General features: G+C 36.1%; 7 protein-coding genes across 9 annotated transcripts; 3 read left to right on the top strand and 4 right to left on the bottom strand.

Annotated features, from left to right (window-relative positions):
• The first annotated feature begins 8135 nt into the window (after window positions 1–8135).
• On the top strand, window positions 8136–11174 carry LOC107784974 (UDP-glucuronic acid decarboxylase 2-like). Of its 2 annotated transcripts, none has more exons than XM_075242575.1 (7): window positions 8136–8955; window positions 9086–9232; window positions 9463–9542; window positions 9690–9773; window positions 9876–9950; window positions 10416–10508; window positions 10699–11174. In XM_075242575.1, the coding sequence occupies exons 1-7, from the start codon at window positions 8316–8318 to the stop codon at window positions 10918–10920; spliced, it is 1341 nt and encodes a 446-aa protein (XP_075098676.1). In that variant the 5' UTR covers window positions 8136–8315; the 3' UTR covers window positions 10921–11174.
• Window positions 11175–11310: 136 nt separating this feature from the next.
• On the bottom strand, window positions 11311–17998 carry LOC107784973 (uncharacterized). Of its 2 annotated transcripts, XM_075243817.1 has the most exons (14): window positions 17786–17998; window positions 17544–17653; window positions 17346–17456; window positions 17175–17244; window positions 16874–16963; window positions 16482–16576; window positions 16198–16251; window positions 15701–15838; window positions 14792–14864; window positions 14583–14697; window positions 14363–14432; window positions 13615–13686; window positions 12165–12285; window positions 11932–12070 (listed from the first exon to the last, which is right to left on the bottom strand). In XM_075243817.1, the coding sequence occupies exons 1-13, from the start codon at window positions 17946–17948 to the stop codon at window positions 12181–12183; spliced, it is 1266 nt and encodes a 421-aa protein (XP_075099918.1). In that variant the 5' UTR covers window positions 17949–17998; the 3' UTR covers window positions 11932–12070; window positions 12165–12180. The 2 variants fall into 2 exon arrangements, with proteins under 2 accessions (XP_016461665.2, XP_075099918.1); XM_016606179.2 differs by lacking the exon at window positions 12165–12285 and having other exon boundaries at window positions 11311–12070.
• Window positions 17999–20223: 2225 nt separating this feature from the next.
• LOC107784975 (outer envelope pore protein 16-4, chloroplastic) lies at window positions 20224–23583 on the bottom strand. Its single transcript, XM_016606181.2, has 6 exons — window positions 23453–23583; window positions 23311–23362; window positions 23176–23207; window positions 23051–23084; window positions 22160–22227; window positions 20224–20637 (listed from the first exon to the last, which is right to left on the bottom strand). The coding sequence occupies exons 1-6, from the start codon at window positions 23522–23524 to the stop codon at window positions 20509–20511; spliced, it is 387 nt and encodes a 128-aa protein (XP_016461667.1). The 5' UTR covers window positions 23525–23583; the 3' UTR covers window positions 20224–20508.
• A 6682-nt stretch (window positions 23584–30265) lies between these two features.
• On the top strand, window positions 30266–35341 carry LOC107784976 (O-methyltransferase 1, chloroplastic). Its single transcript, XM_016606183.2, has 7 exons — window positions 30266–30554; window positions 31413–31564; window positions 31655–31775; window positions 33467–33591; window positions 34321–34449; window positions 34540–34713; window positions 34970–35341. Exons 1-7 carry the CDS (start codon window positions 30377–30379, stop codon window positions 35039–35041), a joined length of 951 nt encoding a protein of 316 aa, XP_016461669.1. The 5' UTR covers window positions 30266–30376; the 3' UTR covers window positions 35042–35341.
• A 279-nt stretch (window positions 35342–35620) lies between these two features.
• Window positions 35621–41079, bottom strand: LOC107784977 (pentatricopeptide repeat-containing protein At4g20770-like). Its single transcript, XM_075244998.1, has 2 exons — window positions 37182–41079; window positions 35621–37105 (listed from the first exon to the last, which is right to left on the bottom strand). The coding sequence occupies exon 1, from the start codon at window positions 40896–40898 to the stop codon at window positions 38601–38603; it is 2298 nt and encodes a 765-aa protein (XP_075101099.1). The 5' UTR covers window positions 40899–41079; the 3' UTR covers window positions 35621–37105; window positions 37182–38600.
• Window positions 41080–45535: 4456 nt separating this feature from the next.
• On the top strand, window positions 45536–46489 carry LOC107764661 (protein SENESCENCE-ASSOCIATED GENE 21, mitochondrial). The gene is made up of 2 exons (XM_016583266.2): window positions 45536–45745; window positions 46009–46489. Exons 1-2 carry the CDS (start codon window positions 45672–45674, stop codon window positions 46214–46216), a joined length of 282 nt encoding a protein of 93 aa, XP_016438752.1. The 5' UTR covers window positions 45536–45671; the 3' UTR covers window positions 46217–46489.
• A 2060-nt stretch (window positions 46490–48549) lies between these two features.
• On the bottom strand, window positions 48550–49035 carry LOC107764662 (uncharacterized protein At5g01610). The gene has a single exon (XM_016583267.2). The coding sequence runs from the start codon at window positions 49033–49035 to the stop codon at window positions 48550–48552; it is 486 nt and encodes a 161-aa protein (XP_016438753.1).
• Window positions 49036–62219: the final 13184 nt, after the last annotated feature.

The following is a 62219-nucleotide window of genomic DNA, read 5'->3' as shown; positions in this document are numbered from 1 at the left end:
CTTTTTCCTTTAGACCGGTTTTGTCCCAAATGGGGTTTTTGGCGAGGTTTTTAATGAGGCGACCATTGATCGTGCTAACTTAGAACAATCCTACAGTATCCAAGGCCTCTTTACAATCAACCTCGAATACTGGGGGCATTTCCCATTGCCCTCAAATATTAAGTTTGGGCAAGCTTTTTACTTCATGGCAACCAGGTCTCAATAGGAAAAATTTGTAAGGATCAAATGGTCTAACAAACCATGCCCGCATAGTTTGCTCGAGCCCTGACACAAAACATGTACGCATGTATAATGACCTATAAAGATAAATTTCTTCTTTACCGATATTTCATACCTCAAAAAGGATCTTCTACTTCATATTCTCGATCTATTATGCAAACAAGCTTAAGGACCGACAATGGCCGGAGTTTGAATGATTACCCCCATAAATCGGGGATCACGTGTAAAGCCTAAGGTCTACCTTATTTCGAGTTCGAGAAATCACTCTCATTCGACCAAAAAGCATAAGGAATACCTTAATTCGAATTCGAGATATCACTCCCACTCGACCAAAAAGCCTAAGGGCTACCTTAGTTCGAGTTCGAGAAATCACTCTCACACGACCAAAAAGCCTAAGGGATACCTTATTTCGAGTTCGAGAAATCACTCTCACTCGACCGAAAAGCCTAAGGGCTACCTTAGTTCCAGTTCGAGATATCACTCTCACTCAATCAAAAAGACTAAGGGCTACCTTAATTCGAGTTCGAGATATCACTCTCACTCGATCGAAAAGCCTAAGGGCTACGTTAGTTCGAGTTCGAGAAATCACTCTCACTCGACCAAAAAGCCTAAGGTTTACCTTAATTCGAGTTTGAGAAATCACTCTCACTCGACCGTAAAGCCTAAGGCTACCTTAATGCGAGTTCGGGAAATCACCCTCACTCGACCATAAAGCATAATGGCTATCTTAATTTGAGTTCTAGAAATCACTCTCACTCGACCGTAAAGTCTAAGGGCTACCTTATTTCGAGTTCGAGAAATCACTCTCACTCGACCAAAAAGCCTAAGGGCTACCTTAGTTCGAGTTCAAGAAATCACTCTCACTCGACCAAAAAGCCTAAGGTTTACCTTGGTTCGAGTTCGATATATCACTCTCACTCGACCAAAAAGCCTAAGGGATACCTTAATTCGAGTTCGAGATATCACTCTCACTCGACCAAAAAGCCTAAGGGCTACCCTAGTTCAAGTTCGGGAAATCACTCTCACTCGGCCAAAAAGCCTAAGGGCTACCTTAATTCGAGTTCGAGAAATCACTCTCACTCGACCGTAAAGCCTAAGGGATACCTTATTTTGAGTTCGAGAAATCACTCTCACTCGACCGAAAAGCCTAAGGGCTACCTTAGTTCGAGTTCGAGAAATCACTCTCACTCGGCCAAAAATCCTAAGGGCTACCTTAATTCGAGTTCGAGAAATCACTCACTCAACCGAAAAGCCTAAGGGCTACCTTAGTTCGAGTTCGAAAAATCACTCTCACTCGACCGAAAAGCCTAAGGGCTACCTTAGTTCGAATTCGAGCAAATCATTTCGCTTGAACTATATTCATCAAGTCTAAAAGCTATCTCAGTTCGAGTTCGAACATTCACTCGGGGACTACCTATAAGAAACGGTCGAGTTCGAACATTCACTCGGACCTTCAAGTAATTATCTCATGCTAAGGCACTTTTTAACCTTTGTATAAATTAACAAGAAAGGCAAAAGATTCATAAGCTATAGAAGAAAGAAAGTTTTATGTATATATATATATATAGGCACCATGGCCCTATCAAGTTTTTCTACAAAAGACCAAAATGGTCTTAAAAGAAAGAAGAAAAATACTAAAGGACTTAGTCCTCTCCAAGAGTAGCATCTTTGCCCTTGAGGCCTCCTTCGCTTTCAGATCCGCTCATACTCCCGGTATCATCATCATCAGGAAAGGCCAACACTCTCGCTTCGGCTTCAAGCTCCTTAGCATTCTCGATCTCGGCTGTAAGATCAAAACCACGAGTGTGGATCTTCTCTAGAGTCTCCCTCCGAGATTGGCATTTAGCATGCTCGGCAACCCAGTTTTCTCGAGCCTGAGCAGCCTCAGCAACCTCCTTTGCTCGAACCTGAGCAGCTTCAGTATCAGACCGGTAGACGGCCACTATGGCATCAACATTAGCCATGGTTATCTCGACCTCCGATTTGGCCGCTGCAAGCTCTATGGCCAGTCTCTCTCGATCAGAAGTTACTGAACCCAACCGAGACTGGAACTCCCCAATTTTCTTGGCTTGCACCGAGGCTTTCTCTTTCAAACTTCGGAGTTGGGTCTCAGCCGAAGCCAGTTGAGCTCGGGCGGCCTCCTTTTCTGAGGCAAGGCAATCTATGTTCCTTTTCCACTCCTCGGCCTCCACTTTCACTACGCCCACCTCGGCGTGAAGCTGCCCAATCATATCAAGCTTTTGCTAAACTTGTGGGACAGAACTGTTTGCCTTCACGCCCAAATCAGTGTCATTAACTTCAAAGACTCTTTTTACCTGCTCGGACAAATCGGTTTGTTCTTTCCGAGTTGCTTCTAGCTCGGTTCGAAGTCATCTTGCTTCTCCTTCCCTCTGCTCACTGAGAAGCTTGAAAGTATCTCTCTCCTCAGTAAGCCTTCGATTTTCGGCTTCATACCTGTTCAGCTCCCCCCGGGATCAGAAGAAGGCTTCGTGATAAAGTGCATAAGCCTACAAAAATAGAAGGAAGGAATTAGACAAGGAAAGAAAATATAAGTATGAAAATTGACAAAGAGAAAATGAACTTACCCGATTCAGGGTCTGTTGAGCTTCGTTGAAAAGACAGGGAACTCCCACCTCGTCCGAGCTCTTCTTTAGAGCCTCCAAATCACTCAGATCGGTAGCATCTTCTACTCCAATGAAATAACCACGGAGAGGATCCTCCTCTCCATAGGCTCCCTCCCCATGATAAATCTCCACGGCCTGGGCGTCACGTATGATCGATTGCAAAAATCGAGGAAACGAGCGGGAATCTCCGATCTCTATTGTCCCGGGAAGGTTTTTTTGGGGTGCAATCTCCATCTTGGGGAGCCTCAAGCTCATTTTCTGCACAGGCATCCACCGCCTCTTCGACGATTTATTTGCCCCAAGGTAAAACATCCTCAGTCTTCTTCGGCTCGGGAACTTGGGTCGAAGTCTCCTCCTCATCAAGCCTGGATGGAGCAATATCAACCACCGCCGGTACCAAAATTTTTTGAATATCGGTGCCAGCTAGTGCACGGGCCACCAGCCCAGAGTTACCTCCTTCTTCTTATTCTTCATCCCTTAGACGCAGGACCGACTCCATAGTCAGTGGGATTATGATCCCTTTGGGTTTACGGGTCGCTCTCTTCTTGGGTTTTTGATCCTCGGAGTCCGAGGCCCTTTTCCTCTTAATCATCTTCACCGGTTTTGAGACAGGCTGCAAAGCTTCTTCATCTCCTGACGGGGGTCTCATGACCGCATCCTTCCCGAGACCTGCAAAGGGAGAAGATAAGTAAACTCATGCTTCGGATAAACATGTCACCTCGAACGATAAGTGAATCGGTAAGCCAAGATGAAAGTTTACCATGAGTACGAGCTTCCCACCGACCCTTCGATAAATCGCGCCATGAGCGCTCGGCAAATGTTGACGTCGAAACCAGGCTTTTAACCCAGTTCTCGAGGTGGGGAATCGCACCTAGCATCCAAGCAGCAGCTGCATCAAAAAAGACACTAATAAGAAAGGATGAAGAAGTAAAACAACAAACAGAAATTTAAAACACGATCACACTTACGTTTCATATTCCATTTCTCAGGAAATGGCATGCTCTCTGCCGGGATCAGGTCCGAGGTCTTCACTCGAACAAACCGACCCATCCAGCCCTGATCCTTGTCTTCATCTATACTCGAGGTGAACACCTTGGTGGCACGACGTTGAAGCTTTATCAGCCCACCTCGGTAAAGTCGAGGGCTATATAATCTTATGAGGTGGTCGAGGGTGAAGGGAAGCCCATTGATTTTGCTCACAAAGAAATAGAACAAGATCACGATCCTCCAGAAAGAAGGATGAATTTGGCCGAGGGTCACCTGGTATTTCTTGCAAAAATCGATGACGACTGGATCGAGGGGACCAAGCGTGAAAGGATAAGTGTAAACACTTAGATACCCTTCCTCGTAGGTAGTGATCGCTTCCTCTGGTGCCGGTATCATAACCTCTTTGTTTATCCAATTACAATCTTTCTTCACCAAATCAAGGAGACTCTCGCATCGACCGACAATCGAAGAGGGTTTATCGACCTTAAAGTTAGAATCAATAACACACACACCGGGAACAAGTTCTTCAAGGCGTGGCTCCACCACTGGTTTCTCACTGACCGGCCGAGATGAGGAAGCAACCTCTTTCTGAGGAACAGTTTTAGATATCTTGGCCATCTAAATTTTCAAGAACAAAAAAGATGGGTAATTGAAATATTTTGGTATTTGGTGAAGAATAAGCAAAGAAATTTATAGAACCCGGAAATAGAGAACTTTGAAGAAGGCGAAGAACTGTGAAGGTTGGAATGAGAAGAGTTGAAGGTAAAAGTTTAAAATAATAAGGAAGGGGGGCTATTTATAGGTTTCACAATGACGGTTCAGAATTGGCAGTGGCCGACCATCGATTGACGCGCATTTAATGCCTTGGTAACTAAACTGACGGGACATTTGTCACATACGTCACAATCGGGCTCAATGCAGATGTCAGTGTGTATCTAGTCAGAGGTTGAAAAATTATATCGTTTCTCGCCACATTCTTTCCGAGAAATGAGGGGACTATCTGTACACGGTCAAAACCGAGTTTGTCCTTCGTCTGACTAATCGAGACTGGGGGATGATGGACAGGGGTTCGTCATTGTAATATCGAGCTATGATGTGAAGTCGGGATACTGAATTCGAGCCCTAGAAACCAACCAAGGTCAGTTTCAGCCAAGATCGATATCGAGCCCAGATAGAGACCAATCGAGACCAAAATCGGCCAAGACCGAGAACGAGCCCAGATAGAGGTCGAGTGAATAGAGGTCGATCACGATTGAGAGCGGCCGAGTTCGGGCTCGAACCAAGGAACAAAAGAGTCGTTATGGCCGCATTTGGGGAGAGGATCTCAGCAGAAATTAAGGAATAACCAATTAATTAATCTGTCATGGGATCCCCACTATAAATTTTTAATTATATCCAAAGTAGGATTCCTCCACTACATTAAGAGTAGGTTATCATTGATATAGGGGATCAATTTGATTCATTCACGGATTCAGACACACATTTATTCTAGTATAAACAGAGAACAGTGCTAATACTATTTCTCTTTGGTTTTTGGTATTTTTGGTCATATTGTTTCTTCTATCAATCGTTCTTCACCCAATTTGGAGGTGATTAAATTTGAAGGCTTTAGGCTAACTGATTCATCTGGTTTGCATTCATCTATTTTATAACTAATTTCAGTACATACTTATTTATCTTTCCCAATTTATATTAATTTATACCACGTATCCTTAGAACTGCGTACAAATTTAATTTTATCTGTTTTTCGGGTAAATAAGTACATTTAGCGGCTTTCATGAACGTCTCTATGATCAACAATAAGTTTTATTTTAGCTAAATTAATTTGGCATAAGTAATTATGGCTTTGAAATCAAAAAGGCATTAATTAATTTTTTTTTTCATATCTATCCTTGATCCAATAAATGATCCATAAAATATGAGGATATACAAAGAGTAATCTACGATAATATAAAGGATAATTTAGTCAAATAACACTTATGAGTAAAATTTTATATTATCAATGCATATTAAGAAAAAAAATTATACATACTAATTAGCAACAACTTAAACATAATATTATTGGACCCATGCACAACATGGACTATTCTTTACTAGTAATAATATGAATGGGGAAGGGATAGTGACGTATGAGCTTTATGAGTTTTCAAGAATTTAAAGTGAACGATCAAATCACTCTTAAGACGTTTATATATTCTTTTTTCCACCGTATTTTGGCCTTTGTTCTGAAGTAACTTTCGGATTTCCATGGAGGAGGACAGGCCTTCCTAAGCCTCCTGCTGTTAGGTAATTACAGGTCACATATCACTCTCCCACTTCTTTTCTAATAATGCAGATTATTATGGCTAAGTGTTGTTCAATTCAGCTCTGGTCAAACTCTCATTACCTCAAACGCATAAAAAGAGAATTAATGGACGTTTGGACATAAGAATTGTAAAATTCCAAAAAAAGTGATTTTTTTTTTTAATGATATTTGAAAATTAGAGTTGTGTTTGGAGATGAATATTATTTTGGGTTGTTTTTGAAGTTTTGTTAGTGATTTGAGTGAAAATTTTGGAAAACAGCTTTTTGAAATTTTTCAAATTTTCGAAAAATTCTAAAATTCATCTTCAAGTGAAAATTAAAAATTTCATGGACAAACACTGATTTCCAAGAAAACTGAAATTTTTTAGAAAAAAAGTGAAATTTTTTTTTATGTCCAAACGGGCTCTTAATAGTATGTAGTATATTTTTTGTTTTTCCTCTTTATTAGTGTTAGAAAGGCAAGTGACGAAGGTGGTTTACAATTTCTTGATAACTTCTCTTCATTACTTTTATTTCCTTTTTCCATAACTCATGATAGATAAACTCCTATGTGATAATAAGATGTAAAAGAAAAAACTATAATTATTAATTTTTTGAAACCGTAGCTTCAAGTTAGCAAACATTTTATGTCAGAGTTAAGATCCATATGATTTGTGAAAATATTTAACAAAGAGCATGTTAGGTTTGTAGCCTTGGCGTATACCATATTAATGCACCTTATAGGAATGGGCGTCAAATGATATCCTTTTGTCAGAAAAATTACACGGATAAGTAAATAAAATTATATGTATATATATTATGTATTGACTTCCCTTAATTTCCTGATATGTTTACTTTTATATATTTTAACCTTCCTTAACAAAAATTTTGACAACAGAAAAGTGTTGCTTACAATATGCTCCAATAGTTAGATTACAAAATAGCTAAAGGTCTATTTTCTTACAAAATTGGTGAAGTTTTCCGCACTTTCCTTCTTATGACCTTCCTACTTTAAGGAGTACTTTTTTGTGGGGAGGAGTGGTGGGGGAGGCAACACACTACCACCGGCAAAAATTAGTCACACAATAAACTATTACTCTTCTCGATGCATAATAAGTGATTTCTTTATTGTTTTCGCATATATTAAAAAAATTTACCTTTTAACATTAATTAGTAATGAAATTGACCATAATAATTTTTACTATCTTTTCACATAAATACTCTTAACACATACTTCAACACTATTTACTTCAAGGGCAACATAGAAAAAAATATTATTAATTCATTTTCGAAAGCTTAAAAAAATCAATATTTTGGACCATAAAAAAACTAAAAAATCACTTGTTATGAACGGTAATGAATTAGACATACCCTCCCCTGCCTTAATTTGTGGGTATGCACCTTTTTATTCTATTTAAATTGGACCCAACTATAGTGCTGACGGTTTGTTTGTCTCTCCTTTTCTTTTTGTTTTTGTTTTGTTTTGTTTTAGGATCTTCGACTCTTAGCCAAAGTAGAAAATTATTTACCAAATGCCTTAGCACTTTTTTTATCGTCTAATACTGCTTTTAGGTAGTGTTAACTGTTGATAAATATCTTTGGTTTTTGACAAAAACTAGTAAGCGCGCACACACATATAATTAGGTTGTTTAGTATTACTGGCTTCTCCATAGATATTAGTTTAATTGAAAACCAAATCTTGTTTTCAAAATTCATCGGTGCTTAACCAATTTAACATGAAAAGAGATGGATCCAACGGAAGTAACATGTTTTTTTTTAACCAACTTTGTACTCATGATATTGCAGTTTTGATTGTAAATTCTTATTCACAATATGAATAAATTTATACTAGTTTGTTTTTAACTTGTATGGTGACAATATACATTTTTTTATTCTATCAAAGTACACTTTTTCATGGGATACGATAGGAACAAGATGTCTTTTATTACTAACGAACTTTTCTAAATCAAACGGTTCTAAGAGAAACCATAGGACTGTATCTAGACCTATAAAAATAAGCCCAAAACGCGCCAGAGACCTCTCACCACCTAATATTATTCTCTTTCAACACTAATTTCAATTCAACTCAAGCTCCTCCTATACACGACCAAACTATATTTCCCCCTCCTCTCCCCTCTTCCTTAATTTTCTTCTCTCTAAGAAAAACGTAGGAGCTGAGGGAGAGAGGAGGACGCCATAGCCATGGCTTCTGAATTGTTCTTCAGAGGACAGGAAACTCACCATATAATCAACGCATACACCCCCAAACCACGGAAGCCATGGCAAAACGTAATTCGACCTGTACATTACATGCTCAAAGAGAAACGCCTCGTCTTCCTCTTTGCAGGCATTGCCATCGCTTCTCTTATCTTCGCTATGTTACCCTCGTCACGTGCCCCGTCCGGTCAGGGCAGTTACAGTTACATAAACAACGCGATCTACGATTCGCACTTGCCCTCCGAGTCAACTCATTCTCACAGCATTGCCCGTGCTCATCGGATCATCTACCAGAACCGGGCCGGGCTCGGGTCGTTGCATTCTGGCGGGAAAATCCCGTTGGGTTTGCAGCGTAAAGGGTTGAGGATCCTGGTGACCGGTGGGGCTGGGTTCGTCGGCAGCCATCTGGTGGACCGTCTGATCGCAAGAGGTGACAGCGTGATCGTCGTTGATAATTTCTTCACGGGGCGGAAGGAGAACGTGATGCACCACTTTGGGAACCCGAGGTTCGAGCTCATAAGGCACGATGTGGTGGAGCCATTGTTGGTGGAGGTTGACCAGATCTACCACCTCGCTTGCCCTGCCTCTCCTGTTCACTATAAGCATAACCCCGTCAAGACCATTATATCCTTTTCTTCATTATTCATATTTTTTGGTTTCTATTTAATTCCATTATTATATTCTTCTTCTGTGTTTATATACGTATTTATTTGGTAAATTAGAAAGGTTGGATTCCTTGATTCTAGCTGTTCACAAGACAAATGTTGTGGGGACACTGAACATGCTTGGATTGGCGAAGAGAGTGGGTGCTCGTTTTTTGCTAACGAGCACCAGCGAAGTTTACGGTGATCCTTTGCAACATCCACAAAAGGAGACTTACTGGGGCAATGTTAATCCCATTGGTCAGTCTTCTATAAGTCTCACCAAAGGAGTACTTTTTTATTTGTCTCTATTAAATACTAATAGTACTTATACATATATTTTGTAATGGTAATTGGCAAAAGAAACCAAATTTATTAGAGGAGGGTGTGCCGTATTTTGTAAATGCGAATAGGGTAATGATCTGGCTTCTCTCTTTTGTTGTTTTCAATGTAAAACGGTAAAAATGTTGAGATTTGTCATGTATTGTTAGGTGTGAGAAGTTGCTACGATGAGGGGAAGCGTACAGCTGAAACGTTGACCATGGACTATCACAGAGGTGCTGGCGTCGAGGTATCTCTTATTTATATGGAAAATATTCAAAATATTCGTATACTTCCTTTTATCTCAAAAGGAAAAGGAAAAAGAAAGTATCACTTTACTTTTTCAAAAGCATACTATCATATTATTAATTAATGGCTATACACTATTGGTTGAAAGGTGAGGATAGCTAGGATCTTCAACACCTATGGACCTCGTATGTGCATCGATGATGGTCGTGTTGTTAGCAACTTTGTTGCTCAGGTGAACCTTTTTCACATGCCCAAAGTTTTGCCTCCCACCACTTTTAATTAAAAAAAAGAGGTTATAAATAAATCACCTACATCGTTTTATATTACAATACAGGCCTTGAGGAAGGAGCCTTTAACAGTTTATGGTGATGGAAAGCAAACAAGAAGTTTCCAATTTGTTTCAGACCTGGTATGGCATTTCTTTTGTCATAGACAGCTAGGACCTTTTTTTTTCTCCTTTCAACCTTTTATTGCAGTCTTGTTTCTACTTTCACAATTTTACCATATTCCACCACATTGATTTGCTACTGCAATGCGGACTTGAAAAGAAAACATGAGTTTCGTTGATCGAACTTCATGTTTTTTGCACCGACAGTCTTGCACTAAAACAAACTTGTTTGCGTGAATAGCTGGTGCTGTTCAATTTGTCAATGTGCAAAGCCCTTTCTGTAATACAGATAGAAACCAGTGAAATGGATTATGCCTCGTACGAACCACATGATAAGAAAACTTGTAGAACTAATTGTAATCGGTCCTGAAGGTTTGTGAAGCACAACCCTCTAATTAAGCTAGTAATTGATTTGTGATTCTTATCTTTCAAAGATAAGTATATAACAAAGAAATAATGGCGTTTGATTTTTGTTGTTTCTGAAAGGTTGAGGGCCTAATGCGCTTGATGGAAGGAGAACATGTGGGACCTTTCAACCTAGGAAATCCTGGTGAATTCACAATGCTTGAACTTGCAGGGGTAAGTAATTGATACATGGACATACTTTTTTCTTCTCTTGTCAAGTCTTTGATTTTACAGATTCAATCGTTTCCTTTCTGAAGTCGTTATTTCAATCCAATCAGAATTTCTCTAACCTGGAGGCTATAACTCTGCATTACTATTGATTGAATGCAACAGAATTTTGTAATATTTGTCATTCATGTTGCAGGTGGTCCAGGAAACCATTGATCCAAATGCGCAGATTGAGTTCAGACCCAACACAGCAGATGATCCACACAAGAGGAAACCTGATATCTCAAAGGCTAAAGAATTGCTTGGTTGGGAACCAAAGGTGCCTCTTAGGAAAGGTCTACCTCTGATGGTACAAGACTTTAGGCAGCGTATATTTGGTGACCACAAAGAAGATAGCTCCTCTGTCTCCTCCGCGTAATAGGGTTTTTGGAACATTATTTTTGGTCAAAGGGCTAAATGTAGTGCAGTAGAAGAAGATGACCCTGTTGTTTATGTTCTTTCAGTACAGCAAAATGTCCTTGGCAGAAGTCAGAGCTCTTGGTTCTTTACATATTTTAATAGGTCTTCATATAAGTCTGTCAATTTTGTATTTCGATTTATTCCATTTTAACAATTTTGTTGTAGACATGAACCTATATAATGAAAATAAATAGCTGACAATTTTTCATCCAATGGGACTGACAAATTCATCGGCTTTCCCGATCATCTTCTTAGAAACTGGTTACTAAGGCAACACTAAATGGGCAAAGAGAAGCGCTTGTCTTTAAGTTTAGCTCGGAGTTTGAGCAGAAATAAATGCTATGTCAGTTCCTGATCTAAACTAGTAAAATAGGGGGTTGATTTGTATAACTTGTATTGGTTTATTTCATGGGTTTTCCTCATTCTCTGCTTCCTGTTAACTCATAGTATTTGGCTTCTAAAATCTCTTGGAGCAAGCACTACTTAGAGAGGTCAAGAATGAAAGGATTCAAAGTAACAAAACTGCAAGTCCGACAGGTGGATGGTATGCAACAAGAGAACAAAGAGAATAGGCATTTGCTTCGCGTGATTGTATGCAACAAGACAACAAGACAACAAAGAGAATAGGCATTTGCTTCGCATGCATCATCTACATAGACAAAAAGATCATCTCAAATTGAAACGCACCAATCACAGACTACAAACAAATAATATGAAAGAAGAAAAGCTCATCTCATATCAGCATATCTAAGCTAAAGAGCCTAGACAAGGACTCAAGATCACACGAACTATCAAAACGAAGATGAAAAAGACAATACCACAGCTCTGAAATGCATATTGCTTGACTAGTGAGAAGTTTGATGAGCATTCAGCAAATTTGATAAGTTTTGTTTCCTTGACCACTATTTACATGAAAATCCATCTCAGTGGAATCAATCAGCAGCATTATTCTTGTTACCTCACACACATGTAAAAGAAGAACAGACTCCTTATGCTTCCTTGAGTTGGGGGTACATTGATCTATGAATTACATGTTCAGGAGACACAATTTCTCCATTCACACGAAGTTGTTCCAGGAAATCCATCCGCAGTGACTTGAACTGATAGTGCTGCAGTAAAATATAACATGTGAATAGATGAGAAGGAAAAAGTACTTTCAATTACAAAATACAGTGCTATCAAATGCAGAAAACAAAAGATTACATGAATGACTGTTATGTTAGCAGTCTATTGCAGTGAAAAAAGGGCACAGCGATGTTCCAATCACTTCTTTCAAATTCTCAATTGGTGGAAATCTTGGCAACATCATTGTTGTCGCCACAATCTGGTTTTGGCAATAGGAGAAAAGTTGATTAGAACTAAACTACCAATCAATGCCTGTGAAATGTATGCCTTTGACTGCACCAACAGTTCAAGTTTCCAGGACGGGGAAGCAACTAGGAGTGTGAAGAAAAGAGAGTTGGTATAGCCTGGGTAGAAATGGGTAAATCTACCAACTCTGTATCTAAAATGTAGGAGATAAGGCCCAAAATAGTCCAGTATCTTTGGAGTTTAACTCAAACTAGTCATATTTCTTTCGAAAGCACTAATAGTCCATAACTTTTTAAAAAGTGGTACACTTTTAGTCTCCATTGTTTACATTTTCTAGCCATATACATAGATTATACATTTATTATACATAATTATACACATATAATACATAAATTATACATATATTATACCTCCACCGGCTATTTTTAGTTTAAGCAGTTAGGTAGACGGCTATTTGGGTTAATTCTCATTCTTATTATGATGTAGAAAAAATATTTTCTTTCATTTTAACAAAATGAGTACTTTTTCATGTTATAGAAAGAATACTTTCTATTTCAACAACAAAAAAGTATTTTCTTTTTAGTTGTGTAACACAAATTTCAATGTTGTTTTTGCGAGAAAAGGTAAAGTAACACATCAGTCCTTTTGATTTTGTGTAAATTTTTAAAAGAATAATTAAATTCTTAAAGAAAATAGAGTCTTGAAAACGTTGGATAATTGGGGTTTGGGGGAGGAGGGGAGTACTAGAAACATGGGGATTTGGGATAAGGGGGAGGGGGTAAGAAAAGTAGCGTAAAAATTTTCTAAAAAATATTTTTTACTCTCTAAACAAACACTAGAAAAAAAATTCCTGAAAAAGTTTGTCACTCACCAATCAAACATAGAAAAATAAATGACCACTCATTTTTTCATATCAAACATGAAGACTAAAAGCGTACCACTTTATTAAAGAATATGGACTATTAGTGCTTCATGTGAAAGAAATATGACTGGTTTGAGGACTATTTTGGGCCTTTTCTCTAAAATGTAGCTGCAAAGACAAATCCAGTTATCCTAGCCGACTTGGTTATACTATTTTAACATTAAAAATTACCACTAGTAAGAGGTGTCCTCCGAGAAGGGGAGAAAAAGAAATATTAAGCAGAAAATAAAACAAAAAAAGGAGGTCATTTAAAATGGAGCTGACATGTGAAACGTTGACATACACACCAATAAAAGCCTTTTGTAGCAGCTTACATTTAACTTTCAAATTAGAGCAAATATTTGAGACGTATGGAAGTAAAGAAAAACCAGAGCAGCAATGGATAGAAAAGAAACAGAGATTAAAATGATCGAAGGTTACCTTTCCTCTCGATTCAAAATCAAAGATATGGTAGAAAGGATCCAATAGTGTGACCTGATCTTCTTCTTTGATCTGACAACAGTATAGTTTATAATGTTAAGAATCTAAGGGTCTTATAATATGAAAATCTAACGGGAAACTGAGAACTGAACATCAGCAAGTGACTCGAACAGGAGTTCTCATTACTCAATGCATACTAATCTACTCTTTGCTCTCTCGCAAACAAGAAGATAGGTTTTGTTAAGTCAACTTTTCTTTGTCTTTTCTCTCTTTTTCCTTTTATGATTTATATCATCTCTTTATTCTGCATAAGCACCATGCTACTCTTAAATAGCAGAATTTAAGGAAGTCACAAATTTATTAACCTTATCAAGAATAGAGTTGGATAGACACGTAGGATTTAAAATCAGTTCTTCAGTATAAAGAGACTTTAGTGGGATACAAATGGCAATCTTATCTCATTCTAAATCTCTTAGTTAATGGAGCAAATACTGGAGGAAGTCTGCAAAAATTTACACTTCCAATTTACTGTACATTATATTCAAAGTGTGTAGCTCACTGGTATTCATAGTAGTATTATAACTCCCTTCGTAATATTTTTCTTCCAAGAAAATAAAGTAGAGGAGAGAAGATCACTAACTGTCAGATATGGTTACCTAGTATACTTAAAAATGATTGCAGTTTTTCGTCAGCTTAGACAAAATTAGACAAATGTGGTAACAGAGATTAAACCAAAGGTGTCACTTACTGCAGTGCTGCGTACGCCATAAACAGTAATCACAAAGCATGTGCGGTCAGAATCACAGACAACATAGTATCTGCAGATGAAGAGTAGAAGCTGAGACAAAAAGAAATAACGCTGCAGTCGGGAAGCTCTGTAGCTTAAATTTCACTTCCGAAGAGAATACTGGAAAGGAGAAAAGTGACAAATGAACTGCTGTAGATTCTTCTAAGGTGAGGTAACTTACATTGGAATTTCACTCGGATTCTTAACTGAAAACAGAACTTTTCCTGTGACTGCTTTGCTTAGATTAGAACCTTCAATTAGGCGGTTCACAGTAGCTTTCTCATATGTAGGATTCACTACAAGAAAGTATTTGCCCAATTTAAGGATAACAAGCTTAATCCAATATCGCCCTGCTTTGAAAACATTATCTAAGACGCATATAAAGCTTACAATCAACAGAAGCAAGTGATGATGCTAGCGATTCAACAGTAGGAAGCGATGATGTTGGAGAACCATTCAGTTCCTGAAAGACAGGATAGAGTTATTCAACTACATCTTTCATAATCTCATGCATAATAGATGAGGCTAAAGGCCTCAGAAGTGGTAGACATAAACAAACTCAATATCTAATGCATGAGATATCATTGCTGTTTTCTCTTGCTTTAAAAAATGAAGACCAGCAGTAAGGTCAGTATATTCTTACATAGGGACTCATTAAGCTTATTAAGTGGGTAAGACGATTTGATTGATAGAGAAAAACTCCTTTGTCTTATGGACGTAACATACTCAGTGCATGAAGAATTTCTTGGAATTAGTACCTTCAACCTTTTTGTAGTACTTAATTATTGTGTCTTAGTAGATTTCCCTTTTCCCTTATACTTTTTTTTCTCCTGGCTATGGTTACACTTGTCAAGGGTTGTCAAAGCCAAAACTTGCAGATATAGAGCAGCACTTGAAAGCATATCTCAAGATACAAATATCATGTTGTTAGTACGTGAAACACATCCACAGTATATGCATGTAATTCTGATGATGCAATAACTCAAGCTTGAGTTCCACACTTGTGACAGACAATATACGTGGATCATTGGTCATTATAATCCTTTAATGGGAAGATTCCCTAACTGGGAGCTTCACTGCTTCAGACTTTGAAAAATCAATGATTAATCAAATGTGTGATCTCATGGATTATGGCACCTTAACCAACTCTTTTAAGCTGATATTGTTTGCTGAGACTTAACATAATTCTCTTAGAATTCTATTGCAGTCTATCATGAATTTCTTAATGTCTCCCAACTGAACAAAGAAAATATGACTGCAAATAGTTTATAAGAAATAGCCACAATTAAATAAACTTACCTGAAGGAAAGAGTTTATTCCCTCAAGAATCTCATACAGATTAAATGCTTGCTCTAGACCATTAAGATCAGGATCCAGTAATTCAGCAGCTTCAAATCCAGAAAGGGACGTCTCATAGTCCTCAAAATACTTGTACGTCTATAGAACCAAATCATAGATTCACCAAAACATTGTATTGAAATTTGAGAAGGAAGAAAGTGCAAACAACATGATATAAGCAGACGTGAATTGTGCTGGTGAAGAAAATAGATGCCTTCTTTGAAAGTCTCGTCCTTTCTTGACTATGCATAAAATGCTCAAGGTGCAAAAGCAGAATGAAAATCAAGAGATTTTGCTATTTAGTTTGCTTTTAGCAGGCAACAATCAATCTTGCATTAAATCAAAGTGAATCTAGAAAGCCTTTCCTTACATGCTTCCACGAACCTCCAAGAAAATCTCAGATACACATAATTTATGTGCTAGAACAATTCAGAACGAGAATTGGCTAATAGCCTTACCATCGCGCAGTTATAACACATATGAGAACTTATCTTCATCCTCTCATCTTTCAGCTGAAACAAAACACAAAATTAGAGGAGGCTATGAGTAAAATATGTAGACCTAAAACTGCAAAACAACCTTAAATGTTATGAAGTCAATAAACAAATATGAAGCTCATGAGAAAAATGAGAAGAGAGACTGCAGAATGTCCCATGAGGAAAATGATAAAAGGGAGACGACGGAGTAGGCATATTGTGGGGAAGCTTTAATGCCAAGGTAAATTGGCGAGATGCATACTCACAGCATTCTTGTATGCTTTTAGTGACTGCAGAAGCATATTAATGTCCCAACATCCCGTCACAAAATAGGCAGTGAGACATGAGTTTCCTAGGATGTCTGCCAGAAAAGATGAAAGATCATTAAAGAAACCCGAGTTTGGATGTAACCAAATTTTGGTAATGGATAATCAATCTTCTGATTTCACATAGCAGGACACCAAAATAACTGTGCTTATAAGTGAAATATAACATGCAATTTGCAAGACAAGTACAAGTTTTATGATGCTTTTTATGTTCATATTCAAGAACATAGGTAGTTTCTGTTCCTTCAATTTTTCAGTCTTGTACAAAGTTCTAAATTATAGCATAGTATATGGCAAGTAGAGGGGGTCTCAGTACAAAAAAGCAGTCTTACACCATGATATTCCATCCTGGATATCCAGAGCGATTGCTTCCTTGACATGTTTGATACAGTCGTTAATGATTTCTACTGGATTCTCAACCTCTGAAAAGTAGAATATTACAATAGGTAATCAGAAATAGCGTAATCAGAAATAGCATTGGGAACTTAGAAAAAATGTCAGTACAATTATTACAGATCTAATCCAGAAATTAAGGTTAAAAATGTGAATACAGTTACTATAGATTCTTGCTGGTATCAAAATCAAAATGCTACGTGTTCTTATTGCTTGTAGCTACAGATTTAAAATATTTACCTGTTGCGCCTATGCACTGTCTTCTTTCAAGCACTGATAATTGAAGTAATAGTTGCTTATTATTCGGATCCTGAAGACAATAAATACAATTAAATCCATTACTTCAGAAATTTTGGAAAGTAAAGAAACTTAAAACTCAAGAATTAAGCAGCATGCATAAAATGACGGCACCTGCTCAAGGCCAGAGTTGAAGCAACTTTTAGCTTTATCCAGATCTCCTCTCTTCCAAACACAAGTTCCTAGGCATATCCACGCATCCACCACAGAGGAATTCAACTTAACCTATAACAGAAATCCACCGATAGATAAGAAACAAAAGAAATCGGAAAAACAAAAATAGTAGCATGCATAGAAATAATTTTAACTCACAGCATCCGTCAGAAGACGTTCTGCTTCCTGATTATAAGCAGGAGATACATCCAGTAGTTTTCCTCTCAAATACAAGTACATTGCTGCCTCATCTTGCGATTCCCTCTTTTCTAAGAATTCAACATACAGACATATATGATTCAGACCATAATACTAATCGTATCGTGTTAAAACAGAATTCATTGCATGCATCTGAATTTAGAAACTCGGAATTCAATGCATTCTTCTAAGAATTCGGTTACCTATTGGAATTGCGTCGAGTTTTTCGAGAGCGTGTTCGATTTGGTCCTTCAATAAGTCGATTTTTTCCTGGTAGCTTGGCAGGGCAAAGTAGTGACCGCGAAATTCATCAATGAACTTTGCAACTTCAATCACCTCTGCAAACACGTTCTCTGAACTGCTCATTTTCAGCGATGGAGAAAAACGAAGTTGAAGTTGAAATGTATGGAATGGAAGCTTCTCAATACTGAATGAAGTTCAATGGAAGAAGACTGGGGTAGTTATACGGTTATGAAAAGAGTTCACGCTCCGTTCACCTCAAATTTTTGGAAATTACATCCTCTACCCCTTAATATTTTCTGTTATGATCATTTGACCCCTTAATGTTTTAAACATTTACTTAAAAATACCGTCCGTCTTTCTTCTACTTTAACTGCTATGAAATCCTCATTTAATAAGTACACTAAACATGTACAACATTTGATATTGTACTTCAAAATTTTATTAAATCAGCTGAGTGATTATATGATTTGCGTGATACTTAATACTCCATGTTTAGACTTTCATCAACTCTATACATATAATTCATCTCGTTGTAAGATTGAGTTTGATAATCCATCTTTATTAAAGCTTGATTATCTCGACCTGATACGATGTATGTATTTGAATTCGTTAAAAAGTTATATTCTTTTTTCTTATCACATTCTCCCTCCCGTACTATTTTAAAGAGTAGTTTATTTGGCAGTGAGCAAGCCTTAACATAGCTTTACAAATCCGGAAGGCTGAATTGTGCTCAATTTTCTGCTGATGTTTTACATATTTCTGTCATTATTTCCCAACTTCTATAAATTATCGTCCCGTGGAACATGATTTTCATAAGAATTGCTAGACGAGCCTCGAGAGTTGAGTGTTATTAGAGTATAACACAATTTGGCCACTAGACAAGTCCTGATTGTTGAGTTCTTAGGGTACACAATTCGACCATTAGACAAGTGTTGAGTGTTTTTAGGATGCACAATTAGGTCACTCGGCGAGTAAATCTCATCGAACTAAGACCCACATGTGTGTCCACCCAATGGCGAGCTTCGAGCCAGTTTTCGTAAAGACTTTAAAAATACTACTAGTAATTTTTATTATTATAAAAAAAAAAAAAAAAAAAAAAAAACTAAAGTAAAACTTAACCAAAAGCTTCGCAGAAACTACAACTTCTGAATCATGACATACCCTTAAATCTCTCTATTATAAAGTTTTTGTAATCACTAAAGCGTTACTCGTAGTAAATTAGAAAAAGATTTTATTGGAAGTGAATTTGCTAAATGAAAGGGAAGACTGTTTATTCCAGTTTTTTCACAATAACATACCATGCTTACAGATTACTTTATTATGATAATTTTATTACCATTTTCCTAAAATAATATGGAGAATATTTATTGAAATAGGAGCTCAAAACGGGAGTACCGCCTTATAGTTCCAACAGGAATTAAGAAAATAGGGAAACTACGGGGGCCTAAGCGTAATAAATAAACCTTTAAAACTACATTTCATAACAGCTTTTTCCCGTCCAGTTCCTCTTGCAAAACTTTTTCTTTTGGGTTAATGTATAAAACCTCCTAAAGTTGTCAATATTTGTAACCTACATACCTAAATCATTGGGTTTTTCTTTACCCCTTAATCTTCAATTTTTTCTATTTATTACCCCCTCTCCTGGATTAGAAATGACATTGAGAGGAATTGACTATCTCAGAGACGCATTTGAGCTTTAAAAATGCAGCGATGTGGTATTGGTGTTATTTTCAAGTGTATTTTTTTTATTTTTTATTTTTGCTTTCTAAATGTACCTATCTTCTTCATCCTTTTCTTCGTTGTTCGTTTCTTATTTCTTTTATCCTTTCTCTTAAGGACTAAAGTTAGGAACAAAAGACCATATAAATTAGTAATTCAAAGACCAAAATTGCAATTATTCTTGTGTTTTGTAAAATGATTTACGACAGACCAATTACTTTCATGGAATTTGGATAAAAAATAGTAGAGGTATCATTGAGGAAGTATAAGAATGAAACGGGACAGGGTAGTCTAAAAGGTAGACGGTATGCAACACGAATACAAAGAGAATAAAGTATTTGTTTAATTGTTTCACGTCCATTATCGTCTACTTAGACAAAAAGATCAAATCAAATCGAAAATGCATTAAACACAAGACTAAAAATCAAATAGTAGGAGAGAAGAATAGCTTGTCTCATGTCAGCACAACTTAGCTAAGGTAACTATACAATCATCCATGAAATTGAGAGGAAGATGAAAAGGATTTTAAAAGAGATTCAGCAAGTTCCATATCTAGATTTTACTCCAAATAACATAGTGTAATTCAAAAACATGTAGATAAACCAACCTATGATCAACTCCAAGCAACAGTCCCCTAGAGGATTATGATTGTCCTATAGGGATTAGGGGCCATTTAAAGTGAAAACGATAAAGATATACTTGCTTTGTAATTCATATGTTAGGTTTGTTTCCCTAAAACTCGTGGCCTATGAAATTGACAAAAAAAAAAAAAAAAAAATCATGTATGAACTTCAATTAGCTGAATTTCGTTTTCCATTCCGTGAAGCATGCACTGTGCCATGCTTCCTCAATCAACATGATGTAGTTAGTATGGCACAGACTGGTATGGATGGAGACAAGGGTCCATCAATTTCCAGCACTACTGCAGTGTATTTTAGTCCCTTCTAAGCAAATCAGAGAAATTTTATCTGGAGTCCTCAGCAACATGACACAAGAGACACACAAGACCTGTTGCTCCAGCAACCTGCTTCCAGTTTCGGGTGCCTGCACCAAAAGCAGCCCCTGCTACTACACCAGCAGTCAAAACATTAACCTGCAAAAGTAAAAGCGATCTTATAACTTTAGTTGATAGTAATACCCATGGCTTACCGTTAACACGAATACAATTAGTACTAAAGTGAAAAAGGTACTGTGAGAAAAGTTTAAACGCATCATGTAGTCCAAGGAAATGTCGATTCTTTTGGATCAGTGCATGTTTATTATTCTTTAATTAGAACATCCAAAAGAATATGCAATTTTCATGATTTCTGATTTTGTTAAATGTTAATTTCATCTAGCAAAAGGGGATTGTTTCAGTTGCTCTTATATTGGCTGCAAAAGCATTACCTCCAATTGGTCACTTATATAGAAAAAGGTTCAGAGATCATACAATCTTACTTAGCTATCTAAAATTCTGAGATATCACGATATCATATTGGACTCTAACAATATGAAACGGTAACTAAAAACTGTAGCCAGCGTTGTTAAAAGCGACCGCTTCCTCGCTTGAAGCGAGAAGCGATGCGAAGCGAGGCACCTGGCGCTTCTCTGATCTGAAGCGTACCAGGTACACAAAAGCAATCGCTTCCCTTGAAAAAGCGAGGAAGCGAACAAAGCGACAAAAGCGAGCGCTTCTCTTTATAACTGGGCTGCCAACGTTAATTAATTAAAAAGGCTCTCTTTTTTTAACTTCAAGATCATCAAGTTTGGTCCCATGTGATTTCTTCCTCCTCCTCCTCCTCCTTTTTCTTTTCTTTTTCTATCACTGTTTCAGTGTCCAAATAGCAGTAAAATACTGGCGAAATTTTTTTACCCTTCAGTTCTTCTTTTTCACATTCTCCTCTTCTTGTTCTTCATTTTCTTTCACTGTTTCAGTGATAAATTGCAGCGAAATGCTGCCCATTTTTCGTTTCAGTTATACTGCCAATTTTTGGCATACTTACTACCATTTTTTTCATATCATTTATTCTTAGTTGTCTATGCAGTATTTGTTTTATTGTCATTCTCCTCTTCTTCTTCTTCTTCTTCATTGTTTATGCAGTATTTATTTTAATATTTTTTAAAATTCCGCTTCACTTCAAAAAAGCGAGCGCTTCACTTCTCGCTTTAAGCGAAAAGGGACTTGTCGCTTTTCCTCACTTCACGCTCTTCACAACACTGTGGTAGTCTCTTTTCTAAATCTATATTACGCACTACAAAGAAATGAAAAACAAAATTTATCTCAATTTCACATATATTGCATGATTACTATAACTTGACGATGGAGAAAAACATACATTCCTACTTTCGCATCGAGATTCATAAAAGTAGACCTTGATGTGCTTATTAACTATGCCTACCAACTGTTAGCCCCAAACAAACAACCTGATATGGTTTAATATAACAGAAAATTTGGAAAAATTAGTGGAAGCAACATTTCCATGTAAATTCTCCTAGTTAAACAATAGTAGCATATTTTACATGTACATCCACAAGTGGGTCAATAAAGGAGCGTCCAAATTAATGCTGTGATCTGAGAGGGTATATATATATTTTTTTTTGATAAGGTATGAGAGGGTATATGTTTACAAACTGACCCAATCATTTCGTCTTCTATATCTCTGAAGCCCACAGCGAGTGGAAGAAAATATTGCAGCAAACAGTCCTATAAAAGAAAGATGGATGCTTATCAGATGATAATGACATATCTAAACCAACCATGACATTATCCAAGAGAAAACATAGTAAAAAGAGCATAAAACATTAAACACTTAGGACTGATTAATTGGACACAATCAAGTCTGACAATGAGCATTTGGTACACCTTTGCAATAAACCAAGTTTAAGTTTACATAACATTATAACAAGAAGCACACAAAATGGTGATAGTTTCATTCTAAACAGACTTTTATAGAAGTAGTCTAGGGTAGCATAGTCCATGTCAGTGATTGTAATTCTGCTCATTATATTTGTCGCATTTCTTATTACGCTGTGTTGAGTCATGAAACATGTACAGATAACTATCAATTTGAAATATAATACAAACTAGCTTATTTCTCCACAGTTTCTCAGGTTATGGTTCAGATTGTGTGGTGTTTTCAGATATGGATGTTCTTATGATACACCATAAGCTTCTAAATTGAAAAGGTCGCATCTAAGCCTTTCCTCAAGTAATAGGGCTCCGACCGACAAATAATTGACTTTAATATCACAGATCAAAATGTGCGCCACCAAAAATACAAAGCTCTGCTGATTGGTCTATATTTCAGTGTAGTAGTATGTTATTTACCTTACTTTATCTTATTTTACATATCACCAAAACTCATGCTTAATATAGACGATTAGTATAGTTGGCGTGTAAGATAACCAGCACTCTGTACTTTTCACTGCCAGTGTATATAACTTAAATCTAGATTAACATAGAAGGTGACATGTCGGGAAAATATTTGGTTAATGTAAATTAGATTGGGGAAAGTCAATGTGATTACCCCACTGAAAGCCAAACCGACCAACTGACTTAGCCTGCATATAGAGTAAAAGCACAGAAGACAATCAAATTATAACTAAACCAAACAAAAAAAGCACAGGAAAGGGATTGCAATGAGCAACTTACAATAAAAGAAGCTCGATGAATGCCAGCAAGACCTGTTCGTAGTATAGGAGTAAAGCAGAATAAGAAAAATACACAAAAGGTTTGATCTTATCATCAACATCGAATGAATTATACATAAAAAACTAAGTATAGCACCTAATTTGTTGGCTTCGTATGGACCAGAACAGGAACCCCAGATTAAGCCGGCCTGCAGTATAGTCCCACGTAGAGTAAAGATCCTAATAAGTGCTTAAGAACATTTGGATAACAAATTAGGGAAACAAAAACAGTGGCTTACGGTGCCCATGCGAATGACGGAATTGACGGCGGTGGAAGAGCAGGGGACGTCGGCGGGGATGTCCACCTCCATCTTCCTTTGATTTTACTCGCAGGAGGGAAGGGAATGTCTCTCCCCACCAATATGCTTGCTGGGCCTTTTAGCTAGGCCCACTACTTACTGCTCTAAGCAAACAAAACCCACATAGTGCGGCCCAGTCCAAATTGCTTGATTGATGCAAACCCAAACCTGGAGGCCCAACTTATCACGTACTATAATCTAGGGCTTCTTACACTTTTAGCCCGTGTCAGAAATTATTTACATTTAGTAGCCGAAAAAAGTATATAAAATTTGTATAATTTTTGAATATAACATACAATATATATATATATATATATATATATATATATATATATATACATACATATAATAAATATATAAAAAATATACATTTTTCGATTATTATTTTGAGAGTTGCTATACATTATCATTTTTCCTATAATTAATCTGCATATCTCCTCAAAATCAGCTCAGCCTTATTTCCATATCGAGAAAATGACAAAGATGGTCCCTCGTGATTGGAGTATATTTAAAATAATCTCTTAAATATAAATTCGAGTATTTTTCATCCTTTAAAATTTTTCAAATAGTGCGTTTATTGTTTTTATTTAATAAATTTTGACAGTTAAACTTAATGAAAATTATTGGAGTATGTTTAAAATAATATCTGAAATATAACCCCGAGTAGTTTTCATCTTTTAAATTTGTCAAAGAGAGCGTTTTTTTGTTTTTAGTTAATAAGTTTTGACAATAAAATTTAATGAGAATTATTTAAGAAAATTAATCAAAAATACTAGGAGAGTTTCATTATTAACTCCTAAAATATACGATACTAAACACTGCATCAGACACCAAAAACATATTACCAAAAATAACAGAATTTGCACCTAAAAATGGCACCATAAACTAGAACTAGAAGTAGACAGAAAAAAATAAAATATAAAACTGCACCTTCAAACGTGAGTTCCTATTAAATTATTTCTTTTTTCATTGTTCACAATAAATTGAACAATAAGAATTTACAAATGTTTGATGCGAACTAAAAAAAGCTCATTTTTTGGCAAACAAAAAGAATATCAATGTTATAAAATATAGCTCAAAGTAACAATATAGAACAAGAAAAAACAAGCTAAGATGTATAGAGAGAAAGAGATGAGAAATTCTTATTTCTTTTTCAATTATATGTATTTTCCTATCTATTACAAAACCTTTATATAGGTATGAAAAGTAAAGAAAAATATGTCATTAAGCATTTGAGAAGATCACGGAGAAAGAGTAGACATCCACCATAATTTGATTTTTCTTATAACACTCCCCTCTTGGATGTTCATAGATAATATGCCCCATTAAAACCTTATTAGGAAAAAACCCCATGGGAAAAAAATCTCAGTGAAGGAAAAAGAGTACACATATTTAAAAATACGCCTCTTGGTTGCCTCGTTAAAAACCTTGTAAGGAAAACCTAGTGGGACAAAACCTTGTAAGAAAAAAAGAGTACAACGCGTATTAACTCCCTCCGATGAGAGCATCAATTCACATCCCTGAGCCTTCGCATCCCAATCTTGTACACTAATTTCTTGAAGGTTGACGTCGGTAGAGATTTGTTGAACAAATCATCCTTATTATCACTTGAACGGATCTGTTGCACGTTGATATCGCCATTCTTTTGAAGATCATGTGTGAAAAATAACTTTTGTGAAATGTGCTTTGTCCTATCCCTTTTTATGGATCCTCCCTTCAATTGGCTATGCATGTTGCATTGCCTTCATACAAAATTGTGGGTAACTTGTCACACTTCAAACCATATTTGTCTCAAATAAGGTGTATTATAGACCTCAACCATACACATTCTCGACTTACTTCATGAATAGCAATTATCTCAGCATGATTAAGATGAAGTAGCCACGATTGATTGCTTAGTCGATCGCCAAGATATTGCAGTACCTCCACAGGTAAACACATAACCTGTTTGAGATCGAGTCTTATGTGGGTCAGATAAATACTCAGCATCTGCATAACCAACAAGATCGGGACTGCAATCATTGTCATAAAATAAGCCCATATCGGTAGTCCCTTTTAGATACCGCAATATGTGTTTGATTCCATTCCAATGTCTCTTTGTATGAAGAAGCTATATCTTGTTAAGATATTAACTGAAAAAGTTATGTTAGACCTTGTAATGTTAGAAAGATACATTAGTGCACCAGTTGCACTAAGATATGGTACTTCGGGACTAAGAAGCTCTTCATTATTTTCATGAGGTCGGAATGAATCTTTATTTATATTGAGTGATCTCACAACTATCGGGATACTCGATGGATATGCTTTATCCATATAGAATCGCTTTAAAATCTTTTTAGTGTATGCTGATTGATGGACAAAAATTCCATCTTTCATATACTCAATTTGTAGACCAAGACAAAATTATCTTTCCAAGATCTTTCATTTCAAATTCTTTCTTTAAATAGTCTACTGCTTTTAGGAAGCTCCCTAGGAGTTCCAATGATATTTAAATCATCAACATACATGGCGATTATAACAAATTTAGATCAAAATCTTTTTATAAAGACACAGGGACAAATTGAATCATTCTTGTACCCTTCTTCTAACAGGTACTCACTCAGGCGTTTATACAACACGTGCCTTGATTGTCTCAATCCGTATAGGGATTTTTTGAAGCTTTATTTAATAAATTTCTTGGAAACCTTAATATGTTTCATAACAATTTAAATCATTCAATGATTTCCGTTATACGCATATCACATTTTTCTTGTATTGCCAGATTAAAACCTGAAATGACTACATCCACCACAGGAGAACATGTATCTATATAATCAATACCAGGATATTTACAAATCTTCTTGTGACACAAGTCGTCTTTATGTTTATCGACTTGACCTTGTTTCGCTCAAGAACATATTTATACCTCCACTGGCTTTATACTTCCAAGTGTTGGGACTATCCGTCCAACTTCATATTTTTTAGGTGAAATCAATTTTCATTGCATATTTTTCAGTTGGCCAATCATTTATCTGTCCAAATTTCATGACAGATTTGAGCTCAGGATTCTCGTTAATATTAATAATATTGAGCGCTACATTATATTAACAATATCGTCGACAATCATTTTATATCGATTTTACTATTACCCAATAAAGACATAACTTATTGAGATCTCTTTATCTTATTATTTTCAGGTACCTGAGCCTCTCCCATGAGGTCTTATGAAGTGTTATGTCGTGGTGCTCTTCTAGAGCACTTGCCTCCTTATTATGACCATCTTGAATATTTGCTCTTCTCCTTATTCAAGGAGTTTTATCTTTGGAACCGATTAGTCTATTATGCTTCATGCATGCCATAGACTCTATTCATTATGAACTTTATTTTATTTAGAGCATTAGCAGCTGAATATGACATTTAGTTTTGGGTCAGCAAATACGCCTAGCAATATTTTGTAAATGAATTATCACTTGAACTTCAAGTTCATATTTTCTCGTACGAGTATTTAGATGTACTCATAATAATTCATTACATGCATTACTTTTTCAGCTGCCCATTTTTCCCCATACTGTTGGGATCATCAACAAATATCCCTAGCCTTATTTGGGAATCCATCTTTGTGCATTGTGGTGGAATAATTAAATCATATAGCACATTCATATTTCTGGATGGAAATTATTTGGTTCCTGACCTTGAACCGATTGTGATAGGGAGAACTTATCATAACTTGGCTAGATTCGTACACGTGCTGTTGTATATTAAATAATACATCATATACCAAATTTTATTTTGCCAATTTTGTTCTCATAACCAATGGTTTAGATATAATTGGAGGCATACAATTTCTGCTAAACCAACTTGGATTTAAACCAGTATTATCAAGATAAATCATCATAATTTATATTCTGGAACTGTGCTCTAATAATTTGAGCAATCAATCTTGCAAAAGCCAAACTGCAAATTGATAACAAATGCACATGTGACCATAGAATAGATGCATCTATTAAAATCATATAATAGTAAACGGTCCACATGGCAGGTGACTGGGCCAATATATTTATCACCTTTTATTTATTCCAAAAATCAAGGGATTCAATCCCAACCTTAACTGGTATATCATGAGAGTAAGCATCACAAGGTAATTATTGAAGAATCTTCTATTTCTGCAATATATGCCAATGTAATTCTCAATTAATTTTTTGCATCATAATCGAACTGAGATGGTCAACCGGTCATGCCAACTAATATTTGTTTCAGTAAACCTCTAGTTTACTTGTGACATATGATTCCATCATCATGCTTATATTTGTGTAGTACAAATAGAAAGAAAATCGGGTAACCTTTCATATTTACCCGTTATGATTATAGAAATATGAAGATATTCAATATTCCTTTCATTTATAGTCTCAATATGCCAACCACTTTGACTTATACATTTGAAACTCAAAAAAGTTTCTTTTGAGACTTTACAGTATCAATGCCGTGAATAATTTTATTTATTCGGGTATTAACAAATTAATTTTTTGGAGCTCTTAACAACTTTTGTACTACAAGATCTTTTATTACACCATTCATATGGTAAATGTTTCCTTTACGGAGAAAATTATATCATAATAAATTGTCATGGTCAAAATTATCATAAGAAAAATCATTTCTTGCTTTAATTTTGCCTTTAATAACCTTTTATAAGGCACAACAAAATATCTTTTTTTTGGGCGTATGACATGTACGCGACCAATGACATATTCATGTAACCACATAATAATATTTATTCTCTTTATTTCACTCAAACCTCCCTTAGAGGTGAGTTGTGTGATATTCATCTAATCATGCATTACATGTATTTATTCATTACTTTTGTCACATATTGCCACATTCACATTTAGGAATGGATCTTCATTTTCAATGCTTATCACAAGTCACATTTTCTTCAAGGAATGGATCATAATCAGCGGCATGCTTTATTATTTTTCATACCAATTTGATGGTAAACATTGCCTTCACATTTTGAAGGACTGTTTTGAGAACCTTTATTGTTCTCCTTTTATAATCATAGTGATGATTATTATTATTTTGACCACGCTCATTGTTCAACCACTTGTCTTCATTTAGACTTATTATGCGTTGCTACCACATTCACTTCAAGAATGAAGCAAATCAAGTTGGACAATATTCATGATTTTTCATGAAAAATATATATATATTTTTTAGTTATCATTATATCATCAATATGGTATATTGGGACTCAAACCCAATGTCTTACCAATATAAAGGCATGTTAGGCCATAATGAATTGGGACTTAAACCCAACTCTTATCATCATGGAGCATCAGGACTTGATCCTGATGTCTTACCCTCATGGTGCATTGCGACTTGAACTCATTGAAGTTGATATCATTAATAGCAAAGGACAAAAATAATTTTAAATACGAAGGAAATACTTACCTCTTGAGTTAAACTCTTCATAATGTCATTTGGATATAATTCTCAACAATAAATTTTTATTTACTCAAATCAGCTAAGTATTTAGTGTCAAACAGATATATGAAAATACAAAATAATATTGAAAATTTATATGTGGTCTTTGTTGCAATAAACTTACTTCAAGATGAAAGTGATATGACCAGAACATTAAGAAAAAATGATATATCAAATAGAATAATAATACTACTAGTTATCATGCACTTTTGTGGAAACTAAGTATTATGTTCTCTAGAAAAACAAAAAGATATAGCAGAACCTTTAAGTCAATCAGGGAATCAAAAAAATAGTGGACAAATATGTGTCTACTATCTACTACTATATGCTTTTCATATAGAAATGATTCAACATGTTAATTTGATAAGAACTATCATCAATGAAAAATTTGGTGTAGTACATACTTCTTGTACTAATATTTTATCTTATCAAAATAAAATAGTTACGATTATTATTATTATTATTATTATTATTATTATTATTATTATTATTATTATTATTATTATTATTATTATTATTATTATTATTATTATTATATTTGACAGTAAACTAATGTATAATTATTATACTAGGCATACTAAAATCGTATTATAAGGTAAAACCGTAAGCATACATAATAAAGTATAATTTTAATTTTGCAGATTATTTAGTATACCGCATGCCACCTATTATTTAGTTCATGAAAATTTAACAAGGTGACATCCTTAGCATCCACATAAATACTAATTTTCTAATAATCAGACCATTGCTTATTCTAAATAGTGGTACAAATTTATTTGGTTTAAAGCTCAGACTTATTGTTGTAGCAGAAAGACGTGTCTGTAACACTACATACCTTTCTTAATAAAATCTGGATAATTTTGACAATAGATCATCGAGATATACCTTACCAGAAGTGGAATTCAACCTTGAAGTTAGAGAATTCGTGCTGATAACGTGTTATAAAATATAGCTCAAAGTAACAATATAGAACAAGGAAAAACAAGCTAAGAGGTATAGAGAGAAAAGGGATGAGAGATTCTTATTTCTTCTTCAATTGTGTGTATTTTCCTATATATTACAAGACCTTTATATAAGCATGAAAAGTAAAGAAAAATATGTCATTGAATATATCATTAAGTATAGAAATATGTTATTTAATATGTTATTAAATATTTGAGAAAATCACGGAGGAAGAGTAAACATTCACCGTAATTTAATTTTTCTTATAAGAATCAAGAGTATATTTAGGTACTATTTTAAATATATCGCAAAGATAAATGACTTTTTGTTAATTTCTCCAGCCATATATTAACGTGGAGGTGTGGGACAGGTAAGTAAGGAGAGACTATTGTTGACTCTCTAATGAAGTGAAAAAGGGAGGACTGAGGATATCGGAATAGTTACCGGCGGCTTCTGTGGGACGGCATGGAAATCTTATTGGGCTTCGGACCCAGTATTCTTTCTCGCCCGTTATCGACATGCCAATCCAAGCGGAGATATTTTAACCTTAGAGCTCGAGCTAGTCTCAATGAAGGAAATGACTCTTTTTACCAGGCCGCCATTGAACGAGCTTCCCTTCGTCTCCGGGAGTCTCACTCTCCAGGCAAATTCCCTCCATTTTACTCTAATTCTTGTGTATACCATACATGTATTTGTATATGCATTTTCTATTCGCCTGCTATCCTTTGAGCTTCTTCAATGGCTGGGGTTATTATTGTCGAATTGTTTCTATGAAGCCAAGTTATCATTTATTTTTAGCTAACTGATCACTCGCCTAAGTGATGCGATGCCAGTGTAGAAATAGTCATACTTTAATGAATGCTCGTTGGGACAAGCTTACTTAGGCATGCGCTTTATTGAGTAAAGGTTTGTTGAAACTGGCTTGAATAAATAAAGAGGACTCGTATAACAGACTCCGCTAATTTGGGAGTAAAGTGTACTTGGTTGTTGATTGAATCACTTGTAGGAGTGCTTGTAAATCAGACAATCTGGAGAACTTGTGTCTCTTGCCAAAGCTATGATTAAACTTTGATTGGAAAAGGACAGCGTGATAATGCTTCATTAAAAGCTTTTTCAAAGTTATTCGAAAAGTAGCATCAATCAGCGGTCTTTCTTGTCATATTTTTGGGGTCTACTTCCTGTTCTTCATCTTCTTATACAGTAAAGTGCTTTTATCTTCAACTAGAATTCATAATCCTTTTACCACCATAGCTTATACGTGTAAATCAACAAGTCAGAAACTGTTAGGAAATGGGCCAAAAATAACTGAAGTTCAGGGTAAGATACTAAGATAGCTTTATGCATAGTTGCATACAGCTCAATGAATTCCAAGTTGCATTTCCTCAAGAACATCCTCTGAGCTCTGACTGATATTTACTCCAAATCCTGCTTATTTTTTGTTCAAAAGTGGTTGTTGTTATGCACAAGTTCTCTGAAGGATGTCTATCTCTTGCTTTCGCAGATCCTCTCCTCATTGACCCATATGTTGGTTGCCTTCTTCCTTCTAACAGTATGGAAGACATGAACCAACAGCTGCATCCCTACTGTCTTGCAACTAAGTTTATTGATGACAAGTTGCTAGAAACAATACAATCGTCTGATGGGCTGAAACAGGTATGAAACCACTGCTTACAAGGATCTAACTTATGACTTCTCACGACTTCTTTGGGTTAGATGGGCAACTACTCTACTGACGTGCTGCAGGCTGTTCTGTTAACAGATGGCCTGGATACGCGGCCTTACAGGCTCAATTGGCCAACATCAACCTTAATATTTGACATATGCCCTACACAAGTATTTAGAGAAGCGGTTCAGAAGCTTCAAGGTATTAACATCCTTCTCCTTTTTGTGTTGTTCTGTCCCTTATTTTTGGAAGTCGTGTGTGGGGACAAGTAAGTCCACGAGAAGCCATGCACAGCTTACACCATTCTCCATGTCCTCTAGATTTCTATTTATGAGATATGCTTTACCATTCTATATTAACTATGTCAACATTTGGTTCTGAACCTGAAAATGAAGCTTTCTAAAAATTATACCAGCTATAGAATTTGTTCTTCATTTTTCTTATTTGCATTAGGGGTTTGGGGGGTGGGGTGGGGTGGGGTGGATGGGCGGGTGGATTGATGTTTGTTTAGAATCTTGGACCCGATAGTTTTAGTCAAATCAAACAGGCAGTGGTGTCCTATGTGCCTTTCAGAGCTACCATCTTTTGGTGGCAGAAGATGTGTTCTATATCTAGTTCCGTTACCTGTAGATTCAATTCCCTAACTGCAGTAGATGAAAATTCCACCATCAAGCTCTAATTTTATTCTGTTCTTTCCAGTTTCCTCCAGCTCAATGCTTTAAAAGAACTCTTCGTTTTCGTTTTTGTTTTTTCATTTTGGTAAATTATATCTTTATGTTGATCAGTGTTTCCTTCTTTGTCCTTAATATTTAAAAGAATTGCATGCTCATTGGGTGTGCCATGGTATTCAATTTGAAAAATTACTTTGCAGCACATAATGATATCTCATGGGGGAATGGAAGGTGTAGATAGAAAGATTGGTCATTTGTCTCAAAGCATGGGGATGAGATCTCATTGTCCTGCAAGGTGAAAATCAAAAATAAAATATAGTATAGAAAGAAACTCAGAGATTTCTTATTCGCTCTAAATAATGGAATTAGAACAAGGAAAAATTAATTTCAGGTCTTATCAAGAAAAATTCATTTTTCTGGCTTCAAATAGACATTGATGTAGTTCATAAAAGATATTATTATCACTATTTCCTATCCTCATCTGCCCTTCTGTTCTTGTTTTATTTATCTTCATCCTCTAGTTAGAAATCAATTAATCAATCAATCATCTCAATTCCAAATTGACTGACACTGTCTTCTAGTTAGATATAAACTGGAAGATAATGATAAGGAAAACAGTGATAATGATACCTCTAATGAACTCTATCACTCTGTCTGGAAGAGTGCATTTTTTTTGCATTTACATGAAAACTGTAAACGTTTATTTTTCTCTTCTCAAGAGTAAAGCTGATGAGCAAAATTATAATGTCGAGATAGTGGGTTCATGCTTAACTTTTTCCGTACAAGTCATGCTAGTACATTTGTTAATATATTACAATGGAAAAGAATTATTTTGATGAACCATGCCAACCATTGGCATCTCTTAAGTTTGCCAGCTATCATGCTATCCTCTCTTTATACCAAAAATACAAGTGAATAGGAAGGATCTTTCAATACCCTCAATGATTTCTCACTATTTTGAAAAAATGATTTATTTCTTTCACTCCACACGCATCAAAGGAGACATCGTGAGCTGCAAATATTTCTGAGTTCAGTGAACTCTTTATGAGACTTCAATGTTTTTTCATGATATCTGAGACTTGTGTTGATTACATTGGTTCTGTTTGAAGAGGAATGTTTTTACTGCTTGATGTTCCTTATGTCATTTTGTCTTTATTCATAAATGTATTAGTTTTATGATCACATGAAGCATATCTAATGGTATTGCTATGGATGACATAGATGCTGGGGCTAAGATTCCAAGAGGATGCATGTCTTTTCATGTCCCGTCAGAGTCTTTTGACATAGAAAATGTACTTCGCAGTAAAGGATTTAGTGGTACCAGACCAAGTATATGGGTTTTTCAGGTGAACATATGGTTTCTGGGTATATTCTTTGGCCTTTCATGAAGTTTTGCATTTATTTATGGTGCTTACAGATTTAGCGTTTTTACCCCGGTTGACGCTTTACCCTTACGAACTGTGGGAAAGAGGAGTTTTTACCACCCCCATCCACCAGGAAAAGACAAGAAGAAGAAAAGAAAACAAAGAGCTTGGGCTGCAAGTCATACACTGATTGTAAATTTCAGATAGATATTTGACATGATAGAGAGCTTGCCTTTTACTAGAGTGGAGCTGTCTTTATAGTTCCTACTTGGTGCTCCAAAATTGTAGAATTTTTTCTCATTAATGGTGATTTTTTTTCAATCTTTGGCTTTATTTGTCTTGATTACTGGCTTCACCAAAACATAATCACAATCAGCACATTTTCACCTTTCCTGCCCCCTCTCCTTTCTCAACCTTCGTTCCCCATAGAACATAAATGTTTTTGGAGGCTTACCTACTCACTGAAAGAGGGAGGTACTTTTATTGTGGCATCTGCTGCATGTAACGGGTGTTGGTGTAGTTCACATTCCTAAATGTTGCTGACGTTATTGGCAGTATCATGACAGATTTTTAGAAGTTCACCTAGTGTTCAAGGGCCGCTGTTATCGTCATCTGCGGTGGAACTTTCTATACCATTTGGTCAATAGTATACATTTGATGTGGAATTCTGATACATGTACCTTATCAGTAACAGGAGTACCTCATTTGTAGGGATTTCCTGTTGTGAACTTGGCAAGTTTTAAAGATATCTTGTCTGTTGTCAGTAATTTAGCCATGAAGGGATGTCTTTTCTTGGGGGAAATTCCTGTCTGGCTGGCTGAAACTGAAGTTGCAGACCTGGTGAGCTTGTACATTGAGCAGGCTTTTTTCAATTCAATTACATCCTCAAAAACTGCAATTCCAGCAATCTAATTCTTGGTCAATGTTCAGCCTGCCACAAAGACATGGCTTGACAACCTCTTTATGAGCTATGGTTTTCGGGTGAAGGCGATTGAATATGATGAAGTTGCACGAAACCTCAGCAAAGATTCTGCAAGACGAGCATCAGGAGTCGGCACGAGCATACTTTTTGTTGCAGAGCATCTGCGTTTCTCTGATGATCAGGTAGATTTACTGTGTGCCATAATGTTGTCCAATTCTATTCTTATTCTCTTACATTCGCCATGGTAGAATAGCCCCCCCCCCCACCCACCCACCCACCCACACACAAAAAAAAAAAAAGAAAAAAAGCGGAGGTTCCTTCTACTCATATCTCAAGAGGAAGGAAATAAATTAAAAAGAAAAAAGAAAGGAAGAAAAAGAAAAATAGTTGTCCTTATATAAAAATTCCTAGTCTCTGAACTTATTGGTATCCACACAGATGGAAACCTGGAGGAGCGAATTTCAGAGAATAGAGGAAGAAGGGGATGAAGAAGGCTTTGAGGAGCTCTAGTATAGTTGCAGAATTTATTCCTTCCATCTCCTCTTATGTTTGCTTTGTAGAGGTTTTGAGATCAGTATTTATCTGTTTTTGAAATGCCCATTCCAAATGTTTGTCTTGTTAGTTTGTTGTAGTAACCTAGCAGCTATTTTGGTTCTTGGCAGCTGTTTCAACTTGAAAATGATAGTCTAATGGTTATCACAGTTGGACGTTCATTTTGCTAGCGTTTTGTTTAAAGATTATCAGGTCGGCCAAGTAGCAAATGTAAATCACGATTTTCTTAGATTCATGACTCCGGTATTTTATCTGTCATTGTTAAAATTAGCAATCTTATCCATCGTGTTGCCATATTACATACAAAAACTTTGAAAATGCATGAAGATACAAGCAGAGCTAGGATTTAAAATTATGAGTTCTGGAATTTAGAATGCCAACTTCAAATGTTAATGATTGGGTTCTAAATTTAACCTTTGTACATATGTAATAAATTTTTTAATACAGATACACTGTTTGAATAAAAGCTACTGGGTTCGACCGAATCTATAGCTCGATTTCTACCTTCGCCCCTGCATGAAGATACAGAATTCCTGTTGGTTTTACCATAAGTCTACTGTTTTATATTAAAGAAAAAGAAAACAAAATCGTTTTAAGTCTATTGGGGCTTCAAGCGCAAAGCGAAGATAAAATGGCGGACTTGATGGTATCAGAGTCACTCTTGTGTCATCCTTGCTGATGGTGGGTCAAAGTTCAACTGAGTTTAGGCAAATCCCGGTACCTCAGTGATGAGTCTAGGTGAATCCCATGCGGTGGGGTAAACCTCAGCGAGGACGCCGAGTCCATAAGAGGGGGTTTATGTAACACCCTAAACTTTAGATAGAGTCCCACATCGGCAAAACACAAGAGAGATGTTAGGTATATAAGTTAACACGCCTTAGATCCTACTGACGCATTTTAAACCTGTGAGGGCCTAGGCCTAGAGCGGACAATATTACTAGCGGGCTAGGCTTGTTACATTAACAAAAGACGTAATTGAGTATGTAAAACAAATTTTACATGTAGCTCATGAAAATAGTAACTATAAACTATAATATATAAAGAAAAGAATTGAAAAACATAAAAGTTAGTTCAATTATCCGTTGTTTAGAGTCGCTCTCCTCAAGACAAAGCTCATTATCCATTATTGGCAGTATCAACGGATAATAGCTCATTATTCAATTATCCGTTGCTTCAATTATTCGTTCATGTTTCCAAGATGCTAAGTATATGTCTCATCAGCCAAAGCCCCAGGCTGATGATAACGCTGGAGTCCAGCAGACAAATGTGTCATTTCTCGAAGCAAGAGTAAAACGATAAGTTTCTCCCTATAGGCAAATTTACTGCGGTTTTGTCTTACCGAAGAACCATGTCCTATTGTGAATATCTTTTGATATTTCTCTCTCGAATAGGCTCCACGAATAGACCTTAGTTGTTATGGCTAGCTACGTATGGACATGCAAAAACAGATTTAGGAAAGGGGCAGAAAATTACTAACTTAGCGAAGAGGTCTCTTAAGACTTCAACACAACTATCTTAGCTGATAAGCTTGGGAGAAGAGAGTTTAAATAACCATATGTTATACTTAAATATTCCTAAATTTTTCTAGTATGTCAATCTGAGACTGCCACTTCTCAAATATCCGACAAGACTGTAGGGAGGGTGCATGAGGAGAAATGGTGCCCCTGACATTCCCCACAGATAAATGGATGGAAGGCTATTGCACAACAATTACATCGGTAATTAGATATTCCAGGATCATAAGCCTAAAGTTGCAGCTGGGCAACATGCAACTGGCGGCAGCATTTAGGCTCAATGTTAATTTGCTAAAACACAGATATTGTCCATTTACTTCTTTGCGTACGTAGAAGCATATGATTCTTGCCAGTAATTCTGATCCTTGAAGACTCTGCATGACAACAGTTTATTGCATATCCATATTCTACAAAGCAAGTACGCCTTTTGCTTCAACCATCCTAACTTCCTTTGAAGCCACAGTATCGGCAGAAGAGCATTTGCAGCATCATTAGAGAAGACTGATGCCTACAAAGACCTTGATTTTTAAGATACGCTAGAGTAAGGTACAATTTGCATAAAGGAATCTATACATGCTTCATACCTTCCATTTGATCTCCCTTCAGCAGCAGTTTGACTCACTTGACTCTCTGCAACCCAATCTTTTTGACTTCCGTAAATAAGGTTCATACAGTTACTCAGTATTTGTCAGTAACATAGCAAACAACTTAGACCCCTATTTTCTTCGTTTCTTTTTCTGGATGTCATAAATAACAACTTAGACCATCTTCACCGACTGGTGTTGGAACCTTAGCATTTGTTGCAATGTAACAGCAAACTTCTATGCACATTCTCCATGCAAAAGCTACTGATATGGAAGCTACAAATCAGCAATGAAGAAACATGACCTGTTCACAGTCTGAGGTAGAGCAGTCGACAATGACTCGGAGCCTCTTGTCCCAGTTAGTCATGTTTTCCTGGCGCAGGAAATGATACAAGCACAGCAGTGAAAAGCATTAATGTCGGTAGTCAGTAGAACAAAGAAGAATATCCAAAAAAATCCCTCAATTTTGGGAAACGAGAAGATTCCCTGGGACGGGAAGGGGAAAGATTGAATCTTGAAAGACTGAGCCCCCGGATTTCCAAAGGAAGAAAGAAAGGTCGAAAGCTCTCTTTCGAGAGCCTCTTTTGTTGGGCTCGGCGGCCCCAATCGTTCCAAATCAGCCGTTCATTCAACACTGCTACAACCTCCGCACGCATTCGTCGACCGGCAGAAGTGCTTTTTCAGTTGGAACGTCCAAAAAGCCTGGTCAAATGCGAACATCTTCCAACAAGCATTAGCTCTCCCTGAAAAGGAGGTGATCCAGCCACACCTTCCAGTAATATCATGTTTACACCGATCGGATTTAAAAAAAGTCCTTCGCCCCTTATCTTCTCGTCTATCTTCTTTATTTTCTGATCGGATCGCCTGGCTTCTTTCAAGCCCTACTTGAATTGCTTTCTTCAAAAAAGCTTTCTTTATTAAGAAAGGCTTTTTGAAAAAGTCTTTTTTGTCTTGTAAATGCATTTTTTTCTATTTAGAGAGAGGGGGCTTCAAGTTCTTAGGAAGAGCCGTACGAGACAGCTCACGTACGGTTCGGGAGCCGAGCCCCTGCGCAGGGGCTTAGGTCAACACTTATATAATAGGTCCCCATCTTCGCCCAGGCTAACGGGGCCTTACTTATTCAGGGGGGAGCCTCGAAGCCAGTACACATAAGATTTCTGTGATCCGCCCGTGACATTTGTCAAGCAATAGTGCTTTCTCCTTGGCACTAGACTTGACTTGTAAAAATATCTAAAGAAAAGTCCATTTTGAGAAACCTGAGCTAGAATCGAAATTGCTTCCAGCAGAACATATCAACTATCTTTGAGTAGTGGAGACGGATGCTTTAATTCCATACCGCTAACAAACAGAGCACCTTTCATTTAGCCGTCTGTCAAATTTTTAACAGCCAGCTACACTTACTACTTCTCCTTCAAGAATTCACCCCCAGCTAAAACCAGGTTCCTTGCTTACCTGCCTTTCCGACATAGCTGCTCTAATTTCCTCTGTATCACCCCATCTACCTAACGATGTATACATATTTGCTAGAAGCACATAAGGAGCAGAATTCTGTGGGTTGAGACGGATGAGCTCCTCTGCTGCCCACCTTGCTAAGGTTACATTTCCATGGAGCCGACAAGAACTGAGCAAAACCTCCCACACAATAGAGTCATCTTTGCATGGCATCTTATTGACTAGTTCTTCTATTTCACTAAACCGGGCAGCACGACCCAGACAATCAATTATACAAGTGTAATGATCAACAAGTGGCTCCAACCCATATTGTAGCTGCATTGAGTTGAATATCTTAAGCCCCAGATCTACCAGCCCAGAGTGACTACAAGCAGTTAAAGCGGCAATAAAGGTTATAGTATCAGGTTTTCCTCCTGAACAAATCATGTCTTCATACAAGAAAATAGCTTCATCTCCACGACCATTTTGTGCATAGCCATGTATCATCTCATTCCATGTAATTGTATTCTTATAAGGCATCATGTCAAAGTGCACCCTGGCCCCATCTACATCACCACATTTGGAGTACATGTCAATTAGAGTACTTCCAACTACAACATCATTATCATATCCACCTTTAATTATCAGACCATGAACCTGTCTCCCCTGTGCCAATGAGGATAACTTTGTACAGCTACTCAGTGTAGTAGCGTATGAAAACTCATTAGGTAACATCCCCATCTGTAGCATTTTATTAAAGAAAGCAAAAGCTTCTTTGTCCAATGAATTATAGGATAAACCGGTAATTAAAGAATTCCAACAGACTATATCTGCTTGAGAGAGTCCATTAAAAATACGTAGAGCTGCTTCTACTCTACCACACTTTAGGTACATACCAATAAGACTACTAGCTATGTATACATCTCCAGGAAAGACATGCTTTAATGAAGTAGCATGGACCTGTTCCCCACATTCTAGTACACCAATCTCAGAACATGAACTAAGTATGATAGCCAAAGTGGTCCGATCAGGTTGCTGACTCCGAAACTGCATTTCTCTGAACAGCTTTAGTGCCTCAAGATGGTCCTCATTCTGGGAATAGCCTGAAAGTATAGCATTCCATGAAATCAAGCTTGGGCAAGCCATGCTATCAAATATCAAACGGCCATTTTCAACATCCCCTGATTTAACACAAGCCGCGAGCATATTTATGTAAGTAACATCATCTGGTTCAACATCAACACCCCGCATCCTTTTCATGTACTCCATCGCTCTTTCTTTATCATGATTCTGTCCAAACCCACTTATCATAACATTCCAAGAAACGGTACTAGTTTCTGATAGGTTTCCAAACAATACTTCAGCACTTTCCATGTCGCCATTTTTTGCATACATGTCAAGCAAGGAGTTACATACATGAAGGTCTCCATCGAATCCAAGTTTAATTGTCAAACCGTGGACTTGCTTCCCCTGTGTATTAGGTAGATCACCATCAGTCTCACCATTCCAACCAAAATTCGAACCCCCACCTTTAGCACAAACCCTTAGTACACTAGATAATGAAACAGAGTCAATCCGAATTCCAGTTCTCTGCATTAACCTAAACATTTCAAACGCCTCTTCCACTTGATTAGTTTCAACCAGTCCACACATCATTGCCGTTAAGGAAACCTCATTAGGCTCATCCAACTCCCTAAACGCCTTCAATGTATCCGAAGGGCATCCACATTTTACATAAAGGCTCAACAAAGCATTCCCAACGTACACATTCTTGTGAAGCCCATACTTCACAGCAGCACAGTGAGACACCCTGCCGCACTCCAGCTCACCCAACCCGCCACAGGCGCTTAAAACGCTAGCCAATGTGATATGGGTCGGAGAGAAACCTTGTGAATTCATCAGAGAATAAACTTCCAAGGCCTTTCTTTCATGACCATTTCGAGCAAATGCGCTAATTATAGTGTTCCAGGATATACTATTTCTCTCGGGCATTTTCAGAAATAGTTTATGAGCATTTGCAAGTTGACCTTCCTTACAATATGCACTCAACAGCGAATGCCAAGAATATAAGTTTCGTTCAACCATTTGATCGAACAGGTGTCGTGCGGCATGAATATGACCACATTTCGAATACAATTCAATTAAGCGGTTTACGAGGAATGTATCAGCGGAAAGGCCAACTCGGAGTATATGGGCGTGGAGAAGTTTGCCTGCAATGTATACTTTATTGTCTATGGAGGTTTGCAAGAGATTTGCCAAGTACATAGTGTTGGTCCTGGCATGCATTGTAATAAAACGAAGTTTGACGTCAATTTTAGTATCAATGTGAAAAATACACAGTTAGACAGTTTGACCTACGTACGCGGGTAGCAGGAAAATGAAAAACTACGCGAGTAGCACAAAGTATCAGGTAAGTCCAAAACCGTTCTTTTTCTTTAGAAATGTTCAGGGACAAGTATGACTTCTAAATTGGTTTCAGAGCTACGATATTGGGCTTCAGTAATGTCATAACATTTGGGCTTTGCATTATCTTTTTCGTATATATATATACGAGATTTTAAACTTATTTATCCGGTCTATCTAGGTTTTCATATTTTAGAAAAAATAACTAAAGCTTTTTACCAAATACATACAAATTCAGTCAAAATGTACAATTTATCTACAACTTAGGTCCAACTTTTTTGTACATTATCCTGTCAAAAACTACAATTTACATACAATTTATATACAACTTGTATACAATTATGTAAGTTGTAAATATTTTGTATACCGTTTCTACCATCGACATACAAAATATATACAATTTGCTTATATCTTTTAATCTGAAATTCCAACTAAAACCACCTCGAATCTTCACCAAATTTTCTCGAAATTGAGATATAAACTCCAAAGAATATTCCCAATTATTTGCAACAACAACAATCCAAACAAAAAATAATTTTGCAAATTTTATTTTTCGAATTCAAAACTTCTAAGCTTTCTAATGGCCATCAATGGAGTTTAAGCTCATGCATACACAACCAACTTCAGTTTAGTTTCAATCACATCATCAATTAGTTTCAGTTTAGTTCCAAACGCCACTTCAATGTCTTGTTTATTCATCTAAAAAAAGTTATGATAATCCATTTGTATTGGTGCTTCATATATGTATTCTATGACTTTTAACTAGTTGATTCACCATTCTTCAAAGCTCCGAGCATGTTCATCTGCAAAAGCCGAATCGAAGAAGAAAAATAGAGAAGAATGAAACTTAAAATGGGTAAGATTGGAGTCTAATATATTATTTTGTATATAAATGATAAATTGTATATGCTAATATAATTAAGTAATAACTTCTCTATAAGAGTTAAATAAGTTTATAATATAATATAGATAGGTAAAAATTACATCTGCGTATCTACGTTGGCCCAATTTAATTCAACGTTGAGCTCACAATTCAATTGCAGTGTCATAAGTTTGAATTTACATATGGAATTAGAACGACTGGTCTGAGTTATGCCATGACTTAGGATAATCTGGAGACTTAATCACTCCATTGGTTATTTTCAGAAAATCAAACACATACGATATCTGCTTTTGTTTTCCCTATAGCAATCGACCATTTATTTATTATTTGTTTCCATTTCTTGATATGGAGTTATGACCATAGACGAAGCGAATAGCACCAGCGGAAAGAATCAATATGAAATTGCTAACCGCTTTCATTCTAAAGGAATGGTCGTGGCGGGCGGTGACTATGGTTCCTTAGGTCGAATTTGATGGCCCGAAATTTTTTTAGGCGATCCGAGTCCGGGAATCCGCGCTCACTCAGAAGACGTGAGTTATAGCACACAAAAATATAGAAATAAGACGGAATTCTTCTTTTTTAGCTATAAAATACAAAAAAAAAAGAGGAACAGTTATGTAGGGGCGGCGACTATGGTTCCTTAAGTCGTATTTAATAGCCCGAAAAAACTTTAGGCGATCGGGGTTCGGGGGCGCGGGACCACTCGGAAGCCGTGGGCTAGCACACGAAAAAATGGGAATCGTGCGAAATTCTAGTTTTTGGCCGTAAAATGCAAAAAAGAGGAACGGTTATGGAGGGGCGGTGACTATGGTTCCTTGGTTCGTATTTAATAGCCCGGAAAAATTTTAGGCGATCGGGGTCCGGGGGGTCCGGACCCACTCGGAAGGCGTGGGCTATAGAATACCAAAATATGGGAATCGATCGGAATTCTAATATTTTGGCCGTAAAACACAAAAATACGAGGAACGGTCATGACGGGGCGGTGACTATGATTCCTTGGGTCGTATTTAATAGCCCTGAAAAATACATAAAGATGGGGTCGCCTTTTGAATTGCTCATAAGCTGTATGAATCATATGTAAATATAAAAGAAATAAAAGTCGATTAAAACTACAACAATTTAATCTACCTTTCCATAAAATGTCAGATTGATCATAGTTGACGTATACTTGTGCCATTTATAAGAGGAAGACATAAAGTATTAGAAAATTATTATGGTAATCAAACTTTGAAACTTTCTTTTACAAAGAGTCCTTTTATATACTAGTAGCCGAAAGAGATGATAAGGATGAAGCAGGGTATCTTGAGCATGGAAGTTTGTTGTCTCTTGGTAGCATAAAAGAGCCAAAGCCAACCATTTAATCTATTAAAAAGAAAATGTATCTATATTTGACAAATTTCAATGTTTACAACTGATACTTATCTACAGACTTTATTCATGAATAATTAATTGGGGAGAAGAATTGATTAAATTGATGTAGATACAGAATCACAAGTAAACATGTATATGCAAGGGACCAACAACATGCAATATCCTATAGCTGCTGCCTACCTTCTTGCTTTGTTATTCTAAGCTGCAACTAACAAATGTTTTCCTTCCTTCACGTTATGGACCCTAAATTCTCTGACACATTATTGAAGGGATACACTAGACAATTATACAGATTCTCAATAAATATACTTTAAGATACCTTCAATAATGAGTTATCTTATCACTTCAATATTTGTTTGTCTGTTATCTGCCTTATTCGCATAGTTTTTATCTAAAGAAATTACTTTCCTTTTTAATGACGGTATTGAGGGGAAAAGGAGATGTGATTGTCATTATGACTGTGGTGTCATAAACTTGATAGTAATAACATACAAATGTATTCAAAGCTCGTTACTAATCACAAACATTGGAGTAGTATATATTTCTTAATTTAATACTAGGAGTAATCGTTTTATTCAAAATATTAAAACTATACGAAAAAGATTAAAAGGAGTAATTTATATGACTAAATTGTTAAGTTATTCAGTAATCGTAGTAGGAGCACCCTGTAATCGAATCGATAAAGAAGATGCCTGAAAGCAAGAAAGCCAAGAAGACGTATCGAATTTTTATGGCATCTAGCAACCAGCTGGACCAACACCTGGCCTAGTAATACTTTAAGAATGAAATATTTTTTCATATAGTATTTAATTGCAAGAAAACATAATTTACACAAATACTATATTTTATGTACTTTTAATTATGTAAACTAATTTAAATTTTTTTAAAAGTTTGGACATCTTCCTCCTAATTTCTTTCCGGAGTATTTCTTTTTGAAACAAAAAATAATTAGTAATTAAACAAGACAAAAAGAGAAGACCACGAGAAAACTTCAAGAACCTGTAAAATTAGGGAAAAGTCGCCGCATCAACTGGTCAGCTTTTGTAGGACCTCTGACGTATGGTTGCAGATTCACGTGTCCACTTATGCTGATTGATTCAACTGCAATGCAAAGTCCTTCACTCAATCTCTTGCGCCGTCTCCAAGCCTTAGATTTTTTTCTGACTACATATTTATTTTTAATATAAAATTATATATATATATATATATATATATATATATATATATATATAATTTTGGCTAGCGAACAACAACATCAGTTCAGTGAAATCTCACAAATGGGTCTGGTGAGGAATGAAGATAGCGTGTAAGCACACCTTATCCCTACTCCGGAGGAGTATAAATGCTGTTTCCGATAGACCCTCGGTACAATAAGAATAATTTTGATTAGCAAATGTAATTAATTTCATCAAATCGGCCAATTTTATATTTTGCTCTCTTTTTTAAGGATTGCTTCTAGCTTTTGTAGTTAATTTTTGGATTTAAATTTAATCTCATGTTTGAATTTGTTCATATAACTAAGTAAAGAGTTTTGAAAATATAATTAAATAAATAAAAGTGTACTCTCTCAAACAGTTAGCTTTTAAATGAGATCGTCACACATTTTATTATAGTATCAGAGAAGGCAGATATCTTGCGTTCGAGTCTCACCGCCATTCAATATCAAAAAGAATTTTCACGTGCTTAACTCATAAAAAAGAATCAAGTCCGTAAATATAATTAAATAAATAAAAATATGTGATGGATACCAACTTAACCTTTTAGATAGGTCACACATTTTATCAAAGTATAATTAGACTAATATCTTAAAGTCTAATTTAAACAAAATCGTACATAACTGATTCTAGTTAACATGATACACATATATGATTAATTGATTCTTGGATTGAAAGAAAATGTAATTTCAGATGTTTGCTTTTTAGTACATTTAAAATAATCATTTTAATTTTTAACCGATATCAGACGTAAACTTCCTGTACACTTAATTGTCGAGCAAATAAAGGATCTAAATTGAATTTCAGGCTACTTTTATAATTAAGAGTATTATTGTTGTAGCCTTGATTGTCTCCCACTGATATTTATTATACGTGAAATTGGCTCTTAGTGGCATCGACCAGGTGTCATTCAATGAGAGGACCTTTGCGTCGGACTAGAGGCCGACCTATCACGTGGACCCACTTATACCCCTCCCCCCTTAAGTGGTAGTGGGTGCTCTGTTTTCCTTCCGCTCAGTCCTCCTCCTCCATGTCTATATATACATCTCACTTACCCTTCCCATGTATCTGCTCCCAACTATTGTAGTTGAAGCGAAGTGTTTCAGTTCGCAGCCGTGGAAGTTTTATAAATAAATAGCTTCCGCTGCAGCGTTCCCTTGAAATTCTTTCGCTTCAACTCCAAGCAAAATGGCTCGCTCTTTCTCTAACTCCAAACTCATATCTGCTTTCGTCGTTGATACTGTTTCTTCCTTTGTTAGCAGGTAAATATAACCATACTTTTCCACCTTTTGTTCGGAAACGTCTAACATCTTCCCCTTTGTTCAAAAAGAAACTCAATTATATAGTTGAGGTCGTTGAATTTTCTTTAACTATTCCTAGTATATTACTCTAGTCAGGTTTATTTTATGTCTGTACACTATATATTTCACTCCGTTCAGGCTTAACTACGTTTAATGTTTATGTTAGCCCGTTTGGCCATGAATTATTTTTCACTTAATGTGTATATGAATAAAATGTTGTCCAGGCGTGGGTATGCGTCATCAGCTGGAGTGAGAGGATCAGGGGTTATTAATATTATGATGAAGAAAGGTGGGGAAGAATCAAGCAAGAGGACAACATCATGGGTGCCAGACCCAGTAACTGGTTACTACAGGCCAGAAAGTCATGCTAAAGAGATTGACGCAGCTGAGCTCCGCCAGATGCTCTTGAAGCATAAACCTAGACAGCACTGAATGGGACATGGTATGGATCAAATTAATACTCTGTATTGAATCTGGGGTTTTGGTTACTATATACCTCGTCCCATAACGCATCCGATCTAACCATTTGATCGAACGAGAGATATTATGAGTTACTGCTTTTGTTAGAAAATACGGAGCGTTCTAGCTCGTCAATGCTTCCTGTTGTTATAACTGAATTAATGTTGTATCCTGTCAGGCATCTGTGTGTTCTTGTTTATCTATGGATCATCCTTTTGGCATTTTAATAAAGTTAAATTTGTGGTATCTTTGGTTCCTGTACTGTCTAATTTGTGGAATATACTTGAGTATTATCTCTCTGATTCCGACTATTTTCCACCCTGATCTCGTCCTAATTCCCTTTTCATGTCTTTCCTTATTCTCCGCGCCCAGGAAAGTCGGTTGCTAGAAGGAAAGAACAACAAAAAGAAAAAGGAAAAAAAACATATGAAGAATTGGTGGGCGTTTGTACATAAGAATTGTACATGTAAATAAAAATGATATTTTAAATTTAGAATTAGTGTTTGGATAAAAATAGTATTTGGAACTATTTTTGAATTTTACTGAGTGATTTGAAATGAAAAATTTGAAAAATATCTTTTTGGAGTTTTTAAAAAATTTAAAACTTCGGAATTTGAAATTTTCATGGTCAAACACTGATTTAAGGAAAAAAACGAAAAAATTTCAAAAAAAGTATAATTTTATATGGCCAAACGGCCCTTAATATAAATGAAAGTAATATTATAGTATTTTTTTAGTGTTAGAGCTGGTAACTGGTAAATGCATAGAAAAAAGAAAAAGAATTAAAAAGATCAAGCATAACGCGAGCATTCGTCTAAACTTAAATCTTTGGCTACTGCTATTCTAATTCCACTTATTTTATGGTGGATGGCTTCATCTTCAACTTCAGAAAATGCTAGATAAGGGCGGTGATGCTATATATTATTGTATACCTATTAATCTAATTAATTAAGGCTGTGACAATGGAATTGGAGCACTTTTATGAAAAGCAAACGGCTGGAGTGTTACTGTTGCTTAAAGGTGAAGGCTGTAGGGAACAAGGAAGTATTCTCTTGGTCTAATGTTGGTCCAATTATATGTCAACCACAAGGTCTGAAACTTTGAAATTGGTCCTCGTTTGGTGCCAGAAAGAATTAGTGAAGAATGATGAAAAGCATTTCTCGTGGAGAGAACTGCACGAGCGTATTTGGACGAGTAATAATTGAAAATGAAAAGGAAGAGGAATTATAACCTGTTTGACAATTTTTTTTTTTTTTGGGCAGAAGTGTTGTTTTTGGCCAAAAATTGAGGTGTTTGGCCAAACTTTTAAAAGAAAAAAAAAGTGCTTTTAAGGAGAAGCAGAAGCATTAAAATGTAACTTCTTTTCAAAAGTACTTTTCTAAGAAATATTTTTGAGAAAAATACATTTAGAAATAATTTTTAAAAGCTTGGCCAAACACTAATTAATGCTCACAACTGCTTTTTAAATTAATTAACCAAACACAAACTGATTCTCACCAAAAAATACTTTTTTGAAAAACACTTTTGAAAAACACTTATCAAATTAGCAGATTTTAGAAGTTTGGCCAAACAAGCTGTTTAAGTGGGTTATACTGGATCCAATATTTTGGCTAACGCTACACTTTTAACCTAAAAACAGACGGATCCAACTGTACTAAGGCAAAATTCAAACGGAGGAGGATTAATTCATTTTTGGCTGGTCAAACATCCAGTTGATCGAAGAGTATATCGAAAATAACTTCTCTGCCCTTCCAGCGTAGGGATAAAATTGCGTACATCTTACCTTTTCCAAACTTCATTTGTGAAAAATTAATGGACTTGTTGGCTGGTCGAACATATAAAGTACGTCGCAGAGAAATGGGACTGCACTCTTTTCGCTTCCATATAGTAACTAAATTGAGACATCTTAAATAGAGGATGCCCTGCTAAAGATATGTAGATACAGGAAAGGGAATTTTTTATATTATGTACATCGTCAGTCATCTTTACATATATATTGTGACAGATAATTTGTCTTCCTTTTTTTTTTTTTTTCAAAATTATAAATCTTGCATTTTAAGAAGGGTTCCATGTATATATACTTTGGACTTGATAGTACAAAGATATTTTTTCACTAATAATATATACTACTCCTATAACTTAAGCTCCGAGAATTTTTGTGCTTGGAATTGTATATTCAACTTCAATTTTAACCTTTATTACAGCAAGAAGGAAGCTAGCTTATAGTCATTGTGCCATCTGAGCTAACAAAGATTAAACTGAACAACAGCAATAAACAATACAGTAGAAAGGGATTACTAATTAATTTAAGAGGAAGAAGTGAACTTGCGGATACTTTTTCCTCCTGAATTCACACAGTCAAACCCACATCCACACTGGGGAGACTCATAGAAGTTATCAATGGGAAAGTCAGCTGAAATAATCCCAACGGTAAAATCAAGCTCGTCATCTACACGAGCGACTTCCCCAATGTTGACCCAGAAGAAAAGAAGCTTCACCTGAACGCCACTCAAGTTGCTGAGCTTATCCTCAGAAAGTGTTCCAGTTAATTTGGACTTGTACTGGAGGCTGTAGCTCTCGATTTCGAAACTGCATGTCTTGTTGAAGTATACGGCGAACTTGCCGGTGCTGTTGTCGAATTCGTAGCTAGTCACGCCCGTCGGGAGTATACCCACCGGAAAGTCGTATTCCTCCAGAATTTCATATGCTGTTGGCAAATCGTCGCTGCCCACTGCCGCTGAAAAGAGGACCAAGAAGAAAATGCATAAGCAATGAACTAATGAAGAAGGCATATTAGGGGTTAGTTATAAGCTATCTCGAGTGCGTCTGATATCTGAAATAATTACTTTGACGAAGAAGAGGATGTCGTTTAAGGATACGAGATAGTGGTAGTTGGAGAGTTACATTTGAGGAGCAGAGGCGTTTGACAGTTGGGTTCTTTTTGTGAGTTTAGGTACTCCTTTCAAGCTTTAAAGTAAGTGCGACAAGTGGGCCGGTCCAGGTCCGGGATTGCGGGTTAAACGGGCCAGAATCGTTTGATCCGATTTTAATGGGCCTGGATCGATCCTATGATTTGGACCCGTCAGATCCGAGACTGTTTAGCCCGCTAGAGCCCGGGATCGGTCCGGTTCCTTAACGGGTCAAACGGTCCCAACGGCTATTTTTTTTTAAAAGAAGATTTTTTTTTTAATATAGCTGTTGGGCTGTCAAAAATAGCCGTTGCTATTTATAAAATAGCCATTTATCCCCCTCTCTCAACTTTGTTTTAATACCAAACTTTTTATAATTACACTTTTTCCCTATTTTCAACTATAAATACCCCATTATTCTTTCATTTTTTTTTACAAAATCATCAATCTATCACAATCTCTCTCTAATTTTCTACTATATATATATATATATATATATATATATATATATACTATACTATACTATATATATATCTAGTATATAAGATGTATATATAGCTTATTACTTATATATATATATATATATACATACTATATATACATTTATATGGTATAAATATTGATAATACTTGTACAACTTGCAAAGGTGATACATGTACTAGTGATGATGAATTTTATAAATTACAATCACAGTTTCAAGACCTAAACATGAAAACTATTACTTCTGATAATGTAATAGAACTTTTAAAAGAAGTTAATGATGAAAAACTTCGTGAAAAAATTATTAATTTGGCTGCTCTCAGAGATGCCAGAAATTTGAATTTTAGACAGTCTCTGATGGGTTCTATTGAATCTACTGTCGCCTATGGCCCAGTATATTTTAATACTCAACCCAATTTGCAATTATCTTTATCTGATGTTAATATACTTGATGCATTAACATTAAATGTGAAAACGCATGGTTATAATTATGCGCCTGGTTCTGAACTGATATGTTTATCGTATAGAATATATTTTAAATTACTATCTACGTTAAACCCCAGATGTAAATTATATGATACATCTGATCAGACTATTCTAGTAGAAACGAATTTTGCAAAGTCTAAGGTCACCACGAGAAGACCTATTAAGTGGGAAGAAATTAATTTTCCAACCACATGGACTTTGGATTCGGTTATATCCCCCAGTCAGATAACTGATACTGTTAGTAATACTGAGTATTCTCATATTACTCAAAATCCGGATGGTAGGATTTGCATTCAGTTTGACGATAATAGTTCCACTTATAGTAGACAGTCATTTTCTAATAATAGAATGTTGCCTACTATTAATTCTAGTTATAACAGACATTCCTTTACTAGTCGTAGACTGTTGCCTGATATTCAACACATTTCTCCTGTTGAACCAGTCTATGGACCAGCTAGAAATCGTGCTGCATCTTTACACACAATTTCTACTAAAGTAGGTGATAAACCTGTTGAAAGGGTTAAGATTAACCCCAAAACAAATATTGTTCAGGATAGTGATAATATTTCTGATAAGGATATTCCTTCTGCGTCCGAAATGGATTTTGACCCCAATGATTCTTAATGATTCCACACCAAATTGATTTTAGTCCAGGGTCACAAGCTAGAGGTTATATTCAAAAAGAATTTTTTACTGATAAATGGAACCAGTTTAAAACTTGGTTTTTTGATACTTATAGTAAGGAAGATTTAAACAATATTTCACAAGAGTTTTATGAAACTTGTGCTTTACATAATCAAATTATGTATTTTGTTCCTTGGTTTATAACCACATATTTACCACTTTTTATAAAAGTTTTGGAAAGATCTTATAAAGACGGGAGTGGCAATATTACTAAAGCCATTTACCCTCCTCAATCATCTTTTGTTTTACCTAATAATACAGGTATTACTTTTACTGCATTTCAAAAATTTATTGATGAAGATGTTGCTGCAGTCAGCATCACAGAAATTAATAAATTAATTTCTCAAAATAATTATTTGAGTTTATATGTTAAAGTTTTGGGTGAAAACGTTAGTTTTCTTAATAAAAAACTTGATGATTTAACAGTCTTGATTAAGGAGATGAATACGAAAAAGACTTTGACTGATATTGCCTCTTCTTCAGGAAGCAAATCAGAACCTCAGATTGTTGTTACTCATATTCAAAGACCTCCTGATATTCAGGATTTTAAATTTAAATCTTTTGGAGACTTAGAAGAACTTCTTGATAAAAAGTTATCCGGTTTGAATATCAAACCCATTGATTTATCAAATGATTTTGCTGATAATTAGATTCTACTTTTGACTATAAAAAGGATGTTTTGTCAGAATTTAATAAACTCAGAAGTTACCCCAAAAAGAATAGTAAGTTTGCAGATAGCAGATATGCTGATAAACCTAGAATGCAGACTTATTATTACAATCGTCCTACTCCTCAAGATGTTTTAATAGAGGAACGTGATTGGAATCAGACTAATACGTCTTACAGTGGTTCCGAAATTTACGAATGGAATCTTGATGGTTTGACTGATAGGCAGTTAACTATTCTAGTACATAGAATGCTTATGTATGCAACTATCTGTAAAAGTGTAAAAAATACAGATAGGAATATTTGCAGAATGATTGTTGCAGGTTTTACTGGCCAACTTCGTGGCTGGTGGGACAATTATTTGTCTGTCGACGAAAGGGCAATGGTTATTAACGCTAAAGCCGTTGACGAAGGACTTGATAACTTAGGCATGGCCCTAGTGGCAAATAGAGAAGATGCCGTTTATACCCTTATTCTTACTATATTAGAACACTTCAATGGTAGATTTACCAACCAAAATGAAACTGTTCGTACTCTCCTTAATAGCCTTAGATGTAAGACTTTAAGTGAGTTTAGGTGGTATAAAGACACCTTTATGAGTAGAGTGATGGAACTACCAGAAAATAAGTTTGAACATTGGAAAGCTAAGTTCATAGATGGCCTTCCCTCTTTATTTGCCGAAAGAGTTAGAAAGGTTTTAAGAGGTAGTTATGGAGAAATTCCTTATGCAGACTATACCTATGGTAAATTAATAGGAATTTGCACACAGGAAGGATTAAACCTGTGCAATGAATTAAGATTGTCCAGACAACTTAAGATGGATAAGCTTAAAGAAAGAAACCAGTTAGGGGACTTTTGCGCCCAGTTCGGTTTACCCGAAACTTCTACTCATAGGAAAAAGAAACATAAGTATCATAGATACCCCAACCAAGACAGTCCTTATAGGAAAAAGAGATCTAGATATAGATCCAAAGAAGAACGAGAAGCCAAGAAAGCACATCGCAAGTCTACTAGATTTACCAAAAATAGGTCTAAGCGAGATCTTGCTGACATTAAGTGTTATAAGTGTGGTAAATTTGGCCATATAGCTCCAAATTGTAAGCTTCAAAAGCTGAAAACCTTAGGACTAGAAGATGAACTACGTGATAAGGTTTATAGTTTGTTATATACTTCTGGATCGGAATCTGATTATTATTCTGAATCAGAATCCGAAGCTGAAATTGATTTGCTTGATTTATCTGATAGTGATAAAAATATTGATAATACTTGTACAACTTGCAAAGGTGATACATGTACTTGTGATGATGAATTTTATAAATTACAATCACAGTTTCAAGACCTAAACATGAAAACTATTACTTCTGATAATGTAATAGAACTTTTAAAAGAAGTTAATGATGAAAAACTTCGTGAAAAAATTATTAATTTGGCTGCTAGTTCAAGTTCTAATTCAAGTTCTGGTTTTGCAAAACCTTTTGAAAAAGAATTTGAATATTCCCCGCCTTATTCCTTACTAGAGGTTAAACAAAAATGCATCTCCAGCAAGAGATTCTTCTTTCGATGATTTAAAAATTGAAGTTGAAAACTTAAAACGAGAGATCAAATCTCTTAAACAAAATCAAATGATTTGTGATCATAGGATTACTCAGATTGAGAAAATCAATTCTCCAGCTGAGAAATCTAATGATAAAAACAAAGGTATTTTTGAAAATGATATTGAAGAAAAACCTATTAATTTTAATCCTAAACATCATATGTTTCTAGGAATGATGCAAATTATTACTGCTCATAAATGGTACATCAAATGTACTATTCTCATTGATAATAGTTTCTCAATTACAAACATTGCCATGATTGATAGTGGAGCAGATGTTAGCTGCATTCAAGAAGGTTTAGTACCTACGAAATATTTTCAAAAAACTACTCATATGGTTAGATCTGCATCCGGACATGCTTTAGATATAAAGTATAAACTTCCTAATACGGGTATTTGTCAGAATAAAGTCTGTATTCCTCACTTCTTTTTCTTGGTAAAAAACCAGTTATACCCTCCAATTATACTTGGAACACCGTTTATTAACGCCGTTTATCCTTTTACTAGCATAGACTCGAAAGGTTTTACTGCTACTTATAAGGATAAAGAGATAAGTTATACTTTTGTTACAGATCCAGTAACTAGAGATATTAATGCTTTAATTGATATGAAGCAAAAACATGTTGATTCTTTACAATTAGAAATGTTTAGTATGAATATATTTGATACTCTGAATTCTACTAAAGTACAGGAAAAAATCAAATTGATTTCCGAGCAGATTGCTATTGATATTTGTGCTGAGCATCCTAGTGCTTTTTGGAATCGAAAAAAGCATATTGTTACTCTTCCATATGAAGATAATTTCACTGAGGATGATATTCCTACTAAATCTCGACCTTGTCAGATGAATGCAGAATTGGTGGAATTTTGCAAAAAAGAGATTGATAGTCTGCTATCAAAGGGTTTGATAAAACCCTCAAAATCTCCTTGGTCTTGTACAGCTTTTTATGTTAATAACGCAGCTGAAAAGGAACGTGGTGTTCCTAGATTAGTCATTAATTATAAGCCCTTGAATAAATATTTGAAATGGGTTAGGTATCCTATTCCTAATAAAAGAGATTTATTGTCTAGATTATATGACGCCAATATATTTTCAAAATTTGATTTAAAATCTGGTTATTGGCAGATTCAAATATTTAAAGAGCATACTTATAGAACTGCTTTTAATGTTCCATTTGGGCAATATGAATGGAATGTTATGCCTTTTGGTTTAAAAAATGCCCCTTCAGAATTCCAAAAAATTATGAATGATATTTTCAACCCTTATCTAGACTTCGTCATTGTATATATCGATGACATTTTGGTATTTTCCAAAACACTTGAAATGCATATTAAGCATTTAGATATTTTCAAAAGAATTGTTATACAAAATGGTTTGGTAATCTCAAAACAAAAAATGAGCTTATTTCAAACTAACATTAGATTCCTATGACATTATATTTGTCAGGGGAAGATTACTCCTATTCAACGATCGATTGATTTTGCCTCAAAATTTCCCGATGTTATTACTGATAGAACTCAGTTACAAAGATTTTTGGGAAGTTTAAATTATATTTCACCTTTTTATAAAGATCTGTCACGTGATTTAGCCCCCTTATATGATAGGTTAAAAAAGAATTATAAAAGCCCTTGGACTGATAGTCACACTACTTTGGTAAAAAATATTAAACAACGTGTTAAATCTTTACCTTGCTTAACCCTTGCTAATCCTACATGGCAAAAAATTATAGAGACTGATGCGTCTAATATTGGTTATGGAGGGATATTAAAACAGATAAATCCCAATGATAAACATGAATATCTGATTAGATTTTATTCTGGTAAATGGTCTGAAGCCCAGAAAAAATACGCTACTGTGGCACATGAAATGTTAACCATAGTAAAATGTGTTTTAAAATTTCAGGACGACTTATACAATCAAAAGTTTTTGATAAAAACTGACGCACAATCTGTTAAATATATGTTTAATAAAGATTTTAAACATGATGCCTCAAAAATGATATTTGCAAGATGGCAAGCTCAATTAGCCCCTTTTGATTTTGAAATACAATATAAAAAGGGAATTGATAATTCTCTGCCAGATTTCTTATCTCGTGAATATTTACAGGATGGAACCCCCTGGGGTAGGGGAAGAGGTAGAGGTTGGGGAAGATCATCCCCACAGTCCAAAGGAAGGTCATCACCTTCGGGATCGTCATACGGATCCTCATCAAACTCCCCAGTTATACAAATGGGAAGAAGGAGTTTAGTCAATGAGAGGATATCTCTCAGAGAAGAATCATCGATTGGACCATCCGTCCATCTAGAAGATATTCCAGAAGATAGTCCGTTATACGCACATTTGCAGGCATATTTGACTGCTCAAAAACAGAAAGATACTTCTGTTAAGCAAAGTAATACTTTTGCTTCCATTACTAAAGATGACAATGATGATATCAAGTCATACGAGAAAGTGCCAAAAAGAGAAATGATATTTCTCTTAGAAAATTCTGACATTCAGAGAAAAGAAGAACCATGGAAGATATTCCAAAGGTATTTGATAAATGGGTTATATTATCCGGGTGAGTCATACAAAACCCGTTCCTACTATGAAATGATACTGACCAGTACTGGAAGTGCAGATTTTCAGCACTTTTCTGGGTATAGCACAGACGAGAACGTTTATAACTTCTCGAAGATTATAATTAAACAGATTATATCTGTTGAAGACTGGGGTATATCCACAATGAAGGAAAGGCAGATAAGCCTTAACAAAAATAAAATGAATTTTACTTATTGGGATTATATCCAAGCTTTTGATAAAGTATTATACTACAATAATGATAGACACAAACATACTTGGTTTATAAAAGTATGTGCAAAGATATTTGCAACAACTGTTCCTAATTGGTTTCTAAACTGGTGGTCATACCACGGTCCAACAATAAAGATTTTACCAGATCCATTTCTCATGTTATACAAAGAATGGATAAAAATTTCTCCTTTTATTAACGATTTATGCCACGCAGATCATATCTGCTACCCAGAAAAAATTAACCAAATATATTTCTTTCTGGAATTTTCTATCCCTTGGATACACAAATGGAATCCAGAAGTCGGATTCACTGAAGAACAAGTCCCCTGCTTATATAGGACTTTTTACAACAATTTTTGGGACAAGTTAATGAAGAAGGATCCCAAAACAAAGACCTTATATGGTCAAGAGCTCTTGGATTCAATCGAGATGAAGATCCAAGAATATTCCAGTAAACCTCAGAAAGAGGTAATTGATGACAGTTCAGTGAGGCATATTGCCAGAAGGATCTCCTTTCAAGAAGGAGATAAAACAGAGATGATTAACAGTTACTTGGAAGAGGTTAAAAGAAATTTACTGTCTTCCATTAATCAATATGAAAAGTCAGATACGTCAATGCAAAGTGAAACAAGCAACGATGATATTGCTGAAGATTCTCAGCCCATTGAAGCAGAAAGGATATTATCTGAAGAAGACTTACATGATACAGAAGAATTCATCCGCAAATTGAAAAAAGCGGAAAAGAAACCAGCACAGTGAAACAGCTGGACCCCACTCAAACAGTGAAGCCGCCGGACCTACAGCATAGTGAAGCCGCCGGACCCACTCGAACAGTAGATACACTGTTCATCAACAGTAAATACACTGTTTCTACAGTAGAAACACTGTTACAGGGACCCACGGGGACCCACTTTTACTGTTCATAGATTCCTTTTCTTTTTCTATTTATAGAAGTCATTCGTTCATTCTTAAGAGGCAGACGTCAAGACTCCCTCTCTCTCTCTCTCTCTCTCTCTCTCTCTCTCTCTCTAAGTGTAAGTAAAAGAGTTAGTTTGAAGTTTGTAGATTGTAATAGAAGAACAAATAAATAAAAGTTTTCAGTTCTTCATCTTCAGGGCCTTGCTTCTTGGCCACAAGGTACATACTTCTGTCTTTATTAGTTTAGATTTTCTTCTAGTCTCTCCTCTTTGGCCATGACGATGTCCGGCTAAGAGACTTCATATCTATGTTGAGTATCTAACTTTTCTCCTATATACACTATGAAAGCGACGGCATCTATTAAAATATAAATGAGTTTTATATAGAGAGTTTTGACTTGGTGTCAAGATGGTTGGTACAGTCTGATATAACACTACTCTTATTGGCTTTGCCTTAGTGGCTCCGTCTAGCCAGCCGTGAACCTCAGCGATAAAGGAGTTAAAAGGGCATCTTCTTTCACGGTTAGAACTGCTAGACACATGGGCTCAATAAAAGTATGTATTATATTATGACAGACCCTTTGCTTGAGTAAAGGTTTTTAACCTTCCATACAGTCATTAAACTATATATAAAATTCAAGTATATTTCAATTCTTATCCTTACTGATTGTGCGGATTACCGCCAGTCTTTAAATATAAGGGTACTGAATTAGCTAGATTAAGAATTCTCAAATATGTTAAAATAGAAATCTTTAACTGGTGGAAACCTTCCAGGCATATAAAAGCCAGATGTGAGGTGTGAAACAAGTCCAGTTCCCGGTCACACGGTGATTTCTGTTTTAATTTAATTGAGAAGGCATGGCGGATTACCGCCCGCCACTTGATCCTATAAATGGTATGCGTCTAATATCTGTTTTAATATCCCTCCATAACCAATATTAGACGCATCAGTCTCTATAATTTTTTGCCATGTAGGATTAGCAAGGGTTAAGCAAGGTAAAGATTTAACACGTTGTTTAATATTTTTTACCAAAGTAGTGTGACTATCAGTCCAAGGGCTTTTATAATTCTTTTTTAACCTATCATATAAGGGGGCTAAATCACGTGACAGATCTTTATAAAAAGGTGAAATATAATTTAAACTTCCCAAAAATCTTTGTAACTGAGTTCTATCAGTAATAACATCGGGAAATTTTGAGGCAAAATCAATCGATCGTTGAATAGGAGTAATCTTCCCCTGACAAATATAATGTCCTAGGAATCTAATGTTAGTTTGAAATAAGCTCATTTTTTGTTTTGAGATTACCAAACCATTTTGTATAACAATTCTTTTGAAAATATCTAAATGCTTAATATGCATTTCAAGTGTTTTGGAAAATACCAAAATGTCATCGATATATACAATGACGAAGTCTAGATAAGGGTTGAAAATATCATTCATAATTTTTTGAAATTCTGAAGGGGCATTTTTTAAACCAAAAGGCATAACATTCCATTCATATTGCCCAAATGGAACATTAAAAGCAGTTCTATAAGTATGCTCTTTAAATATTTGAATCTGCCAATAACCAGATTTTAAATCAAATTTTGAAAATATATTGGCGTCATATAATCTAGACAATAAATCTCTTTTATTAGGAATAGGATACCTAACCCATTTCAAATATTTATTCAAGGGCTTATAATTAATGACTAATCTAGGAACACCACGTTCCTTTTTAGCTTTTGTCTCTAATATCTATTTAATTTTTTTTATTTAAAAAAAATATGTTGGGCCCACTTAGCCCGCGGACCGGGACCAAACGGTCATGGTCCCGGGCCGGTCCCTACAAAAAGCCCGTTTGGCCCGGGCCCGTTCGGTCCGTTTAATTTGGGACCGGCCCGGGGCCGGGACCGTTTGGGCCGGCCCGGGGTCGGGACCGTTTGGACCGGCCCACTTGGCCCGTTTAGGCCCGGGACCGGCCCGCTTGCCAGCCCTACTTTAAAGTACTAAAGTCTTTCTTGTTACCACAGGGCTCGGTATTTCTAAAGGGTTATTTGATAGGGTTTATAAAAATAGTGTTGAATAAGGTATATTAGTAATGTAGAGATTAGTAATGCAAGTATTAGTTATGCAAAGATTATTTTTTATCTACTGTTTGGTGTGGTATATTAAAAATTAAAATGCATTGCATAATTTTTAAGAAAATTAGTTGCTTACAAAAATGTTCTCCATATTCTTTAGCTTTACGAGAGTTTAAGGATAATTTTATTTTTAACTATGTTAATGCATGTATTAATAGTTATGGTATTGCCAATACCATGGTTTGTTATGTATTAGTTAACATACGATAATACCAAATAGGCTGTATAACTAATACTTGCATTAGTAATATATAGGTTGACAAAGTGTACCAACTAAGAAATTAGTAATACCAAAAGTTAATGCACTATTTTTTCTAATACATCATACCAAATGACCCAAAGTCTTTTCAGTTTGTTTAGAAGAGGTAATAGAGTACTAGTATTAGAGAACTTTTAAGTTTTTGAATATTGAAAAAAGTGAATTCCTAAAGTCGACTCTAGCAGCTTGGAGAATATTGTGACATAATTGTTGTAATTCTTCCTTCTAGAAAAAGGAGAATGGATGGCAACATTTGTTACCATACGATTAAAATATATGGAGTAACACTTCGATGTAACTATTAGAGTTTGACCACTCACGTTTATTAAATAAAATTAAAATACTTAAAATACGTGTATACGGTTGAAACTGAGCTCGCCTATTGCATGACAGACAGGGGATAAAACATAATGGATTAAAGATCGACCCTGGATTCCATCGAACCTAAGCACGAGGTTGGAACATGCGTCTTCAAGATTATCGAGTCCGTAACGTCGGAACTGACCCCGACTCCAAATTAGCTGAGAATATATTATCTATTCAAAATAACGGAAGACCGAAATATCCGTAACCGGTCGGATATTACGGCGGGAATCACGGCACGTATCAATGAAATCGATTAATTAGTAAATCATGAGATTTTTTTACCTTATATAGAATTGTACCTAAAGTAGGATTCCTCTACTATATAAAGAGGGTTTAATATTTGTAAAGTACATGATAACACGCATCCCAAAGTAATAAACTATTATTTTTAGCTGTTATTATATCATTACTATGTTTCGACATCGATTGTAGCATTTTTGACTCAAGGGTGATCAACCTTTAAGGCCAAGATTGTTCAACTTGTGTGGTTTGCATTTACTTTTATTATCATTAATTTCAATCTTAATCTGCTTTCTTATTTTGTATCAAGTTAGATCACGTATCCTTAAAACTACGTATAAATTCAATGGTTATCCGATTTTGAGGGTAAATAGTTTGGCGCCCACTGTGGGGCTAAGACTAATAGTGGTTATTTGATACAAATCTCCATAACACACACTGCTTTACACTTGCTCTTTGAAGTGTCTTTGATTCTAGGCTAAAATACAAAAATGTCAAACTCTCAATCAACACCTTTGCATGTTGACAACGATTCTGATCACCAAGGTGAAAATAAGAACATAATGCCCGGTAACGAGGTACCGCCTGCTGATCCCGCTGGAATTCTGATTGTAGATCCGATTGACGCTAATTCGCATGTGGCTATCGATGCAAACTTGCTTACCGACCCCGAAAATAACGTTCGTGGTGGAGCCCGATCGGCAACTCGAAACACAAAAAACGTTGAAGGAGACGGGATCAGCGTACGAGTGATCTTCGAAATGTTGCAGGCTCAACATGCGGCGATAGCTTAGTTACAGAACCAAAGCCGTGCACCAAGCAGGGTTGAGCCCGATCTTCCTCGGGAAGTCACCCGCAGGGATAAACCATTCGTAGAAAGGTCAAACGAACATAAATCGGGGGCTAACCCCGATATTATAAAGATGCTCAATGAGCTGATAAAACAGAAAGAATCAGGGAGAAGAAGATCGGGGCTAACAACAAAAAGGTGAAAAACTAAAATTCGAGGGTAGACCAAATCCAAGGAGCACCTCCGATATTGAAGGGCCTGGATTCCAGGAAGTTCATGCAAAAGCCTTTTCCACTGAGCTCGGCTCCGAAGCCGATCCCCTAGAAATTCCGTATGCCCGAAATATGCAAGTATAATGGAACGACCGACCCAAACGAGCATGTAACCTCGTATACATGTGCTATCAAAGGGAACGACCTAGAGGACGATGAGATCGAGTATGTTCTGTTGAAAATATTTAGGGAGACACTGTCGAAGAGAGCTATGATATGGTATCATAATTTACCTCCTAATTCTATTGACGCATTTGCTATGCTTGCATATTCTTTCGTAAAGGCACAGGCAGGTGCCATCAAGGTCGAGACTAGGAAATCAGACCTTTTCAAAGTCAAACAGCAGGATAACAAGACGCTCAGAGAGTTTGTGTCCCGGTTTCAAATTGAACGAATGGATCTGCCGCCGGTCGCTGATGATTGAGCTATTCAAGCTTTCACTCAAGGACTTAATATTCGGAGCTCGGTGGCTTCACAGCAGCTGAAGCAGAACTTAATAGAATACCCGGCTGTTACATGGGTCGACGTGCATAACCTGTATCAATCGAAAATCAGAGTCGAAGATGATCAAATGAGGGCCCCTTCGGGGAATGTCTATCCTGTCAGATCCTTCGACAGAGTCAAGAGAGATATCGATCGCGAACTGAGGCCAAACAGGGATCGGTATCAGCCGTATAACAAAGATCGGAGAAACATCGGATTCGGGCAAAACTCCATGAGAAATGAAAGGAGAAAAGACCGAGATCAAAGCATCCGGGGACTTATGACCAAAAATGGCTTTGATAGGTCCAAAGACGCATCGAGGCTATCAGAATATAACTTTAATGTTGATGCTTCCGCCATTGTATCAGCTATCGGGCACATCAAAGATACCATATGTCCTCGACCTCTTCAATCCGAATGGAACATTCGAGGTTAGAGAGGAATGAATGCAAAGATACTTGGAAAAATTACATGTAACATTACATCGATTCAAAGAATGGACTTAGCAACACATACCTCGGGATCAAAACAGCAAGGCCGATGCCCTCGCTAACTTGGGGTCATCGGTTAAAAACGACGAGTTCAACTTGGGAGAAGTCGTATAGCTTATGAGATCGGTGGTGGAAGAAGGCCATGCCGAGATCAACTCGACGAGCCTAACTTGGGATTGGAGGAATACGTACGTGGAATATCTCAGATTTGGTAAACTGCCCTCGGATCCAAAAGAATCAATGGCCTTGCGTAGAAAGGCGACCCGATTTAGCCTGTTCGAAGATGGAACCTTGTTCAGAAGAACATTTGATGGACCACATGCAATATGTCTAGGTCCGGGCGACATTGAGTATGTTTTGAGGGAAATCCACGAAGATACCTGTGGAAATCATTCGAGTGCCGAATCGCTGGTTCGAAAAA

The sequence above is a fragment of the Nicotiana tabacum genome, chromosome 22 (genome assembly GCF_000715075.1).
Source record: "Nicotiana tabacum cultivar K326 chromosome 22, ASM71507v2, whole genome shotgun sequence".
NCBI classification, from domain to species: domain Eukaryota; kingdom Viridiplantae; phylum Streptophyta; class Magnoliopsida; order Solanales; family Solanaceae; genus Nicotiana; species Nicotiana tabacum.
Note: the sequence above shows the minus strand (reverse complement) of the source record. Positions and strands in the feature narration are given on the sequence as shown.

Bases quoted from the DNA above. Each gene is read 5' to 3' on its own strand.
- LOC107784974 (XM_075242575.1), top strand. From the start codon at position 8,316: ATGGCTTCTGAATTGTTCTTCAGAGGACAGGAAACTCACCATATAATC. The intron at 9,543-9,689 runs GTATCTCTTATT...ATTGGTTGAAAG, and splicing joins ACAGAGGTGCTGGCGTCGAG to GTGAGGATAGCTAGGATCTT. The intron at 9,774-9,875 runs GTGAACCTTTTT...ATTACAATACAG, and splicing joins TTAGCAACTTTGTTGCTCAG to GCCTTGAGGAAGGAGCCTTT.
- LOC107784973 (XM_016606179.2), bottom strand. From the start codon at position 17,948: ATGAGCAGTTCAGAGAACGTGTTTGCAGAGGTGATTGAAGTTGCAAAG. The intron at 17,654-17,785 runs GTAACCGAATTC...TTGAATTCTTAG, and splicing joins ACTCGACGCAATTCCAATAG to AAAAGAGGGAATCGCAAGAT. The intron at 17,245-17,345 runs GTGCCGTCATTT...TATTGTCTTCAG, and splicing joins TCAACTCTGGCCTTGAGCAG to GATCCGAATAATAAGCAACT.
- LOC107784975 (XM_016606181.2), bottom strand. From the start codon at position 23,524: ATGGAGGTGGACATCCCCGCCGACGTCCCCTGCTCTTCCACCGCCGTC. The intron at 23,208-23,310 runs GTGCTATACTTA...TACTACGAACAG, and splicing joins ATACGAAGCCAACAAATTAG to GTCTTGCTGGCATTCATCGA. The intron at 20,638-22,159 runs GTCAGTTTGTAA...TTACTTTTGCAG, and splicing joins ATAGAAGACGAAATGATTGG to GTTAATGTTTTGACTGCTGG.
- LOC107784976 (XM_016606183.2), top strand. From the start codon at position 30,377: ATGGAAATCTTATTGGGCTTCGGACCCAGTATTCTTTCTCGCCCGTTA. The intron at 30,555-31,412 runs GCAAATTCCCTC...TTGCTTTCGCAG, and splicing joins CCGGGAGTCTCACTCTCCAG to ATCCTCTCCTCATTGACCCA. The intron at 34,714-34,969 runs GTAGATTTACTG...GTATCCACACAG, and splicing joins TGCGTTTCTCTGATGATCAG to ATGGAAACCTGGAGGAGCGA.
- LOC107784977 (XM_075244998.1), bottom strand. From the start codon at position 40,898: ATGCATGCCAGGACCAACACTATGTACTTGGCAAATCTCTTGCAAACC.
- LOC107764661 (XM_016583266.2), top strand. From the start codon at position 45,672: ATGGCTCGCTCTTTCTCTAACTCCAAACTCATATCTGCTTTCGTCGTT. The intron at 45,746-46,008 runs GTAAATATAACC...AATGTTGTCCAG, and splicing joins GTTTCTTCCTTTGTTAGCAG to GCGTGGGTATGCGTCATCAG.
- LOC107764662 (XM_016583267.2), bottom strand. From the start codon at position 49,035: ATGCCTTCTTCATTAGTTCATTGCTTATGCATTTTCTTCTTGGTCCTC.